The 58,727-nt window shown below is 43.1% G+C and overlaps 1 protein-coding gene across 1 annotated transcript; it reads right to left on the reverse strand.

Annotated features, from left to right (window-relative positions):
• Nucleotides 1-3,098: 3,098 nt before the first annotated feature.
• lrrc38a (leucine rich repeat containing 38a) lies at nt 3,099-13,632 on the reverse strand (the record flags this gene model as incomplete). The annotated part of the gene is made up of 2 exons (XM_079274432.1): nt 3,099-3,346; nt 13,005-13,632. The coding sequence occupies 2 exons, from the start codon at nt 13,630-13,632 to the stop codon at nt 3,099-3,101; spliced, it is 876 nt and encodes a 291-aa protein (XP_079130558.1).
• Nucleotides 13,633-58,727: the final 45,095 nt, after the last annotated feature.

The raw sequence follows: 58,727 nt of genomic DNA on the forward strand, positions 1-58,727 counted from the left end.
ACCAACATCCAGAAGAAAACCAAAGACTGTTCTTTTTAAGACAGCTTATGAAATGTGGGGTGTCAAAGGTTGCAATGTTACAGTTCTACAGAGCAGTAATAGAAGGGCTGCTCACCTTCTCAACACCTGCATGGTATGGCAATGTTACAGCCCACAAGAAAAACACTGATGGACAGAATCAGCGCATAGCTTCAAAAATAATTGTCTGTATACTCACCACCATGTCTGAACTATTCCACATCCGCATCCATCATTCATAGGGCTCTGCACACCATTTTATTTAACTTAAATACTTTACCTGCTCACTGGACCCTATCCCTACCGCCTTCTTCAAGACAAGGAATGAAGTGATAGCCGTTGTAAGTCACTCCCTGCTGACCAGCATGTCTCGCTCACACTGAAAACGACTACTGTGAAACCTCTCCGAGAAAACCAACCTGGATCCTTTACTGCTAAACAATCTCGGACCAGACCACTTCTTTAAGTAGAATTCTGGAGAAATTTGTGTTCAAAGAGAGAGATGCTGTGCCCATATTCAAAGATCTTGTTGTTCTTCCAGACCCTGATTTGAATTTAAAATCTCACTGAAACTGCCATTTACCACCTTAGACATACTGTTAAAGTGCAAACGTTCTCCTCCCAGGCAGATAATAAGAGACGTATTCATGCTTTCATCACTAGCAGGCTCGATTACTGCAATGCTCTACTCTCTGGTCTACCTAAGAAAGCTATACATCAGCTACAGATTGTACAGAATGTAGCAGCAAGTGTAGACCAGACAAGACCAGAGCAGAAGGAGAACACCTGTCCTGTCTGTTGTATTTCTATTTGTTAAGCTCCGTGTGTTGCAATTTTGCATAAAAAGCGCTACATGAATAAATAAAGTTTAAGTTTAGAATTATTCACTTAATTAAAACAGCTTTTCACCAGATTTCCATTTTCACAAGTCTCTTGCATGTCCATGAGGGAGACCCTCATCAGTCATTTACCCTCATGTGGAAATAGTTTAAACATCGTGGAGCACAATGTATGTTAACAATGCAGGGACACACATGAAACAAGATTCATGAATGAATATATTGCCCCAATGCATGCTGGGACGGTTCACAGCACATCTCAATCAGACAATCATATGAATGCTGCTGATGGTTTCAACCTTCTACTCGTTTGACCTTTTTCAAAGCAGGTCTGATCAGTCCACAGTCAAAGCCATGGAAGAGCGCACTGCAAGATTATTTTATCCAGGACTAAACTCAATCCTCAAACTGATTTCAAAGAATCGAATTAGCTGGATGATTTTAGCCTGATATCAATGTTTTAGCCAAAATGAGTCCATTTACATTTGAAGAACAGGGCCAAGATCTCAGCCCCATCCAACAGCTAAGCTATTGATAAAACAAATGTGTTTCAGTAACTTGTGACAACCAAATGTAAAATGGACAGAAGTTAGACATTCGTACTGTATAACATACAGTAAACTGCAATTGTGCCAAGTTACCAGGATCAGTTTTGAGGACATCTTGAGGAGTGTTGAAGAAAATCATCATATAGCTTTTGAATCCAACTGTTGTTACAATCTTAATTTCCATGATTGCAGTAACCACGAGTGTTCCTATTTATGTAAAAGTATCCAGAATCATTTGAGACATAAAACCTCATGTCACAAGCAATAGTTACATAACACACATTCTGGTTCTCAGCAGACGTCGGTGGGAAAGGATGATCGGCGCCAGACAAAAAGTAATTAATCTCTCAAATGTACCAAAACATTTACGGACTTCGGGCTGTGTCCTATCAGAGGGCAAGAGGTCAAAATAGCATAACTACATGTCCTAAAATAGGAGTCCAGATGTGTCCTGTTTTGATTGAAACAGACACAGCAGAAGGGGCGTGAATTTTGACTATAAGAGTGATCTGTGAAGAGCAGTACATTGGGAGCCGTTTTCAATATACTGAACTTGTTGATGTTGGCTTGTTCTTATTAAAACACTTCCCGCTGGTGGGCAACCCCAGTTTGTCATCTCATCCTGTTCAATTTGCCACGACAGGAGCAAAATAAAGCTTTTGTTGTAAATACATCAGAAAGCAAATTTTCAAATTCACACAACTGGTCTTTCAACAACTAAGATGCTATTGGGCAAGGCACTTACTCACAAGCTGTACCAATGAACCCTCTCAGTAGAGGTCTTGGTAGGTTCTGAACCACTGAAAGCTTGCAGAATTCTACACAAACCCTGTCTTTGTAGCCCTCTGCACTCTGGGTAGGGTCTGACCTAAAACATCAGCTGTGCCTACGGTGTGTAAATGACTACATCTGATGGCAGGTGGCACTTAGCCCCTGCCATCACTGTATGAATGGATGAATGATGACATGTAGTGTGAAAGCGCTTTGAATGGTCAGAAAGACTAGAAAAGCGCTGTACAAGTACAGTCCATGTACCATTTACCATTTGTCTGATATGTCAGGATCCAACATAAAGTCGGCCATTATCACGGCAAGAATGTATGAAACTGTGATGGTCTCATCTGACACAATGACCATCTCAAAAGACTAAAGCTTCCTGTAGTCTGGTCCTGCCATAAGTCACAGTTTATCTTTGTGTTGGTCTATACATTACGGACATGTGTGGACCAACAGTAGAGGAATGGCTTGTTACTGGTCAGCTCCCACTGGGAGACCTTTTCTGAATGCCACCACATTGTAACACCTGTTGGATATGTTTGCCTTGCAGTGTGCAGTGACGTTTAGTGATCTCAGTCTTGATGACCAGGACTGCAGACGCATCTTTCAAGAATGGCGTAACAGTCAGTACTGTAGGCAGTAGTAGAAATTGCTACATTCTGTGAATACAAACCTGCTCACAGAGATTCAAGCCTGTCTGATGTTTTCCAAACCAGTCTCTGATTCTCATGATAGCTCAAGTGTGATTTTGGTTTTGACAAGGTAAGAGCTGTGTTGATGTGGCATTTTCCTATAACGCCTTTACTCTTCCGCTTCACCACAATCTCTCTTGTGCTCATGTTTGGTCGAGTTCTGAGCAAATGTTTAGTAAGAAACACTTGCATTTGATAACTTCCTTCCCCTTTCTATTCCCCCATCAGTCGTTGCCCTCTTCCTCATCTCCTTTGCTGCCTTTGCTGAGGCGCTGGAAGCAGTGGACTGTGGAAGCGAGGAAGAAGCTGGCTACGATGGCCGCCACTGAGACGGAAATGCCAGAGAAGATGACGACGAGGTAGTCAGTGAGGGTGAGGGCACCACGGCACTCCCGAAAACTGTCTTCAGAGAGTAAACTTAGGGGAACACGACGCCCATCCAGAGGCAGGGAGCACTCGATCCCCTCCATACCTGGGAGGAGAGACATCAACAAGTTCATAATAATAATAGTAATATACATTTTATTTATTAAGCGCTTTTCATAATTCTCAAAGACACTTTACATTAAAATCATCATATAAAATAAAGAATTATGCTGCTCTTGCTACAAATGAATCTACCAGAAACGTTCACTTGCATGTTTGATTGGCAACCACAAGGAGTTGTTAGATGAGGTTGCATTGCTTTGTTTTAAAAGTTGAGGTCGGTACAACTTCTTTTCCCCTGATGACCCCGATGCTGTGTCCCTCTGCTGTGGCCCAGTGGGGTGCTGTGCTCTCAATTAAATGAATGAGAGGGCGACAGTTTTTGTGCTAATGATGTTCTAAACATGCCTTCTATGTACAGAATGTGAATTCATGGAAAAATATATATATATAATATTGGCCATTGGTGATAAAGCAGGACTTTTTGCATAAAAACAGATTCATGTTTTTCCTTTTTGACACCAAAGAAGTAACCCGATCAGTGTAAGTGGTTCAACATTAGTTATCGAACCAATCATTGCAGCAGTGCAACAAAGCAATGTTTAACTGTGTTCCAATAATACAGTTAACCTCCAGCTTTCAGATGCATTGTTAGAAACCAAAGGTTCTGAGAGTCGTTGACTCAAACCCCAAAAGAGTTTGAAAAACAGCAAATGCATCCTAAAAATCAGACCCATTGTAATATTCTGCCTGACACCTCATAACAGAAGCTTTGTGTGAGTGTACATCATATTACATCATATGTCTGGAGTAACTAATGACACATCTTCCACTTGATCCATTGAATAAACAGGCACAAAGTCTTTATTTATATATATGTGTGTATACCGGTATATATATGTGTATATATACACATATATATATATACATATATATATATATATACACATATATATATACATATGTGTATATATATGTTGAGAACTAAAGGAGCGTGTTTGGGTTATCAGCATTTAAGAAACTGAATTCTTGACATCAATAGAATTATTGATGTATGTAACAATTATTAATGATTATTAATAACAACGGGGCACCACCCTGCGAACAGGGACCAATAACCAAACGATATGACTAAGTCTCATAATTAGTAGTCACTCATAATGTCAATAGTCTGTGTATGACTATACATTCAGTGACAGTGAAGGTTTTAAGTCCGAGCACAGACTACTACATACAGGTTCATCAAATACATATGCACAAGTAATCACAGACGACTGCTCCTTAAAGTATAACAGAGTTTATTAAATCAAAATAATAAATGATCAAATCAATTAATATTGCAACCAACAAACGTCATCATACAATTTTATATGCCTGAACTAAAGAATGAATAAAATGGATGAGGGTGTATGTCTGTGTGTGTGTGTGTATGTGTGTGTGTGGGTCTGTGGGTGAAAAGGAAGGAGAGTCTTACAGCTACCGCTAAAGACTACAAAGATGGCGGCGTCGAGTGACGGGGGCCAAAAGGGGAGGGGCCTTAAGATACTACAGCTAAATTACCACCAGATGGCAGAGTCGAGTGACTCGGGCAAAATGGCGGTGAGACTGCTATACGTAATCACGTGTGCCGATGCACACATGTGTTGTGAGGCGATCGTTTGAACGGGGTTTCCCCAGGGGCAGAGACAAGAAAGAGCGCAAAGGTGGGGGTCATGAATCAAACTTCTGCGTGCGGTCCGCGTTGGAGTGAGAATGGGGATCGCTGGCCGTATCGTACACAACGTGCCGCTGTCGGTAGAACTGCCAGCAGTTATGTACGATAGCCGAGATTCCACACTTCACTCACAGAGCTGATTTAATGAGGAGAGAATACCACACGAAGTGTAATAAAACAAATGAAAATAAATCAAAATAAATCCCAAGCAAACAGTCATAGCAGTTCATACACAATGCAACGGAGCTTCTCTGCTCCGTAAGGAGTTGCGCAATATCTCAATATCACGCGGCAGTAACTTAAACACACAAAAACACGTGAATATCAACATATAAATGAATGACCTGAATTAAACTTACGTTAATTTAAGCTAAGCTATGCCCAGATACCAAGAATCTTACTTGTCGATACGTCGTTGCAACGTTGAAGTGTGTTCGTGGCAAAGTGGTCCGTTTCCTCGTCAGGAAGGGGCGCAGGGGGAGCTTGCGGGTCGGCGCGGCGTTTGAGCCGGCTTCGGGCCGTCGTGGCGTGGCTCGCTCTGGAGCGAAACGCAGACGTGATCTATCCTCGCTGCAGGGAGGGTGATCTAACTTCGGCTGACGGCGTGGTCCGTGCGTCTTACCGGGAATCGTCGGTGAAGGAGGGAGGCTTGGTCGTCTTTCCTTCGCCGGAATGTGTGCACCAAAAGAAAAGCAAAAAGCGGAGAACGGATCGCTGAAGCGGATTCGTTATCGCAGGCTGAGTGGGCATTTACTCAGCGTGGAACACTGTCGTTTCGACCAGCGAAATGGCTCGTGACCTGTCAGGGTTTGATGAGGGTTTGAGGTGGGGTGAAGGTCCGTTGCTTCCTCGTGGCCAGCGTCGCGCTGGCGGGGAAGCTGGATCGTCTGTGGCCTGGACGGGGGGTCCGGGCGAAGAGAGCGTTTGCGTGCTCCCTAACTCAACCGAGGTCGAAGGGAAAAAGCGTTGAGGTGTGTACTGCAGGCGGTTTTGTAGAACAGTGGTTCAACCACAGGGGTCCTGGGGTCTCTTGGCTCTCGGCCAATGAGATTGCAGCGGTGCATTCAGGTGACCATGGTTTTTTTGGGGGGGGGGAATTTACACCCTAGTGTGAAATTCCTTTGCTCTCATCAAACTACAAATCAGGATGAAACCTTTGCTTGAAAAGTGAAGGCCTGATTCTCTTTGTTCACAGCACATGTTGAAGCCATATGGTCAGACCCCAACATATATATATATCTATGTATATGTATATATATGTATATATATATATCTATGTATATATATCTATTTACATTTGTGTATATATATATATGTATATATATATATATGTATATATATCTATTTACATTTGTGTATATATATATATATGTATATATATATATATCTATATATATGTATATATATATATGTATATATATATATATACATATATATATACATATATATGTATATTAGATCTGCTTTTACATTTGAGCCAAACAGTGACAGAGACAAACAGCTTATACAATGTTGCACACACACACACACACACACACACACACACACACACACCTACACACACACTATACTCTAAATGACAGATTCGTAAAGTTAACAAGGGTATTGTCAAAACAGCAGTAAAGCCTTACTCTAACAGCTGCAGACTTGTAATGCTCAGGGGTATGCGTATGCATATGCCCCACACTTGTGTTTGGATTAACAACATGCAAAATTCAAAAACTGTGTGTGCAACAAGGATGAAGAATGCAATACATACATACTGTGCACGAAACAAGCTTTCAGTGTACGTTTCTAGCGCATGCATAGCCTGCTTGTCAGTCTGTGTGGTGGGAAATTGTGAGCTGCACGCAGATGTCGTCTCGGACCCCTGTGACGACTTGGGCAGATGACTAAAGGTACATAGCACTAACCCATATGGTCACATGGATGAGGAACCATGGATTAGCCTTTAGACAGTGAATGTAGTTGCTACTGATCCAGGTCTGTGCAAGTTCCGTGTGCTGCTCATTGTTTACAGATGCAAGACTGGAGTTGGAGTTCAGAGACGATGTGTATTACCGGAATGTTTCACAAGTAGCCAGTTACAAAGCTCATTTTGAACCAATAAAAAGCGAAATCATCATCAGACCATAGCCGCTGGGTTCCCAGACTGCATTTCAGCTTCTGTCTCTTTTGCTCTCCACACAGACTGTCTACCTGCATTCAACCAAAGACAGGTGATTGCTCAACACTTTTCGGACTACAAATAGAAATGAATTTCGCACAAACCAGCTGATACACAGTAAGCCTCGTGCTGTCAGGGGCCTGGGGCAGTTGTGTGCTTAGCCCAGCTGGTGTTCTCTCTGTAGCTGCTGTAGTCCTGAAGCAGAGCTACATTGTTTGAGGTGGTGCGTGTACTGCTTGGGTTCGCCTGCAGCATCTATGGAAGCTACCTGTTTGGACTTCATTGCTGAGCTGTAATCCCCTAACGCACCAATAGTAATCCAGCTTCACACCGAAACATATCAAAATAGCAGAAACCACAGGAGGTATTACTGTTATGATTTTTATTATATAGCTATTATGACCCAAAGGCTAAACTTCCAATCTAAAAACGGACTCTTTTGTGTATTTGTTTAGTCTCTGCCAGCCCTTTGTAATGAAGATGGCTTTTCTTTGTGCTACTGATGCACTGTAACCCGAAAACACTGCACTTCCATCTCATCCTGATTCCTCTGTAGCACTGGTGCACCCAGGAGTCACGAGACATCATTGTCAAGTGTTTGTGTATGTGTGTGTGTGTTTGTGTGTGTGTGAATCTTTGTAAGACCAGAAGGGCTTTTCCACATGAAGAGGGACTCAGTAACCTCATCACTTGGTGATATTCCATTCACGTGGCGCTACGACATGCTCACGTAGACTGACACACACACACACACACACATATAGGTCAATAAAAAAAGGATCAGAAACACAAACACGCAGACATTAGCACATGAGCCACTGAACACAATCACTAACATACAAAGGAACACGCAGGAACATGAACACATGTATGTTCATTCACATGGGCACCACGTGAATACAGACATGAAAAAACATAGCGACACAAAAAGCATGTCCACAAACACATGTACAGGTTTACACAGGCAGAAAGAGTTGTTTCATGGAATGTGCATATACAGTATGTCAGGTGCATGCAGATGAACACATACACACAGTGTATGGCACGCAGATACAAACACACACACAGAGGAGAACACTGATGTCCACAAACTCGTGTCGACGGGAACACAAAATGGCAATAGACTGGCACATGTAGCTCGACACATATATATGTATATATACATTAGGGGTGTAACGGTTCACAAAATCCACGGTTGGGTTCGGTACGATACAGTGGAGCCACAGTTCGGTACGTTTCGGTACAGTAGAAAACTATAAATGCCAGAGAAATGTACTTGATTTTAAGATATATTTATTCATTACAACTAACATCATCAAGTTATTCTTTGACTTTGAACAATGATGGAACTATACCTGAGTGACCCATCTTCTGGGGTGTCTTCTTAGCACCACATAAGCATACAAAACAAAAACTGCTCGTTAATGTTATGTAGTATTGTTACTTACATATTGTATTGTTACTTACATCTTGCAAAAGTGATTTTTAATCTCAATGGGACTACCTGGTGAAATAAAGGTTTTAAAAAAAAAAATCTTTTTTAATTTTTTTATTCAAACGTATTTGGTTCGTCATGCGTACCGAATCGTGAGCCTCGTACCGAACGGTTCAATACGAATACGCATATCGTTACACCCCTAACATATATATATACACACACACAGGTGCACACACACAAACACACCCTTCTGAATGTAGCCAGGACCACAGATACAAAGTGACTGCAAGACCTCTTCTAAAAAAAACATGTTTATTCGCTCATTTCGCCATTTAGTCTAAAACAATGTGTGTGTGTGTGTGTGTGTGTGTGTGAGTGAGTGTGTGTGTGTGTGTGTGTGTGTGTGTGTGTGAGTGTGTGTGTGTGTGTGCTGTAGCTGTATACAGTGTCTTTGTGGTGAGGAAGGAGTCTAGACCTGGGTGTCTGGTGTCAGTGTTGTGGAGTCACAGCATCATATGTGGTGCTGAATAAAGCATGTTGCTTGTTCACCGTTGACCCGACCGAGGCTTGTGGACTGTTGACTCACCTGCTCTATGTTATAATATAGCAACGTGCTAACTACAGATAATGTATGTATATTTAAGTCTGACAGTTACAGTTACTTTGCAGATTACAGTGTGAATTTGCGGAACAAAAATTAGCGTGTAAAATATGACGTATTGCTGTCCAATAAATTACCAGACACCAAAAGTTCTGTGTCAGTTGTGCAGCTGACATGTTTTGGTCTGTGTTTCTGTGAACAGCAGACTATAACTGGTTACAACATGAACTGGTAAAAGGTTAACGTTACTTTAGGCCGTTGTTGTTATCATGTACACATGTTGTCATCATGTACACATTGTTGTTATCATGTACACATGTTATCATGTACACATTGTTGTTATCATGTACACATGTTATCATGTACACATGTTGGTATCATGTACACATTGTTGTTAACATGTACACATGTTATCATGTACACATTGTTGTTATCATGTACACATTGTTGTTATCATGTACACGTTGTTATCATATACACATTGTTGTTATAATGTACACATGTTGTTAGCATGTACACATGGTGTTATCATGTGCACATTGTTGTGATCATGTACACATGTTGTCATGTACACTTTGTTGTTATCATGTACACATTGTTGTTATCATGTACACGTTGTTATCAGGTACACATTGTTGTTATCATGTACACGTTGTTGTTATCATGTACATATGCTGTTATCATGTACACATTGTTGTTATCATGTACACATGTTGTTATCATGTACACATGATGTTGTCATGTACACATTGTTGTTATCATGTACACATAATATCATATACACATTGTTGTTATCATGTACACATTGTTGTTATCATGTACACATGTTGTTATCATGTACACATTGTTGTTATCATGTACACATGTTGTTATCATGTACACATGTTGTTAGCATGTACACATGTTGTTATCATGTATACATAATATCATGTACACATTGTTGTTATCATGTGCACATTGTTGTTATCATGTGCACATTGTTGTGATCATGTACACATGTTATCATGTACACATGTTGTTATCATGTACACATTGTTGTTATCATGTACACATGTTGTCATGTACACTTTGTTGTTGTCATGTACACATTGTTGTTATCATGTACATATGTTTTTTATCATGTACACATTGTTGTTATCATGTACACATGTTGTTATCATGTACACATGTTGTTAGCATGTACACATGTTGTTATCATGTACACATAATATCATGTACACATTGTTGTTATCATGTGCACATTGTTGTTATCATGTACACATGTTATCATGTACACATGTTGTTATCATGTACACATTGTTGTTATCATGTACACATGTTGTCATGTACACTTTGTTGTTATCATGTACACATTGTTGTTATCATGTACACGTTGTTGTTATCATGTACACATTGTTGTTATCATGTACACATGTTGTTATCATGTACACATGTTATCATGTACACATTGTTGTTATCATGTACACATGTTATCATGTACACATGTTGTTATCATGTACACATAATATCATGTACACATTGTTGTTATCATGTACAAATGGTTGTTATCATGTACACATGTTGTTATCATGTACACATGTTGTGAGTATGTACACATGTTGTTATCATGTACACATAATATCATGTACACATTGTTGTTATAATGTACACATGTTGTTAGCATGTACACATGGTGTTAGCATGTACACATTGTTGTTATCATGTACACGTTGTTGTTATCATGTGCACATTGTTGTTATCATGTACACATTGTTGTTATCATGTACACATGTTGTTATCATGTACACATGTTGTTAGCATGTACACATGTTGTTATCATGTACACATAATATCATGTACACATTGTTGTTATCATGTGCACATTGTTGTTATCATGTACACATGTTATCATGTACACATGTTGTTATCATGTACACATTGTTGTTATCATGTACACATGTTGTCATGTACACTTTGTTGTTATCATGTACACATTGTTGTTATCATGTACACGTTGTTGTTATCATGTACACATTGTTGTTATCATGTACACATGTTGTTATCATGTACACATGTTATCATGTACACATTGTTGTTATCATGTACACATGTTATCATGTACACATGTTGTTATCATGTACACATAATATCATGTACACATTGTTGTTATCATGTACAAATGGTTGTTATCATGTACACATGTTGTTATCATGTACACATGTTGTGAGTATGTACACATGTTGTTATCATGTACACATAATATCATGTACACATTGTTGTTATAATGTACACATGTTGTTAGCATGTACACATGGTGTTAGCATGTACACATTGTTGTTATCATGTACACGTTGTTGTTATCATGTGCACATTGTTGTTATCATGTACACATTGTTGTTATCATGTACACATGTTGTTATCATGTACACATGTTATCATGTACACATTGTTGTTATCATGTACACATTGTTATCATGTACACGTTGTTGTTATCATGTACACATTGTTGTTATCATGTACACATGTTGTTGTCATGTACACATTGTTGTTATCATGTACATATGTTGTTATCATGTACACATGTTGTTGTCATGTACACATTGTTATCATGTACACATGTTGTTATCATATACACATTGTTGTTATCATGTACACACTGTTGTTATCATGTACACATGTTATCATGTACACATTGTTGTTATCATGTACACATGTTGTTATCATGTACACATGGTAGCACAGGCAGGGTTCCCAAATTGTTTTAAACTTTGAATAATGTTGTATTGGTGAGCATATTTGTTTCAGTTGATAAAGTTGACATGTTTACTAACTTGTTTTGCCTGCAAAGGTCTGTGATAGGAGTAATGGTTTCTAATGAGTCCTGGGCATTGTTTTGAGAGTTAGGATAATGAATGAGAAGCTGGGCTAAAAACTCTGCTTTACGGTACTTTTTTACTTTGCTAGCATTGTCTCTTCGAACACATCACAGCATGTAGAATGGACCATAACATGACATGAAATGGTGTGTCGTATATCTGCAGGTGTGTTTGCATTAATTTATGATCAATTTGTCATCATTTCTAAGCATGTAAGAGATGATGTCATGGATATGGTATTGCCAAAGACTGCACGTCTTTTAGATCAGACTTCCACAGAGAGGAATATACTGGTGTATGGTGTGATCCCTGTCTATCATACCAGCTACAACATCATGAAAATATCCTGAAAGATGATCTTTAGAAATGAGTGGGAACCCTGAAACTCCAACTGCTGATGAATGCTGGGATATACAGTTGAAAGTTATAAAATGTAATGTATGTATGAAAGTGAAAAACATGAAATCTTCCCAAGGGGATAAATAAATAGAAAATAATCTCCTCTTATTGAAGTGGCACCTAAGAGGTTTAAAGGAGTACTTTGCACAATCTATAGTGTAGTAGGTACAGTTGGCCCGTGTATCAGTATTTGTTTCTGCACAGTTGATGTTTTTTGGTTTAATAATACAACGTGAGTTAACGGTGGTGTAAGGCTTGCACACAATGTAAGCAAATATTGTTCCAAACATAAGACAGAAGAGAATCAGTGTACCTGTAATGATAAACATGATGAAGTCATTGAGTTAGTGAAGATAAACTACATTTATAATAATAATAGCACTGGCTTTTTGATGAGGGAGAATAACACTTATTATATATATCGTTGTATGTAATACATGAATCGATCAAATATTATGAAGTGATTGGATTTCCTCTACTCTGGCATGGGACAAAGACTGAGTCTCTGCTGTAAGGAGCTTATGTCTTACCCTGTGGGAGCTTGTGGCGGTTCTCTGTCAGCCAGACAAATAGTTTGACAAAGTGGCAATTGCAGAGCCAAGGGTTGCCCTCCAGACGCAGCATCCGGAGGGAGGGCAAGGATTGAAGAACCATGACGTCCAGCACCATGAGACCATTCCTCTCCAGCTCCAGCTCCCTCAAAGACGTCAACCCCGTGAAAGCATCCCTGCCTACCATGTTTAGGTAGGGGTTGTTCCCCAGTCGCAGCTTGATCAGACTCATTGACTCCCCAAATGTTCCTGAGGAGATTTCTGTCAGGTTGTTGCTCCCCAGGTCCAAGAAGACCAATCTAGAGGAGGTGCTCAGGGTCCCTGGCTCCAACTGGGAGAGAGAATTATTCCTCAGGTCCAGGTAGACCAGATCGCTGTAGAGGACCAAGAAGTCGGAGGGGATCCAGGGAATCCAGTTGTTGGAGAGCAGGAGACGGCGAACATCCAGAGGGATGGAGTCTGGGACTCTGGTTAGACCTTGGCTGGTGCAGTCCACAGTGTGGTGGTCCGGACACAAACAGCTGGATGGGCAGATGTGGCCTCGCGTAAGCAAGGTTGAGGAGATCAAGGCAAGGAAAGGCTGCAGCCAGTTAATGCATGGTATCATTGTTGAGGGGGCGGCAGCATTAAATAGGAGGTGGGGGGTGAGGGGGTGTCGACAGGGGGTGAGAAGAGAGGTCAGGGACACGGGCGGATAGACGGTTTCAGATCACAGGAGGGGAAGGGGAAGGAAAGGCCAGACGATGTTGATGGTGTTCAGCGTGGTGCTGGCATCCTTCCCTGCTATGGAGTAGCGAGGGAGCGTTGTATTCCAGGAGATCATGTAACCAGCAGTCTGGATCAAATGGCAGCCTGCTGGCTTTGAGGGAAGAGAGGGGAGGAGCAAAAGGGAGAGTGTGCAAGAGAGCAGGGGCGGGCGGGGGGATTAACACTGAGGTAAATAGAGACCAACGAACCAGAGGCGAGGGGGGCGGGGTTAGGGGGTAAACCATGAGACATGTTTGTGTCTGTGTGGACTCTCAGGAACAGCCCTCCATGCCTCATTAGCCAGCCACTGAGGTAAACCAGCTGCCCCGTCATCAGTCAGATCAGTGGAGCAGAACCACAGCGAGAGTCCTCGCTGCCTGAAACCCGATCGGCGCTCCTTTTTCACCCAGCAGACCCCAATGTATGAGGATTCTTCACCATCCATGACTCACATGTGACGCAGTCTCCTGGAATCACCGCTGTCTCCCCCTCTTCCTCCCTGCCTCCTCCTTCAGTCCCCTTTTCTCTTTTTCTCGCCTTGGCTTCACTCGCTGGATGGGATGGAGAAGAGCTCCCGTCACCATGACGTGTCCAAAACATCTGCCTGTAGCAGAATCTGCAGACATACGGTGGAAATGTCACTTTGGAAGGCGTTCTGTAGCTTCTTGCAGGCTGATCATAAACAGCTGAAATGTCACCTTGATGAAGTGTGTCATTTCTGCTCAGGTTACGTTTACCTTGAAGGCAGTGATGTATGTTTAATGCAGCTATGATGAGAACATACACAGTATGTGATAATGTGCTAATCTGATCAAACACACACTAAAGCAAGACCTCAGTTGTATTTATAAAAGCTATTTAGTTTATTTTTCCTTTATTTACTTTATGTGTTCATCCTGTTCATGAGTGATGCTTATGAATTTTGGGGGGAAAAATATATATAAAATGAGAAGTATAATCTGTATATCTGAATATTAATCACTCTTCTACTGTAAACTGTTAATTCACAGTAATCTGATAACCGCTGTAAACTCCTCAATGTTTGATCAATCAAATGATTGTACATCATTATATACATGTACAAACGATAATCACGAGTGAATACCATCACGTGCCCCTTATAACTTTCATAACACTTGGTGGTGAAACTTTTGAAGTTAGGTTAATTACCATAAACATGTAAAAGTGTTAATGAATCTATCTCATCTTTTCACAGTCATTTCGCTTGACATGAATGTGAGAGGCGTCGGTGTAGAATCCACGGATTACTAATTCCAAATCCTTCAATCTTCTGTTTGCCTGTCACGTCAGGCCTGCAAAAACAAATGTAATATTACATATCCCTAGAGTCTTACTCAATCACAGAGTGTCTGCTCTGAGAAAAAGATGACAACAGAAATAAAGGCACGAAGTGCGCCCGCCATGATCTCTATCATGTAGGAAAAGTAGGTCACACCAAGTGCCCCATCAGAGGCAGGGCAGCACTGACCTGCACTGAAGTCAGTCCAGTGGCAATGACTCATTTCGTAGTCTGGATCAAGCAAGCCCCCTGTATCTTCTGTCATCCATACGATGGGCAGCTGGTTGGGGTCTCTCTATTGGCACTGCCAGTCACCATTGGAAAGACCTCTTCAAGGTGTGCCATGAACTCTTTGGTTTTGTTCAGCGTATTCTTCTTTTCTCTGTAACGTTTGCTTATCCACATTAACCAAACTCTCAAGACAAAGTTGCTTGTTCCAGCCTGATGAATCTCACCTGCTCGTGAGGAGGAGCATGTCTGTCACATTTCTTCATTAGCCAATCAACTCCCCTAAAATGACCATTTAAGGCTACAGTACCTGCTCACTCGGTTTATGGGCAAGTTTCATTCACAACAATGTTACCAAAGATTCAAAAGAAGCAATTGTTGCAAGCTTCAAGTCCTGCTGAACTTCATTCAGATTAAAGCAAAATGACGTTTTGTTTGTGTTTCAGGGCAGAGCATCAGACCATCGGTGCTTACATGAGCAGGTGGGTCAACTATAAGCCCACAGCATTCATGGTCTAAGAGGAAAGGCAAAGTTATTCTCTGGTTCAGTCTCAGCGCTCTCAGCAGCAGCAGCAGGCAGACATTTACAATGTGCTCTGCACAGACAGGAGACAGGCAGCTTCCAGCATCTAAGAGACACATGTGAGCAGAAGGAGACTTTTAAAGGACTTATCTTCATCAGGAAGTTTGACATAAATCCAAAATCCCTCACAGCACTCTCAATAAAGTTGCTTATTAATGCTCATGCCCTTCTTCTAAGTTGGCTGACAGCAGCCATTCTGTTGACATGATTGGATTTTGCTGCAAAAGGTAGCTCAGCTTAAATGCTGATGTGCCACAAGCTCTCCAAATGTGTTTGCAGAGTGATAACAAAAAGAAGTGATAACCGAAGGTTTTGTGGGTGCATTCTGTCCATATGCACGCACAGAACACTATGAGCCTTAGAGTGTCAATGTAGGTGCATATATGAATGTGTGTCCCCAAAGCAACACACTCCCAAGAACAGAAGCAGACTGCGACCAGCAGCAGCTCCCACGGTGCTCCTCACTGATACCTGACCCGAGGCCATGCCTGCTGATTATAGGTGTGTCCATCTCTCACTCCCTTCAGTCGTACTAATATGAGCAGTTGCTTCTCTTCCACTTCTCCAATCATGTCTGCTTTCCTTGCTCACGTACATGCTGTGGTTTGTTTGCTCACAAGGCAAGTGAGCCTGTGAACTGTTTGAATGTCATTTCACCACCTTTGAATACATGCTGGAAATATTGCAGTGTTATGTGAATATGCGGCTTTTACACGAAACAAATAATAACCGTAGCTGCGGCGTGATAATGAGGTTATTAGGAGGTGGTTCAACTGTAGTAGGACGGCAGTGAAGGCCCAGGTATAAACACACGGCCCACCACTGCCTTTACCCGTGCCTTTACATTGAATGCTGACACCTTGCATGAGTTGACAGGAGACAGAAAGCTGAATAGCTTTCTCATCTATTCTGCTGTGGACCTCCTCTATTGATGCAACACTTCCTTTAAAAAGAAGAACAAACTAAATCTGTAATAGCCCGACTACTTATGGACACTTTTTGTCAATAGCTTTCCCATTTCTGATCATACTTCACTTCACTCCAAACGTTTCTCATAGGCTTCTTCTAATGATACAAACAATCTTCAGTTTTTAAATAAAACCATACCATGTGGCCCATTGCAATTCTAACTTTCCATTTTTCCACGAACCTCTTGTTTTTTTGCCAATTTCTATGTATGAGGAGCGTGAATGTTTGTATAAAACAATGATTGCGCTGTCACACTGCTGAGAGGAACACATCCTAGTGCTGTCAGTCCAGCAGAAGCTCATTATTTTAGCACAAAACACAAATGATGTGTTCATCAATCAGGAGAGGAAGATCCACGATGTCACAAGGCAGGAGATGGCCTTGCTGTGCTCAAGGTGTTTGAATAAGTTGACACCACACAGAGTCAAACAGAACAGACGGAGCAGCTCACCTGACATCAGCTGTGGAGCCAGTCCATAGTGGGAAGAAAGCTTTCACTGATCATACACGTAACTACTGAAGTGGTAGGAGGACATTTGGAATAACATGTCAAATATTGAGTAATGTGTGAATATAATTCATGCCTTGGACAGATACTCGTGAAAACAGTGGGTCTAGTTTTTAAATATTAACAGAAAGCATATTTATTGATTGATGAAACGTTATTACAGGACAACTAAAAGATCTGATAAAACAGAGAATCTGTAAGTATATAAACTGAGGGATAGAAATAAATCGTGAATATTGTGTCAAAATGACAGTGATTCTCTGCTTCCCTCTTCTGTCCAAAGCTTGTATTACAGAGTGGAACCACTATGTGACTTCGTGCCTTTGGTGTTTTATCTGCAGATGTTTTTGAATTGCACGGCCGTAAAGGAGCTCTACAGTGTACAGTGGAATAAGCCATTGTGTCTCGTTGGATATCAAACAAGGTATTAAAGAATGATCAGTGATGGTATATATTTGCAGCACTAATCAGAATCTGCTCATAATCCAAGCAGAAATCAGTTCATGTCAAAGAATGAAATGCTACGACTGCTGCATATCACCATTGTTTCAGTTTTTATTGAAGACAGTTGCTACAAAACTTTGTTATGCTTTCTTTTCTTTCTTTACTTTTCATTTTCTTGTTTTATACAAAATAAACCAATAACAGTATCACAAATTGTTTTAACTGATACATCATTCACAGGTATACCATCAAATATACATTTATACAGAAAAGCATAAAATAGAAAAACAAAAGTCACAGTGAGATCACAGTGGTGAGGGTCCAGAAGAGAGACGTGTTTGGCTGTGGGTGACCCCTCTGGAATCTAGCATTGAGCCCTGTGTCATGTGCTTTGGACCACAAAGGGTCCAAGAAATACAGTTAGAACTCTCCTGAATACAGTTAGAACCCTCCTGAATACAGTTCGAACTCTCCTGAATACAGTTAGAACCCTCCTGAATACAGTTAGAACTCTCCTGAATACAGTTAGAACTCTCCTGAATACAGTTAGAACCCTCCTGAATACAGTTAGAACCCTCCTGAATACAGTTAGAACTCTCCTGAATACAGTTAGAACCCTCCTGAATACAGTTAGAACTCTCCTGAATACAGTTAGAACTCTCCTGAATACAGTTAGAACTCTCCTGAATACAGTTAGAACCCTCCTGAATACAGTTAGAACTCTCCTGAATACAGTTAGAACCCTCCTGAATACAGTTAGAACCCTCCTGAATACAGTTAGAACCCTCCTGAATACAGTTAGAACCCTCCTGAATACAGTTAGAACTCTCCTGAATACAGTTAGAACCCTCCTGAATACAGTTAGAACTCTCCTGAATACAGTTAGAACCCTCCTGAATACAGTTAGAACCCTCCTGAATATAGTTAGAACCCTCTTGAATACAGTTAGAACCCTCCTGAATACAGTTAGAACTCTCCTGAATACAGTTAGAACTCTCCTGAATACAGTTGGAACCCTCCTGAATACAGTTAGAACCCTCCTGAATACAGTTAGAACTCTCCTGAATACAGTTAGAACCCTCCTGAATACAGTTAGAACTCTCCTGAATACAGTTAGAACTCTCCTGAATACAGTTAGAACCCTCCTGAATACAGTTAGAACCCTCCTGAATACAGTTAGAACCCTCCTGAATACAGTTAGAACTCTCCTGAATACAGTTAGAACCCTCCTGAATACAGTTAGAACCCTCCTGAATACAGTTAGAACTCTCCTGAATACAGTTAGAACCCTCCTGAATACAGTTAGAACTCTCCTGAATACAGTTAGAACCCTCCTGAATACAGTTAGAACCCTCCTGAATATAGTTAGAACCCTCTTGAATACAGTTAGAACCCTCCTGAATACAGTTAGAACTCTCCTGAATACAGTTAGAACTCTCCTGAATACAGTTAGAACCCTCCTGAATACAGTTAGAACCCTCCTGAATATAGTTTGAACCCTCTTGAATACAGTTAGAACTCTCCTGAATACAGTTAGAACCCTCCTGAATACAGTTAGAACCCTCCTGAATACAGTTAGAACTCTCCTGTCTATGCAGAGTCACATGTTTCCAGGGCCATCCCAGGTCAGGCCAAAAGGAAGATTGTGGAGTGTAAAAGGGAACAGGTACTCCATAGAGCTGAAGTATTGGATTCTGAGACTTCAGACTGTAAAACAAGGAACGTTCAGTAAACATATACATATATACATATATATACATATATATATACATGATGTACATATATAACATATATACATATACATATATATATACATATACACGTATATATATATACATATACACATATATATATATACATATACATACATATATATACATATATGTATAAAAAATATGTATATGTATATACATATATATATATGTATATGTATGTATATGTATATATATAGACATATACATACATATACATATATATACATATATATATATGTACATATATATAAATACATAAGTGCCTCCAGTCTTTATGCTCAGCTAGGCTCAGCGTGTTTTGACTCCAGCTCTGTAATACACAGACATGAGGTTGCTATCCATCTGAAAATCTCACTCCCTCAGAGAAAGTAAATGAGCAAATTTCCCATCATTCCTTTAGAGTCAGAAATTGTAGGAGGAGAACGCTTCCAACTTGTCTAAAAATAAAAAGGAAACCTACTGCCAGAAGAACCAGAACCATTTCAGCTCTATGTGAGTACTGAGAAGCTGCCACAGTGCAGCTCAGACCAGGAGCGGACTTGGGGGAAAAAGTGGCCCGGGAGTTACTGTCAGACCGGCCCACTCAATACACGGCGCGTTGCCCACTCAATGCATCGCACGTATCGACCAGTCAGTGGCCTACTTGGAAGAATACCCATACACTTAACATTATTTTGGATGATTACAAAGAAATTGCATCATATATGTTTTTTTTATAACATTTCGATCCACCAATTTGCCTGGATGGACACATTGAATAAAATGATACTGGCTATTGTAACACTCCAAGGTAGGTATAGTTTGCTAGATGAATATGGTTATACGCAGTAAATGAAAGAAAACCCCTCGTTGCTGGCAGGATGTCGCCTGAAGCGTGGAAGTCCAAACTCTTAGTCCGCTTCACTCAAGAGAGCAATAAGGTCCGCCACATATAGATAGTGACATATCTGCTATATGTTATCCTTCCACAATTAATTCTAGATCACTACAGCCTTTTATGTAGATATTTATTTTTTTATTTTTTTATTTATCATATGACTATTATTTTATTTTGGGGGGAGGGGATTAGTAATGTAATACCGATTTATCAGCAGCATTAACTAAGGTACCACACTTTTATCTGATTGCTCTCTTGAGTGAAGCGGACTAAGAGGTTGGACTTCCACGCTTCAGACAACACATCCTGCCAGCAACGAGGGGTTTTCTTTCATTTAATTGTTCCAACTTGTGTGTGTTGCGTTTGTTGTAAACTCGAATTAAAGGTAACCTGAATACAGTTAGATTGTATCGTTTCCTGTTAAAGGGAATTATTACGGGAACCCTCAAGTTATTAAAGGGAAATAGAAAACAGCCCTACCTAGAAGATGTTCCACCAGCGCCACTGCGTATAACGAAAGTTACGAATGTAACTACGGTTCTATGAATCCTGGATGAACGCCAGAGGCAGTGCTTCACACTGGATATCTTCCGTCTCGCGCATGCGCAGGTCAAATATTCATATCAACAAAGTCACGTGTGACCTCGGATGACCTCCGTCGTCTATAAGTTCCGGTGTCATCCTGAGCTCAGTCCTATGGAATCTTCTCGCGAGTTCACGGGATTCCGAGTGACCAAGAACTCTGGCGGTCATCCAGGATTCATAGAACCGTAGTTACATTCGTAACTTTCGTTCTATTTCATCCTTACTGACCGCCAGAGGCAGTGCTTCACACTGGATGACTTATACCAAAAGAGTCACGAGGAAGCACAGTAACTACCTCTTATAGCTCCGGCAGAGAAAATTGGCCAAAGAACCCTCCCCAGTGAGTGAGGGTTGGCAACGTTAACTCTGTAGTGTTTGGTGAATGTGCTCGGTGATGCCCATGAGGCCGCCGCACATATATCCCCCACAGGCACACCACTCAGGCTTGCCCTCGGTGTGGAGACACTCTTGGTAGTGACCCTTCACCCTGGATGGCCGAGCGCAGCCTTGTATGTATAGGCAATGGCCTCCACTATCCAGTGGGACAGGTGCTGTTTTTTTTTTTAAAAGGAGCACAGCCCTTCTTAGGCTCACCATAACTGACTATGCAGGCGGTGTCTTCCACATAAGCTCTGAGGGCCCACACTGGGCACAGCAGCCTTGACCTCTCCTCTCCCAATGGGGAGGGGGGGGGTCAACTTTGCCAGCTGGATAGGCCGGTTTATATGTGAACGTATCCACACCCTTGGGAGAAACACTGCATTAGGCCAGAAAGTGACACCCAAGCCATCTGAGTTCCACCTCAGACATGATTCTTCCACTGATAGGGCATGCAGCTCGCCCCCACATTGAGCTGAATTGACGGCAAGGAGAAAACAGTCTTGCCGATAGCCATCTCGGCTCCGCCTGTGCCAGGGGTTCAAAAGGGGACAAGCATAAGGTGTCCAGTACCAAGGGTAGGTCCCATGCAGGGGAGACCGGCCCTTATCCAGGAGGGACTGTAGAAACTCAGTACAGCAGGCACGGGGCGCTGTACTGGGACCTTGTTCTGAGCCGCACACCAGTCGGAGAACAGCTTCCACCTGTTTCTTGTACTGTAGGCAGGTAGACCGCGCACTGGCATTCAGAATAGTCAGTCAGACTGGTTCTATGCAGCCACTCAGCATCCGGTCGGGCCCTCCCGTGACCCATAGTTGAAGGCGGCAGGGATTGGAATGCCAAATCCGACCCTCTAGTTGCGACAGGAGATCCCTCCTGTCGGGGAAGAACTTTGACAAGCTTACAGCAAAATCAGAGGGAATGGTGGAAAGGCATTAAGAAGATCCTCTGGCCACGTGTGAGCCAGGGCATCTTGACCCAGAGGGCTGGTCCTCTCCGTCAGGGAGACCCAGTGGGGGCAGTGGGTCGACACGTCTGGATGCAGCCGCCACTCTCATGGTGGAGGCTTGTGAACAGGAAAACCACAACCTGGTTCCGTTCTCCTGGTGGATGCATTGCCCACAGGCTCGTCAGGCGAGGGGCCTCCCAAGTCAGAAGGCCACGGTGATCCCCGTAGCAACTTCTGCAGATCTGGTGCCCCATTGATAGTTGATGGGAAATCACAGCAGAGGTGCTGTCCAACGGACAAGCACATGCTTTCCCTTCAAACATTGAAGGAAGTGCTCGAGCGCTAGCTCTAGAACCTGGACCTGCGGTCTTTCAGCAGACAACTGCCCCCAGGCTGTCCTGTTCTGTCACACTGCACCCCGCCTTGAGAGGCAGGTATCTGTTGTGACAATCTCCTGGTGGAATGGAACCGAGCCCCTGGGGCTCGGTTCCATTCCACCAGGAGATGGGGATAGTGAATAGGCACTGTTTCGATAATATTATTGCCCTGTATCTGTGCCACTTGGCATCCAAGTGAAGGCTGTTCAGCCATCCGCAAACCCAAGGGAAGTTGAGGCAGCTGTCAGTTTACCCAATAGTCGGAGAAAAGGATGTAGGGCAACCGTCTGCCCCCTCGGAAGAGGGAGAGTTTGTGGGGGTTGTTGGCCACATGCTGGGGCGACAGACAGGCCCTCATAGGGCCACACTAATGAAGGTTATGCTCTGAGAAGGGCTCAGGTAGCTCCTCTCCATGTTCACCTTGAGGCCCACCGGGCCACGTGAGAGAAGGCGAGCAGTGTCCTGTGGCGCCTGAAGCCGGGATGGTGCCTAGGTCAGCCAGTCATCTAAGTATGGCAGTATGTTCACGCCCTGCGATTGCAGGGGGAAAGGACAGCAGTAACACACTGTGAACACCCATGGGGAGATGGGAGAGTCCGAATGGAAGCACCCAGGACTGAAAGTTGTGGTGATGCACCATGGGAACATGGGAATAGGCGTTGATAGACGTGAACCACTCTCCCTTGGAAATCCGCTGCTGGGAGAAAGAACCCCGACAGCCGGCCTGGAGACATCTCCTGGCACCCGTGCCGGGGGGACGGGGACGTAAGTAGGGTTGTATAGGTAGCGGTCCGGCCTCTCAGCAGGACGCCTGATGCCACAGGTCCTGCCTGGGTTCTCCGAGAGGCCCTGCCTCAGAAGCTCGAGGCTAGGGCAAGAGGTCAGGGCCGTCCTCCGGCTGAAGAGGAGCTATACAGGTCCTACAGCCGGGAGAGTTTAACATGGCCGCGATTCTGGTGGAACCCTTGTCCCACTAGTTGATGCGGAATTCCAAATCAGTCCAAGCGGGAGCGCTCCGCTGAATGTTGAGAGAACAGGCAGGGGGCAGTCAGTGGCGAGTGATCCTTCGGACACTCTTCCCTTGGCCAGCCGCTGCGGATATTGGTGACCCACCAGTTAGCCTGAGCGAGAGCACTCTGCCACTGTGGAAACAGGTCAGGCAAAGTCCTTATAGTGAGAGGGGCGAGGACACTCTCTAAGCTCCCTCTCTTCACTAAGATAGTTGCTGCAGATATTGGTGTCCCACCAGTTAGCTTGAGCGAAAGCACTCTGCTACCGTAAAAAACGGACAAAAAAGAACACAGTCCGTACAGTGAGAGGGGAGCGAGGACACTCTCTTCACTAAGATAGTTGCTGCCGATATTGGTGTCCCACCAGTTAGCTTGAGCGAGAGCACTCTGCCACTGTGGAAACAGGCCAGGCAAAGTCCTTATAGTGAGAGGGGAGCGAGGACACTCTCTTCACTAAGCTAGTTGCTGCAGATATTAGCGTCCCACCAGTTAGCTTGAGCGAGAGCACTCTGCTACTGTGAAAAACTGACAAAAAGAACACAGTCCTTACAGTGAGAGGCGAGCGAGGACACTCTCTTCACTAAGATAGCTGCTGCAGATATTGGTGTCCCACCAGTTAGCTTGAGCGAGAGCACTCTGCCACTGTGGAACAGGTCAGGAAAACAGTCCTCATAGTGAGAGGGGAGCGAGGACACTCTCTTCACTAGGATAGTTGCTGCAGATATTGGTGCCCCACCAGTTAGCTTGAGCGAGAGCACTCTGCTACTGTGAAAACGGACAAAAAAGACCACAGTCCTTACAGTGAGAGGGGAGCGAGGACACTCTCTTCACTTGGACAGTTGCTGTAACTCTTGGTGTGCTACCAGTTAGCCTGAGCGAGGGCACTCTGCTAACTGATATCCGCTACCGATATGGCCATAATGTTTACAACAATCAATGGACACAATCCGAGTATTATCTTAGTCTAGTTAGTCGGAGCGAACACACCGTTCCCTCAGAAGAGGGACAGCTCGTCGCAGCCTTTGGAGGGCGAGAGAACCGCAACTCCGACCGGTGGTCACAAGGCTACAGCGACGAGCTCTAATATGTCTTGATCGTAGACACATCCTTGTTTATGCTACCATGGTAGCTAACCTGCGTCGCGAGAAGATGAAAAAGGACTGAGCTCAGGATGACACCGGAACTTATAGACGACGGGGGTCATCCGAGGTCACACGTGACTTTGTTGATATAAATATTCGACCTGCGCATGCGCGAGACGGAAGATATCCAGTGTTAAGTACTGCCTCTGGCGGTCAGTAAGGATGAAATAGAACCATCTGATACTATCCCAGAGTTCAGCATATTCATCTAGCAAACTATACCTACCTTGGAGTGTTACAATAGCCAGTATCATTTTATTCAATGTGTCCATCCGGGCAAATTGGTGGATCCAAATGTTATAAAAAAAAACATATATGATGCAATTTCTTTGTAATCATCCAAAATAATGTTAAGTGTATGGGTATTTTTCCAAGTAGGCCACTGACTGGTCGATACGTGCGATGCATTGAGTGGGCAACGCGCCGTGTATTGAGTGGGCCGGTCTGACAGTAACTCCCGGGCCACTTTTTTCCCCCAGTCCGCTCCTGAATCCAATTGAGTCCATGTTGACAGCAGACATTCATCCAGGCTGACATACGGATCACATGCATGGTCACTGAGGGCCACATGCACACTGAGTGATTCTTTCCCCCCTCATTGTTGGAATACTCTTACACAATAAGAAACGCTTTAGGGTAAAGGGTGTTTGTCATATTTTCTTCTGTCTCACTTATTTCGATGGAAGAGCACAAATATAAGCATCCTGGTCACTAGGCATCATATTTATATGCTCACATTTGTAAGACAGGCTCTGAATAATTAAAAGTAGAGGAACTGGAACCAGACTGTGAGAAGTGGATTTCTCAAAAACACATCAAGTGATGTCATTTTGAACAGGATCAGCTGAGAACTGTGAATGTGCTGACCATGCATGTGTACGGTGTCTTTGTGCTGACCATGCATGTGTACGGTCTTTGTGCTGACCATGCATGTGTACGCTGTCTTTGTGCATCTGTAAAACATATCGGACGTTTGTTACAGTAATGCCACGTGACACAGTAGTGCAGACCAGTATTGAAACCCTGACGAACCAATATGTATTGTATATCAAAGGTAAAGGGAGGATGTAAAAAAAAAAAATCATTTGTCCAAAATAGATGTGGAAGAACTTTTTTCAATAAAATCAACCAAACAAGTTGTGTGACTCGAGGAAGTGTGACACAGAGCACACCCACGGTTTGCAGACAATGTAACTGTCTCGTGCTCCTGTGAGATGAGATAGTCTCTGACAGTCCACTAGACAGAGAAAGTATGCTCAAACAAAACATGCACCGCTGAATATTATAAGTAAGTTCAGTGCATTTCTTCAAACTCCAGCGTATGACCTCACTGTGTGTCAGAGTGCGGGATCGGATTAACCCACCACAGCCTTTAAGCCTGGGGTTCCCACTTTGCCCAGTTGGTAATCCAGCCTGCTGAAAGTGTGAGAAACACATGAAATCAACAATAATACAAATTGCAGTCTGCACTGCACATTTTAAGAGAGAGTTTGGTTTCTGTTTTACCTCACAGATTGTGATTCAGCGAGCAGATCAGAAAGCATGCTGGGAGGAAAGCGGAGGGATTTGGGGCTTCTATCACAAAATCAGGAGTGGTGTCCCTCCAATGAATCAGGAACATTCTGACCATTTACAAACAAGACCGGCTTAGAACGGACTCTGTACATCAACAGTGAGTGGGTCTGTGCACTGCTATAATAACAGGATGAGGATAATCTTTCTGTCGTCTGAAGTATAAATTATTGTCATAACCGCATAGCATTTATAAAAAGCCCAGTTTTATCAAAATTCACCTTTTTAAAAACCAACAAATAGTGTTGTGAGAATGATCTGTTTGTGTGAAACCTAAACATCAGCCCAGCCACTGTAGTTTCTGAAACCGCCTGTTGGTGCAGTACTTAGCATCTCACCTCAGCAGGTTCATTTTGAACCATAAAGGGAATATGCACATGGACAGATCATCAGATATTTCATGGTGTCAATATGGAGCACAGGACCTGCATGTCCTACAGAACACCTGAGAGGAGAAACACTCACTGTCCTCACAAGAGATTCATCCTCTGTTTACAGCTATAATGGCCGAGTTCATCATGATGTCAGTCACAAGCAAAGGCAGAAACACTGGTACCCTCTTGTGCCATAACTGAACCGAATCAAACCTTCACCATAGGGGACGACAGTCACGTGGGTTGTAACAGTCATGTGATGGTGTTGGAAGCTACTGACATGCTGTTGGCCTTCCAAATTAGGTGTAGCAGAAGGGAGCATTACCATTCGCAGGGCCTCTGTGTCCCTTTAATTACCAGGCCAATCGCAGTGGGCGGGCATCGCATAAATGCGCCGGGGATCCCCTCTCCTCCCTCCTGACGTCAAACGCGTGTCCCGCTTCCGGTTTGCCGGACATCCGCCGCTGTGCAGGAATGCAGCAGCATTGTTTCTCCCAGTCATACTGGTCTCGCGTTATATTGGCTTTCATTCTTTTTTTAGACGATCTCTGGGGCTCCCCTCGTCCTGCACAGGTGATTCACCTGCGGAGCTGTCGGTGAGTCTCGATTGGGTCCTGATTTAAATATACTCGTGTTCTGTTAGTGACAGTGTCTTGCTTGTATAGCTGCTGGTAGCTACGCTACATGCCCTCCTCCCCCCTTCTGGAGCCGACGCACATTGCCTGATCGGTAAGGTGATTTTATTCTGTTACTAGTTTATATACTTTGTGTTAATTATCATTTTATTAATTTTATGCTATCCCGTATTACAGGGGACTTTTGGTTGGGTTCAAGCGGAACACCGCCAGAGCTGCGGCTACAGCTAACTCTGCGTAAATTAAGGACGCTGCTGTTTTGTGTACCGGTGTTTTGGCTATGGCCTTTGTCCAACTAACTGCGTTGGCCTACGGGATTTGTGTACTTTGACCGGCGCTGTGTCGCCTACAGAGTCTGACGCTGCTGTTATCAGCACTGCGCCCCTGTCTTGTGCTGGTGTTAGCAGCACCCTTGTTTTAATGAAAACCACCTCTTTTTAGCCTGAGCCATTCACTTCGTGTATTCTGACCAACGGATGTGAAGGCCCACTCTGGCTTTTAGTGTGTATAGATTGGGTTACTGATCACCCCCGTGGCTGATCAGCCAACCCGAGCTATTGTTGTTTTTCCTTTTTGCTTATTTTTGTTTTATTTCCTTTCTTGAGAACCAGAGCCTTTTTATAATTGTGTTCTTTGTCCCTGTAGGAGCTGCTAAGCCAAGGTGGTGGGGTTGGTGCTTCCAGGTGGTGGTGTCTCCCTTTGTGTGCTGTGTCGGTTGGTGTGCCCCGGGTTGAGACCCTCACGTGTGGTTGTGTGTGCGAGTGTTGTGTACACGGGTGTTCGGGGTGCCTCCTCTTTCGGGATCCTCACCTGCACTGGTCCACCTCGCCACTGGTAAGCTGCAGTCCTCCTCTTTTTAAATGTATAACGGCTCTTTTAGGATTTCGTGTATGAACTGTAAACGGTGCATTGTTTAGTATAATAAAGATAATTTTGTATTGGAACCACGTCTCCTGCTCATTTGTATAATGAACCTGAGTGTCTTTTGGAACCTGATACAGATCAGGGAATAAGTGAATCTTTAGGTGCAACTCCTAGGGTGGCGTTGTTGTGCGCTCAAAGACCGTTCCTCCACGTTTCGCCACATAGGCATAAGATCAAAAAAACACTTAAATCAGTCATTTGACCAAAATAAAAAAAGATTGTTTTCTAATAACTTTTGAATTTGGATATATTTAGATATTGATACACTCAAAGTGGTGACTAGACACTGTTCAGCTTTGTGTTGTGGTCTATGTCAAAGTAAAGGAAAGTCTATTGATATATAGATATGTAAGATACTGACTTTTCATAAACAACTTCTCATAAACAACTGCCTGTAAAAGATGAAGCATCGCTCCTCTACCTCCAAACACACGTGCAACACTGACAAGACTTGGATTGCAATGTATTATTTGCTGACTCAGACTTTGCAGTAACTCTAATGCTTCACAGTGAAATCTCAGCGAAGGACAGACAGTGTATGGTCCGATCTACATTTGCATATCGTGCATTTCAGGTGTATGTCAATGTTAACAATGGTGTCTTCTCTGCAAGAAGATTTGTGTAAAACATAAACATATCAGTAGTCATGCCACTTTCAGATGAGCAGCTCGAGGGATTCATTAAGGATGTCTGTGGGTTGACAGATGCGTGGTTCTTTCATTTGTCTCAGATGTTTAGTGAAAACATCTGCAGCTTGTGACAGCACACACATTGACATATGTTGTGACCCGTTAAAGGGCAAAATCTCTTCACTTCATTCCAGTCTGGGGGCCAACAAACACAATGAGCAAAGATCAACACAACCGCCGTCTGAGTAACAGTCCTGTAATGTTAACAGCGCTCTAATTGCAGCTGGACCAACTCAATAGAAAGTGGGCACTGTGCTTTACCAGTGCACACAACGTCATCTCTGGTAGCAGAGCAGAGAGTTACAAAGAGCGAGCTCTTATCTCACCGCTGCTGCACTCGTCGTAAGCACGGCACACAGCACATGGCTGCCGTACGTTCTGCTCAAACCTTTCTGTGCCTTTTTGACATAATGTCATTTTGTGCCGTTGGATATTGTTTGGCCACTGCCATTGATTCTTGAACATTACAATTTCTCCCCTACATTATTATATTTAATATTTAGACTTGTTTGTGTTGATGTGTTGGTCTCATGGTTTCTCACATTTACAGTGATGGCCAGGTAAGCTATCAGTCCTGGTTGATTTAGTGCCACCTGTGGTTATGACCTGTTACAGCAAGTAAATTAATGTGTTTACAGTGCAGCCAAACAAAACAGAATCAAACACACACTTACAGATCCTCTTCCTAATGCATGGCACTGGCTTTATGTTTCACAGCAGACACATGAACTAGTGATTGGGTGCATAACTCCCCGTGTGTCCCTTGTGCATCAGCACTTTATTTGAATCTTGTGTGGATTTTGGTAAACTGGTAAATGGAGAGGGAGTTACATAATGCAGATCCCTTTCATGTCTATTGCTGTAAAACTGCAGTCATTAAGAGTATAAAATGTTGTTGATTAGAAGTTTGAATAGGAAACTAAAACCACGAGGGTCCAGCACGGTGACCTGTGGCTTCTCAGAGGACCGACATCACCGTGTGACAGCTAGCAGTCAGACCCTGCTGTCAGTGAGCACCTATCGATTCTCCATTCAACCAAGTCGGTTGCTTTTTCGTATTCATTCATTTTCATTTCCAACAGTGAGTGTTGTACAAAAAATTCAAAGTGCAAGGACAGTTTTGGAAAGTGATTTCTCACTGAATGTTTGTCACAGTCACAGTCTGTGTCCTCAGAGGGTTCCAGGAGAATACAGGGTTGGTGGCGGGTGGCTTCTGGGTTTCCTCCTGTAAACAGAGTGTGTGCTCCTGGTCTGCAAGGTCACACCTCTACTGAAGTGATCTGGTTCATCTGGGCCCTCATGGACTGGATGCTGTTGAGGATCTTATTCTGGTGGCCGGCCAACATCACTCCCACTCTGATGATGTCCCTAAAGAAAAACATTTCGTCAATTCCACCTCAGTATACCACAAGATGACCACTTCAAGACCTTCAATGCTTCCTGAGTTGCATTGGAGCGTTTTGCCTTAAGTTTAGTCTCTCAGGCTACTTACAGGCCGCCTTTGCCCTGTTTGAGGAACATATGAAGATTGTACTAAAACTCATCTGCATGTTTTTTGTGAAGAATTATTGAAGCTATGTTTTGACTTTAAGTTGCTGTGTAATTATAATGTTAATGTAATGTAATTGGAATTGATCAAAGATAAGCCAGTAAAGCATTCTTCTTAATTATCGAATGCAATCAATTCATCTTTTTTATTATAATAAGTTGGTTTAGCACAGATATGTTAGTATCGGCTGACATTTCCGCTAAGGGTGCAATGTGGAAGGTCTGGCCGGAGATTAAGGTTAAAACAACTGAACTAATGTTATCAACAGAATGTAAGGAGGTTACAGTGTTGATGTTATATTGTTAGGCTTTAAACAGAAGGATGCGAGGCTTCGGCAGGCTACAGGGAGATTTCTGCTTAAAGCTTCCTACTGCACACGCGCATCAGGAAAACTCAACTGGATCCGGTTTCAAAATTAAACAATATTTAATGTACTACACCAAGTACACAAAGAGAGATTCAGACCTCCTCGGTACCATGGGGAAGATACACCAATCTGTCGTGTGGTGCGGACGGGGCCTCAATTTCATGGAATTTGTTTTGTTGTTTTGTTGTTGTTTTTGTTGTTTTGTTTGTTTTGTTATTGTTAGTGTGATTCGGTTTGTAACTGTTTTTGTGTTTGTTGGACAGTAAATCCATTCAGATTTTGACTTAAACCTGCTGTTGTGTTTTTGAGGCGATTGAGAGCACATGGCTGCAGGGAGGGGGCGATTTCTGTCTGTGTTCAAAAGTTCGGCCCCAACAGTCTCCTCCCCTTTTCTTTGCTGATCCGAAGAATGATCCGAACCGTCACTGAAAAACCGTGATCCGAACCGAACCGTGAGTTCTGTGATCCGTTGCACCCCGAGTCAGAGCATAGAACCGTGTGACTAAATTTGGTGTACATGAAGGATTCATATACAAACTGCGACTGATCTGATGAATAGGACTCAAACAAGCTTATTGCGGTAAATAGACTTGTACTTTTATAGCGCCTTTCTCGTCTTCTGATCACTCAAATTGCTTTAACGCTACATGTCGTCATTCACTCACTGACACTCATTCACACACTGTGGGCACAGCCTTCCAGAGCAATTTGGGGTTAATCATGTTGCCCAAGGACATAGACTAGAGGAGCCGGGGATCGAACCGCCGATGAGGGACAACACGCTCTATCTTCTGAGCACCGGCACCCCACCAATACCAATACCAATTTAATGCCAATTAAATGTTCCAATCTCTGAAGGATGTGATGGTCAATGGTGTCGAACGCAGCACTAAGGACTAGCTAGACAAAAACAGAGACTAGTCCTTTGTCTGATGCAATTAGAAGGTCATTAGTTATTTTCACCAGAGCTGTCTCTGTGCTATGATGCTTTCTAAATCCTGACTGAAACTCAACTATTGTTACGTAGAAAGTCACACAACTGATTCGCGACTGCTTTCTCACGGATCTTAAGCCATGTCCACATTACTCAGTTTCCATTTGAAAACTCATGTTTTGTTTGTTTACACTGAGCGTCCACACTATGCCAGCGTTTCAGAGCACCGAAAACGGAGGAGTTTGAAAACGCTCCCGAGGACGGATAAGTTTGAAAACGCAGGGGTTGTGTATTCGTGTGGACGGTCGAAAAAGCATGAGTTTGGAAACAATGACACCCGCGTTCGCTACTTGATTGGTTCTTAGCAGTCAAGACGTGTCCTTCCCTGATTCGTCACACCCCATCATGTGACCGTTTCCCGGAAATCATAAACAACAACATTGATTGTCGATCGACTACCAGGGTAATTTAACAATGAAAAAGACGCTGACGTATTTACGCCGAGATGACGTTATATTGAGTATTGAAGGAGCTGCTACAATGTTACTATAGCCTAGCACCGATCGATCTGAGCTCCATTGAGAAGACAAGTACAAATCGGCATCATTACGTCGTTATTTCGGAGTCCCTTTTTGTCGGTTTATTGCCGTTAAATCACAGTCAAATAGACACAGTGAATACACTTCGATAAAATACACAGAGCTCCTCCGGACAATGTTATGAACCAGACATGACGGCGTTTAATTTCCCGTGATATCTGGGACTTACACAACATGTACTAAGCAGAAATAGATGTTATTTTTTACATAGTTGATGGTGGACAGTTGAACGGCTTTCAGGGCGATAAGCCACGCCCCCTCTCCAGCGAGATTCACGCGAATGAACACAAATAGTCCCCGGCGAGACCGATGGGGGAGAACCTGTTTCTAAGGTTACTCTATTTGAGGATTGATCGGTACTGGTTGAGGGCAGGAGATTATTAATTATCAGAATCAGAACCATTGAACCATAACAAGGAATTTGACAAAATACAAGACATGATTTAAAAATAGACAAAAATACGGTAAATAAACAAACAAATAAGAGAATATTAAATCAAGTATATTATTAAAGTGTCATGTGCATATTAACAGGGGAAAGAGTTCAAGGGTGTTGAAGAATAAATCGTCCTGGGGATGTAAGTGTCAGAGTAAGTGGGGGTCCCGGATTATACCTGGGGTGAAAGGGGCCTAGGCTAGATTATACCCCAGGTATATTATGGCCTAGGCCAGGGGTCTGCCATGCGGCTCTTTAGCCTCTCTGTTGCGGCTCCCTGAGGTCCCCACCTGGCGCACAGGATCCGGACCCAGGAACTAAAAACCGATCAATAATTCGGAATTATACATATAGGGCACCGAGTTTAAACTTTAACCGGCGCGTCTTATTCAACCGTTACGGCATTTGTTCGGCGGTGCAGGAAACACACCGACCAATGCATTGCAAATCACATCACGTGATGCAGCTCAGCCAATCAAATATGGGTATTCTGACAAGTTTCCTGACTCAGCGAGGTTTACACACACGTGACACACGGGGCTGAGACGAGGAAATAGAAAGAAGAAAAATTGCAAAGGAAAATTGCACTGATCGAAGAAGATATCTCACATGACGTTCTCCAAAAAGAGAAACGTGTTCAGAGAGAACATACTTCATGAGCAAGAATGAACAGAATCTTATAGGATACTTATTCCCACAGGCAGTTAAAGCCTCTACCCCTGTCAAGCACTTTTCCCTGCGAACGCGAACGGCTAATCATGATTTTCAAACCCCCGCCCTCTGTAAACTATCAATGGATAAATCCAAAAAAAGAAAAGTCACGGAGGAAAATAGAGAGTTTGACTCTGCGTGGACATCTTCATTTGCTTTCACTGCCAACGATGCTGGTTTACCTGTATGCTTCCAGAACAAACACACAGCATGTGCTGAAGTGTCACGCTGGAGATGAGCGAAAAAGAGCGAATTCTCAGCTGCTGCAGCAAAAGCTCCTCTTCATAAGAGTTTGATATTGTTATAACAGGTAAAATTGCAAAGAAATGTCAAGAATTGTCTTTGTTCTTGTTCTATATTTTCATAAATACAACAAACTATAGTTTTTGTATATGTAATACAACAATATAAACAACTTTATAAGTTGTGATATCAAATAGCTTTTGCGGCTCCAGATGAATTTTATTTGGTGGAAAATAGAGCAAAATGGCTCTTTGGATAGAAAAGGTTGCCGACCCCTGGCCTAGGCCAATTTATACTCCGGGGTATAAATTGGCCTAGGCCAATTCATACCTCTCAGGCCAGATTATACTCCCATGATATACACAATAATTACTTAATTTTTCAACATTTTATTGGGGGTTCAGCTTTGTCAGGTAAGTTAAGTGAGAAAGCTAACTGACTTAAATCTTAAAACTCTAAAATATAGACTTTTATTACTTCAACCAGAAAAACATAAAAAAGATTAGACTTCCACAAAGATCAAAGATTACTCCGTCCTGAAACTTCAACTTCTAAGACTAGCAAGTCCTTGCTACAATATACATATTCAAAGTTAAACACTGATAACATCAAAACATCCACAAAGATCAAATATTACTACCACACATCTCAGTAGTGTTACACATTAAAATAAAAGCACATACCCAAAACATAATGCAATTGTAACATAATGTAATAAAAGTCATAACTTCCTGAAACTTCAACTTCTAAGACTAGCAAGTCCTCGCTACAATATAAATGTTCAAAGTTAAACACTGATAACAACATCAAAATGATCATGCTTGTTTTCAAGATAAAGTGTATGTTCTGTTGATGACTGCACATTGAAGCTTGTGGGATAGGTCAACCAATCCATGGAGTCACCGACTTTTGTGTTGATGACAATGTCACAACTCAACAGATTCGCTGTGGCCATGATCTCTGCATCAGTTGCCCAGACTCCATCACGAGAGATGCCAGAGGTGTTCACATATTCATTCACATTTTGGTTCAAGTAGTCCTGTAGATTTTTTGCCAAGTCAGTGTTCATGTGGTGGACAACTTTATCTCTGAGAAGGGAGTGGTTGTCCTCTGATCCTGTCAGGATGCTGATGGCCCGGAAGTAGCAGTTCCCATTGCCTTTGGTTATATATGTACACCGTAGTTGTCCAAGGTCCTTTGTGTGTCCACAACCTTACCAAACGTAAGGCCGAGAGTGGTGCTAAGATACTTCCTTCCTGAACTTGGAAGTGGGTTGAAAGTCTTGGTCTGCTTGTGTTTCTGTGAGATGTAGATGTCATCATTTTCTGGTTCTTCACGTGGTCTTTTGAGTGTATTTTGCTTTGGGCTGTCATTGGCAGAGTTACTGGGAGAATCATCAGGGGACTGGGGTGGTGGTGAATCCTCTTCATCCTGGTAAATCTTAAGGTTGCTGGCGTGGTACGTGTTCCTCAGTATCGTGTCAGTTTTATTGTTTGTAAGTTTTCTTGGTCAAGGATTCCACAACTAAGTAGGGTCTTTGAACCCATGCGATTAATACGGCGCTGATTCTTGATATAAACAATGGAGCCAGCAGTGATTTCTTTTTTGCTGTTGTGTCGGCGATCAAAGGCACGCTTCTGGTGTTCCTGGGCAGAGTGGATGTTGGTACTGACAGTTGAGTGGAGCTTTTTATGAATGGTTGTCAGTGTATCCAACACATCAGGATTGGCATCATCTGAAAGGGGCATGGGGTCCACAGTGTCATCTTCTGAGGGTTTATGGTCCATAGGAAGCTTGTTTGTGGGTGGTAGGCAGATGAAATGCGGTGATCTCTTTGAAAATGCTCCATCAGGTTGTCGAGGTTGTCAGGTTGTCCCTGGTCGCTAATCAGAGTATCCATACAGCCAAGGTGGCAAATAACAGTACAAAAAATGTGCTACTCACTTGGCACTCTTATCTGGAACAGCTGTTGTGTTGAAGCGGAAATGAGGAGAAGACAGGATGAACTGGAGTTTGCAATCCAGCGGGAATTTGTTTAATGCACAACACACGAACTTGGCATATGGAAACAGATTCAAAATCTAACTGTCCGAGGAACACTTTTATAGTCTAAATACACGCCTTCTTTTGCTGTGGTTCATCAATCAAACCTGTCTGTTCAATCAAAACAGGACACATCTGGATTTCTAATCTGGGCAGGCTTCTATTTCGTTCTCACAGAAAACAACTCCATGTAAGGGGTTGTTTTTGTGCTCTTGAGAGATTAATCACACTTTATCTGTCCGAGAGAATCATTTCCCAAAAACGGTACTTCGGATCACAATAACACGTTATGTAACTTGTTTTTAGTTTAATCGAAGTTCAGTTCAGTTATAATGCTGATTTTCCTCTACACATCCCTCCTCTGAGGGTTTCTTAACCCTCATCCTAACTTTTTATAACTTTTGTCAATTTGCGAAACTGGAACCTAAAATTTTGATCCCTGACTGTATTGCAACAACACAAATGATTTATGTAAATTATATGTGTTTGATTATATACCAATACAGTAACAATACAATAAAGAACATTTGAGTTCGTAAGATAATTCAAATAACATCATTCAATGCTCAGATTCACTTTCATATAAGGGCGAAAAAACCCACAGATTGCAGTGCAGGAAAAACTCCCTTATGGTCCTTTCCCGCCAAGCGACCACCTTTTTGGTATGAAGTGAATCTGTTCTTGCTTACAAACATGTATTAACTGATACATCACACATTTAATTTCTGCAAAATATTGAACAATGTTTCAGTATTCATTAGATGCAACGTCTGTGATAAACCTATATGCTATAATACTTGTGCACTGATTATTATAGATCATGACTATGAATATTTGTGAATGTAGAAATATCTGATTACAATACATTCAAATTGATATTGAAACAGTTTGGACAGATGATAAAACATGTGACGTGGTATTTTTTGGACGTGTGTACTTTCAACAAAGTTCGGGCTCTCGTTCTTATAGTGAGTTGCCCCCAAGTCCTGTTTCCTCCATGTCCTCTGAGTCCTCCAGATAGTCCGGAATGGGAAACAGGTCCGGACACAGGTCCGGTCGTCCAACCACCATTTGAGCGAACTGGGCCTTTGTCCCTTGCTCCATCGTCATCATGTTCATCATCTGAGCCAGTTGGAGATTTGCCATGACACCCATCTGTTTGTCCATGCTCCTCTGGCACTGTCTCCTCAGGATGGGTACGATGCAACATGCCAATAGAAAAGCCACAATTAAAACTATTAGTGCGCCAATTCCTGTTTTTACCAACACAGACCCCCATTGTCCCAAAATTTGGTCTAACCAATCCCATGACCACCCCCCCTTGCCAGCGTTGTCCTTAACTTCCTGTCTCAAACCCCGAATTTTCCCCATTGCAACAGCAAATGTCCCATCAGGTGCAGTGTTATTGGGAATGAATGTACAACACTGTTTCCCAAACATTTGACATACCCCACCTTTTTCAGCTAGAATCCAATCTAATGCTTGTCTGTTTTGCCATGCCATTGTACTGGTCTGGTGTAGCTGCTCACCCAACCCCTTAAAGGCCTCATTACTGTAATTCAGGTACCTCTGCTGATTGTAGTAGATATAATTGATCCAGTTAACGTTTTTGTTGATAGTAATCCAGGGTAATATAGATTCAAGTCCTGCCTTAATCTCATCTTGTGCTTTAAATTCCTTTGGAATCCCTTTAGGCTGTCCTATAGCGTCTAACTGGATACTTTGGTCCAGCGTGGATTGTCTCTTATACCTACGCTTCTCGTCGGGCACTTCCATCATTTTAATTGTTTCCCCTGCCCCGTTATATATTACCACTACCGGTAATCTCATTCGAACTAACGCGCACAGCCCTACCCATCTGGGCGGCAGAATATTCAGTAAAACATTTTCACCACACATCCAATAGCTGTCGGCTATTCCTGTTGTTATGTTATCACAATTTTGGTCAAGTGGTATTGGGTTCTCATACCATACTGGTCTCCTGATGAACAAAGAAGTCATATTAGCCTGTGGGAACCAGGACACCACCCAAGTTACTTTACAGTACACGGTAGTATTACCTAAGTCAACCCTTCTTTTGTCTGACGCAAATCCACCACTGGAAAAACATTCATATTCTTGTAATTGATCTACTTTATAATTAGTGGGAGGCTCATTCTGCGTTGTGGAAATCATAAATTCTGCACATGCATTTCGTAGTTGATATTCAGGATACAGATCTAAGTAGTTGTGCTTCTTTTGGGATCCATACAAGAGTCTACATTGAACACCACACATAGGAAGTCTGAAGATTGAAGCCAACCCTTCTCTGGGGATGAATCTTCCCTCTCTGCATTCATGCTGTTGTGTCTTTGCGCACTCTTTGAAAGTATGCTTTTCTGCGACTACTATAGGCAATGTTGTTGGAGCTTCTGAGCACATTATGCATTCAATCGAGGTCATCTCTTTTACTGAGTACCAGGCCCATCTATACCACCCATTCTGATTAGCATGCTCCCAGTCTTCATCTTCTGTTATTTTAACACTTCTCTGCATTGGCTTGAATTGTCTCCCTGAGTCTTCTACATCATCTACCGTTCTGTTCCATCCCTCCTCTGGGTCATGACTGTCATAATTATCATAATCATAACTCATGTTTTTACCTATTTTTGTAGCTCCTTCGGCTTTCTTTACCGTTGGAACGATAGTTGAGTTTGTTACTACATTAGGAATTACTGTCATGTTCCTCGTGTCTACTTGTTTTCCCGTTGTTGTTACTAACGGTTGGCTTGGTTTTGTGCTAACCTCACTTGGCACTGTCACTTGCACAGGAGTGCTTGGAACTTTGATTGGCCATGGTTTTGGAGTAGTTGTAACAGCGGTTGTACCGCTGCTCAAATTAACTCTTAAGGTTGTAGTGATAACGGTTGTTACCTTTATCTCACTCTCAGACTTAACTGGCTTGGGGGTAACTGTATGGTTACTGTTGGGGTCTGACCAAATGGCTTCAATATGTGCTGTGGACAAAGAGAATCAGGCCTTAACTTTTCCAAGCAAAGGTTTCATCCTGATTTGTAGTTTGAGGAGAGCAAAGGAATGTCACACTAGGGTGTGAATTCCCCCCCCCAAAAAAACCTATGGTTCCTGAAGTCACCTGACTGCACCGCTGCAATCTCATTGGCCGAGAGCCAAGGGGCTCCGGGACCCCCTGTGGTTCAGCCACCGTTCTATAAAACTGTCTCCTTCCCCCATCTCCACGCTTTTTCCCTTCGACCTCCGTCGAACAGGGAGCACACAACGCTCTCTTCGCCTGGACCTTCGTCCTGGACACATGAAGACACATCGGCCTCTCCTCCCCCCTCCAGCACGACGGAGGACACGAGGAAGCAGCGGCCCTTCTCCCCTCATCAAACCCTGACAAGCCATTTCACTGGACGAAACAGCCCACGATAACGAATCTGCTTCAGCGATCCGTTCAGTGCTTTTTGCTCCTTTTTCTTTTTGCGCACACTCCGGCAGGAAGACGTCTAATCCTCTCCTGACCGATGATTACCGGGAGACCTACGGACCACGTCGTCTCAGCCGAAGTTAGGTCATCCTCCCTGCAGCGAGGATTGATCACGTCTGCGTTTCGCTCCAGAGCGAGCTCACGCCACGACGGACCGAAACAGCGCCAGCTCAAACGCCGCGCTGAGAAGCAGCCCCCCCCCCCTTCCTCTCAAGGAAACAGGACAACTCTTCCACGAACACTCTTCCCTTGCTCCGAAGCATCTCAAAGTAAGAGTTCATGGCATCTGGGCATAGCTTAGCTTAAATTAACATAAGTTTAATTCAGGCCATTCATTTATATGTTGATATTCCCGTGTTTTTGTGTGTTTAAGTTACTGTCGCGTGATATTGAGATATTGCGCAATCATTACTGTGATGGGAAAATATGTCAGTCTACTGTTTTAGGGTTAAGAAATGTGAGTTTTAGAAGAGCAGGCACTAAACCTTGTGTCTTCTAAATGAGTATCGTAAATTTCGGATCCAGGGGTCTTGTGATCTGTTATCTTGGTATCTGTTTTCCTGTGCATTATTTGTCTTCAAAGCATGACCCTCTTTAGGTATTTATGATGGGTGATGGTTCACCGGTTTATTCCGTCTCTGCAATACTGTGACTTAACTCTTTGACCAGTTAACAGTGACATCAAAGGAAGCATCTGATGTCTCCATAAATATTGTGGGACAAACTGATAAATAAAGGGATTCGTAAACCGGCCATAAAGCGCCTTCAGGGTATCGTAAAGACAGGACACTATGCTTCAAAGAAAAACATCTGCCTTGACTGGTTTCCTTCTTCTGTTTATTCTTGTTTGCGAACCAAGGTGACAGCATGCTGGCTGGGTATAAAGGTCCAGGCATTTGAATGTGTCATCAGAGCACCTCTTGCAGATGACGGTGATGTGTCTGTGAGACGGTGTTCTCTTTGCTTGCAAGCAAATAAATTGACTATTACAACTTTGATCGTTCATCCAGACTCTGTTTCATTTGACATTGATTTGTTAACACTTTAACACTCTTCTCCCGACTATTCATAGAAATATTCCACAACATTACGGCGCAGAGAAGCGCCGCTGTATTCGTGTATTAACTGCTATGACTGTTTATTTGGGATTATTTTCATTCATTGTCTTCCACTCCGTGTGGAAGTTCTCTTTTCATTAACTCGACTCTGTGAGTGAGCTGAGGTGCGTGGCTTATCACGGCATAAGTTACCGGCAGTTCAAAGACGACAGCGGTATACGTATGCATGATAGAACCAGCAAACTCAGGCTCCCTACAACATCGCACGCCGAAGCGTGATTCACGTCGAGTTCTCGCTCCTTTTTCTCTTTCCTCCTCTCACGTAACACGCACACACACAGCTCCTAGCTCTACCCCTGGGGAACCCCGTTGAAACGATCGCCTCACAACACACGTGCTGCATCGGCACACGTGATTACATACAGCTGTCTCACCGCCATTTTGTCCGAGTCACTCGACTCCGCCATCTTTGTAGTTTCTAGCTGTAGTTCTTAAGGCCCCTCCCCTTCTGGCCCGCGTCACTCGACGCCGCCATCTTTGTAGTCTTTAGCGGTAGCTGTAAGACTCTCCTTCCTGTTCCCCCACAGACCCACACACACACATACACACACAGACATACACCCTCATCCATTTTATTCATTCTTTAGTTTAGGCATATAAAATTTGTTGGTTGCAATATTAATTGATCTGATCATTTATTATTCTGATTTAATAAACTTTGTTATACTTTAAGGAGCAGTCGTCTGTGATTACTTGTGCATATGTATTTGATAAGACTGTATGTAGTAGCCTGTGCTCGAACTTAAAACCTTCACTGTCACTGAATGTATAGTCATACGCAGACTATTGACATTATGAGTGACTACTAATTATGAGACTTAGTTTTATCGTTTGGTTATTGGTCCCTGTTCGCAGGGTGGTGCCCCGTTTTTATTAATAATCATTAATAATTGTTACATACATCAATAATTCTATTGATGTCAAGAATTCAGTTTCTTAAATGCTGATAACCCAAACACGCTCCTTTAGATCCCAACATAATGGTGCCCCGTGTGAGGGTACGTTATTCCAGTTTTGTTACAGTATATATGCACATTAATCCATAATTATTTTTGAATAATAAATTTTCCAAAAAAATATTTTGTTTCGAAAAAATATTTTTTTTCTTCTTTTGAATGATCCAAATTCCTGAAACTTATTTCCCAAAATAGGTAGGCTTTGATATTCAAAATCTTTTCTTATTGTAATTAAATTTTTGATTTTAAATCCAGATTTTTAATCTTAATCTTTAATTCCCTTCTCGAAATTTTATTTCGTTTCCAGGTTTAATTATTCGTTTCATTTCTTAAACTAACAGTCAGCTGTGTAGTAGATTTGATCGTTTATTTGTAATACCTTGCTTGTTTTCTTAAATCCCTCAAAGAAGTTACACACAGCTGTCACAGGCCCAAAGTGCTAAACCACATTAGCATTTTCGCACCTCTGGCTGCAAAGCAGTAGTGATACCTCAGAGCAGCAACAGTAGAAACGTAAGTCACAGAACTAGACATTTCACTGAGAACCGTAAACACTAACAGTTTCCGTTCTAACACTAGGGAATTAACAACTACTGGGAGTCGTGCTCATTAGAGAGAATGAGCGACGAGAAATCCCTCATTCCTGGAGCTGTAGCTCCAGAAGACACCGCATTACGAGATGCAGTGGCTGATGTCCTCGGACTCACAGCAAAGGAAAGAGAGTACTTTGCAAAATACACTGCTGTCCTATGCGACGAGCAATTAGAGCAGCTGGTGGCTTATGTAAATAACCCAGCAGGTAACAGAGAACGCCTGATTCAGGACGTAATCGGCGAAATACTGCTCATCTACCATCAGAAAATGCAGCTGCAAGCTGCCCGAACCCGGGCACAGAGCGACGAGCAGCAACGCGAGATCTGGACACTCCGAACAGAGGTTCAGGAGTTGTCACGTGACTGTAGAGCCCTACAGTCAGAAAATAGTAGCCTGCGCAGTGACCTCAGAGAGGTCAACCTAGAACTCTCTAAAGCATTAGAGAGTGATGACAAACTGAAAGCGCTTCAAGGTGTTCCAGCAACCCCGGTAGGTACTGCTACCCCCTATCGAGCCTTTCAGCCCAGTCATTTCTTGGTCTCGGCTCCCTCATTCCCCGAGACCCGAACCACCTTGCATTTCTTGAAAGCGACATCCCCAACCAGGAGGAGAGAGGACCAACACCAGGTCCTAGTCGGCCCAGGCGGCTTCAAAACCACCTCAGGCGAACGCAATCCTCCACGCAGTTCACGCGCGCGACAAGAACTGACCCCATCCCCCTCAGGGAGGGAGGATGATCGTCGTTACCACCATCGCGAGTATGGAGACTCAGACGACGCAGACGGCCCAGGCCCCATCAACCGCGGAGGTCTGCGTACCCGGCAGATTGAGTCTCTGGTAAAAGACGTAGAGCGTTTCAATCCCGATAATCACGACTCGAGCATCGATGACTACCTTAGGGAGATCGATCGCTGCCTCCTCGACCTATCGCGGCCCTCATCGCGAGAAAAGCTAAAGCTAGTGTGGAAAACCACTGCGCGAAGCGTCCACGCTTTCATTGAAACGCTCCAGCCGAGCATCCGCGACCGCTATTCATCCCTGTGTCACGCCCTTAGGGAGGAGTACTCCCTGTACACCGACCCAGCTTCTGCCACCCTCTGCGCCTTTGCCATTTCCCAGGAAAGGCTAGAGTCTCCGAGAGACTACTTCAGGCGCTTGAGATCTGCGTACTTCCAAGGACGTAACGCCCCAGGTCTAGAAGAAGACCATGCCTTCAAGTCGCTATTCTTGCACAATCTCCACGACAATGTGAGATACGATGTTACTATGCACTGCAGAACGAGTAACCTCACCATGCCAGAGATTAAGAAGTACGCGCAACTTGCATGGAAGACACGCGGACGGCCGACAAATCGGTACGAAGACACCGCCATAGTCTTAGGCATCCAACAGTCGAGCGACTCCGACCTAGCGTCGGAAGACGACGAGAGGACTTGGCCTAGCGAGCCCTGGTCACCCCCGAGGAACAAACGACCCTGGCGGTCGAAAGACCAACGGAACCAGGGGGGTAAAAGACGCCCTCAAGGGCAACACCTCGGGTAACGCTGACTCGCAGCCCACCTGACTAAGCCAAGTGACCTTTCCCCCTGCTGCCAAGTCGACGTGGTAGGGGGGGGGAAGAGAACTCAGCACACTTCCGGAAACGACCACTCCCATTTTCGCACCTCGTTCTTCAACCTTCTTGGGCGACCTTGTTCGCAAAGGCAATGCCTGTTATGTATATATCTATACATATTCTTCAGTCTTACTGGGGGGTCATAACACTCTTGCTCTACCCGACTCCGGGTCAGAAACGAGCCTCATGTGTTCCCCCACCTTTTTGCATACACCTCTAGGGTACCACAACCTTAGAGGCCCTTCGAGCACCCCTTCGAGCACCCTAGCTCGTAAGATCTTTTGTCAAATAAGCCTTGTTCTCCTGCTCTGTCAGCATGATCCACCTCCAGCTTGTTAAACGAAACCACAGCCTTCTTTCAGCCGAGTCATCACCCGGGCCTGTCAAGTCGCCAGTGCCGTAGGTAACTGAACTTGACCTGTGCGCCGGACCTGTCTCCATCTCTAAGTAGGAGGGTGGGGGGAGGGAGATATCACCAGCCCGCCATGACACACTCCAGAGTGAAACTGTTCGCGACGTTTCCCTGAGTGCTGACGGTAACGTGGGATATCCGCCCTCGCCACTTGAACAGCGCGAGGGGGGTGGGCTCTCTGACAACAGAAACTTAGAGAGATGCACTCCACAGGAAGTACACTCTAATCTCGCCAATGCCGAAACCAACCGGCAGAATGGTAGCTTACTATTGACTACTAACGTTTAACTGCATGCTCCAACTCACCATGTAGACATGCACTAACCGCTAACACATCCAACTTCAACCAGAACAGTTGCATGACCTGAAACGTTCATTGCGACTGTAAACTGATGCTCCACTCTCATGAACAACTCTTTGCATGCTTTATAGACTCTATCAGAAGTAACCAGAGAAGACATAACCTCTGCCGTAGCAGTCAGATTTAACCCAGGACCTCATCCGAGAAGGCTCAGCTGTCAACAGCTGGAGCAGCGAAAGACCAGCCTAGCTAGTCACACTAGCCGTGCTAACGAAATCTGTAAATCTGCTACCACTACTGTTATGCAACCCTCACAGGTACCTCTGGCCTATAGTCTTGGCAACGCAACTCCAATATCGATAGATTCTAACACTTAGACACAGGACTCGCTCTAAATCTACCGATTAGAGAGAGAGATAGACGCACATATCATGTACCAATAGATCCAGAAGCGACAGACTAACTGGATTCCCTCCTATTCATAACACCACGTAGCCAACCTACGACTGCTCCGCCGACGGACTCCAGTCCTGTCTAGGAGTTGAACCAGTAACCACTGTTTGCCCCTCACCTGCTTCTTGTCTTTCTATTCTTTCCATCTCTCTCTTTTGTGTTTTGTGTTTTTTTTATTTGGGTTGTTACTTTCTTTGACACTATGCCGCAATGCTAGATTATCACAACATCATAATAGCGATTGAATTATTTGGGAATAATGTTTTGCTCACCTATGATTTGAATTGTGTATGATAGTAGATGTAGGTAGAAGTAGTTAAAGTCATCTGCCAAGATGCCACCTTAGTCATCTGCCCAGATGCCAATGAACTCTGAACTTGAACACCATGAACTTGACCACTATGAACCTTGAACTCTATGAACAATGAACACTGCCTGTTTTAACCACTGCTTTTGGTTTTCTATCACCTCTTCCCATTCCCACATGGTGTGAAGTTGTCTCTTCCTACGTATTTTAGCATGCAACTGTCTAAACACTTGATGTGCTGGTTTGAGCTTTAATGACAATGCTGGCATAGGTCTCGGTCTAACATGGGATGGAATATATGTGGTTGCATCATACTCAACTGATTCATGGTATCTGGCTCTCTTCCAGGATGGCTGAGTCATCATTTGGCCGCTGTCCTGCATGCTCTTTGACGTCATCGCAGGTTTCTCCATCGTCAGCGTCTCCTGTCCCATGCTTCCCGACAGCATCCATATCAGAAAGCTGATTAGTTTCAACATTTGTTCCAGGCTCACCTTGTTTGTCATTTTCTTCTGACTTTACACCGTCCTTATTTTTGTCTTGGACTTTCGTGCAATGACTCAGGTGATACCACGTTGTACTTCCCTCGACTTGGACAGCTGTTGGCGTCGCTCGCACCACTCTGTAGGGACCTTCTCGTCTTGGCTCGTGCCACTTTCGTCTGAAGACTTTAATGTACACGTGGTCCCCTGGAACCACTGGTTTCTCTGGTTTCTGGTCGGCCCCCGGCTCCTTTCCTTTCTCCTGTAAATAGATGGATCTATGTATGGCAGTTAGTTGCTTCATATAGTCCTTTAACTCTATTTGCAGTTGCTCAAGTGGGGGCCCCTTGTAGGGCCCCCTCAGTTGAGGTGCTGGCATAGGTCTGCCTGTTAGCATTTCATGCGGCGTTAAGTGCGTGCTTCTGTGAGTTTGCATGTGATAGCTCATTAGCGCAAGTGGCAATGCATCTACCCAGTTTAGCTTAGTACTAGCACAGATCTTATTCAACTTTGCCTTTAGCGTTCCGTTAATCCGTTCCACTAACCCTTGGCTTTGTGGATGATACACGGCGCCCAATCTCTGTTTGATTCTCAACTGTTGTAAAATCCCCTTGGCTACTTTCTGCACAAATGCTGAACCATTATCTGAACTTATTTCTGATGGTATGCCAAATCGTGGTATGACTTCCTTAGTCAGAAATTTAATAACTGTGTCAGCTCCTAGGTTCTTTGATGGAGTTGCTTCCACCCAGCGACTGAATCGATCAATTACCACGAGCATATATCTCTTTCCATATGCTGATTTTATCATGTCCACATAGTCTATGACTAAGTGTTTAAATGGCCCTTCTGGGACCCGTCCCACAGGTGTTTTTATACTTTTGCGCACATTGTTTTGGGCACAGATTTCACATTGGTTCAACACTTCATCCACCATTGCTTGCATAAATGGTGACCAATATCCTTGTCTCCTCAATCTTTTCAGGACTTCCCCCCTCGAACAGTGATCATCACTGTGCGATTCTGAAATGAGAATGGTCAACAATGCAACAGGTGCTACCAACAATCCTTGATGTGTTCTCCACAACCCCTTATCATCAATTGTTGCCCCCCTTTGCATCCACATGTTATGTTCACTTTGGTCTGCTTTTTGTTGTATCTGGATCATGTCTTCGGGCGTGACTACAGGCTCTAGTGACACCACTGGTGATAGAATAGCTACTTTACACTTGGAAGCTGCTTTTGCAGCCTCATCTGCAGCATTATTTCCTTTTATAATGTCATCATTCCCTTTCCGGTGTGCCTGACATTTAATGAACGCAAGCCTTGTCGGGCCCATCATTGCTGATATCGGGTCCATTATCTGTTTTTCATGCTGTATTGGACTTCCGTCTGTTTTTCTGAAACCTCTCTGTTTCCACAATGCTCCAAAGAGTTGTGTGACGCCTAGTGCATACTGGCTGTCAGTGTAAATGTTTGCGACTCTGCCTTTAGCGAGTCTGCACGCCTCAGTCAATGCTTTTAATTCGGCTAGCTGTGCTGAACATGGCTGATCACAACCTTCAGCTTTCACTGTCACAAAGTCACTGCCTATTTGCTCAATCACGGCAAATCCGGCATGATTACCTAAGTAGTCCCTGTAGCAGGACCCATCCACAAAGTACGTCATATCTGCGTTTACTAACGGAGTAGACTCTAGGTCAGGTCGCAACTTGGTATACTTCATTGTCTCTGCCACACACTCATGTGGCTCTCCTTCAAATTCAAATGGAATAACATTTGCTGGATTTGTAGTTATACATTTCTTTATTGTCACATCAGGATATGTCAAGAGCGGCATGTACTGCAAACACCTTGCTTGTGTCACCACAAACTTTCCTTGGTTTATCAACTCAGTGATTTTGTGATGTGTGTGTATGACTACAGGATACCCCATCGTTACCGTTGCTGCTTTCTCATATGCATAATGCACTGCTGCCAGCCCTTGATAACATGGAGGCCACCCTTGTGCTACATTGTCAAGTTTTGTACTGTAATATGCAATCGGTTGTTTTGGACGACCCCTACACGTCTCCTGCATCAATACTGCTGAAACATACATGTCCTGTCGATTAGCTACATAAAGCAGAAATGGTTTGGCCCCACGTTGGGCGCCAATTATGTCGAAGCGGAAATGATTTGTCATAATCAGGTGTTGCAAGAGCCGGAGCTCTCTGCATCTCTTGTTTGATTGTTTCAAATGCTACCAAGGACTTGTCTGTCCATTGTAACGGAGCTCTTAACGTCTGGGTTCCTGCCTCCTTTATGATTTCTCTTAGTGGAGCAGTTTTTTCAGCATAGCTTTCAATCCACTCGGAACAAAATCCAGTCATTCCTAGAAATGTCATTAACTGGCCCACTGTTCGAGGACGTGGCGCTTTACTCACTCCCTCTAGCTGGGAGGGTGACATTGCAATGGCTCCATGGGAGATCATTCTCCCCAGATACTCTACTTGCGGTTGGCAGTACTGTAATTTTGTCAGAGAGGCTTTATGTCCTCCTTCTGCTAAACTCTGGAGTACTTTGATTGAGTCTCGATGACAATCATCGATTGTAGATGAGCAGATCAACAAATCATCAACATACTGTATTAATGTGCTATTAATAACAATATTTTCAAGATACTGTCTCAAAATCTGATTAAACACGTGAGGGCTATGCTTGAAGCCCTGTGGAATACGTGCGTAACTGAGTTTTCGTCCTCTGTATGTAAAGGCAAACAGATGTCGAGAGTCTTCAGCCAATGGAATGCTGAAGAATGCTGAGCACAAATCAATTACTGTAAAAAATTTAGCATTATGTGGCACATTCGTGAGGAGTGTATGTGGATTTGGCACCTCTGCTGGCCAATCTTGTACGACATCATTTACTGCTCGCAAGTCATGCACAAGTCGATATTTTGATTTGTCGTTTTTTGGCACTGGTAGTATGGGAGTGTTGCAGTTGCTGTATGTCTCAACCAACACTCCTGCGTTTATCAGACCTTCAATTGTCTTACTTATACCTTCTTCAGCTTCAGGCTTTAAAGGATATTGTGGGCGATACGGCAGTTTCACGTTTGGTTTTAATTCAATTTTTACAGGATTGGCAGACTTTACCAACCCTACATCACTGTCATGTTTTGACCACACTTGATCTGGCACGTGCGTCAACATGTCTTCCATAAAAGTGTTTCTGCTTTCTTCACTTTTAGTTGCTGTTTTTAGTATTTTTCGCGTTGGTATCGTTACTACCTGCGGTTTTGCCATCATTGATGTTCCACAAAGGATTTTGATCATCTTTTTATCTTGTGATGAAAAAATTAGTGGGTTGTCTGTTTCTTGCCACTCAATCTGTGTAGCAACATGCATCATTGGACCGAGGTCTTTTGATTCAAACGGTTCATTCACCAATAGGGTGATATGTGGAACCGACTCTGGTACAGCGTACCACTCTGAAATGAATGAATTTGGTTGCACGCTCAGTGCTGCCCCCTGTTGGCCTACTACAATATCCTGTGTTACCAACTCAACAGTCACATTTTTCGTTTTCTCATCCCATTTCTTCTCAAATACCAATCTGCATGATGCATCATAGAACATTGTGCAATGATAGTCAGATAATGGTTGCTTTGCTTCTGGGATTTGGGCTCGAATCAGTTTTTCCCATTGGCTGAATACCTTTGTTATAGGTTCCATAACATCACCTAGCCAATAAACTTTTGCACATTCAGATTGTGTGTACATTTGAAAATCCAATCCGGATCTATCAACAAATACTCCATCAGGTGAACACCAGCCTTTTATTTGTAATTTACACAGTGCATCCCTTCCCAACAAGTTGATTGGAGTTTGATCAGATACTAAAATTGGAATTTAGTTTCACCACCTTCAGTTGTTAATCTCACTGGAGCTGTTATTGGAATCATTTGTGTCATTCCCGAGAATCCTACTGTTTTAACAAATTTGCCTGACAAGGGGAGGTGTGTGGCATATTCTGGACTTACACATGTATAAGTAGCTCCAGTGTCAACCATCATCGGTGTTGGCTTGCCTTCTAATTGAACCTGTAGCATGGGTTCTTTATCAGCTCCTATGGTGATAATTGGATGCTGACCCTCCCCGTTAGGATTCTCTGGGCACCCCTAGTAACCATATTTTGGACCTGCCCATGGATTGACAGGACCTCTACCTCCACGTTGCATGGACTGAGACCCGCGACCCCCCTCTCTCCACTCTGTGCCTGGCTGTGGTCTCGGACAGTTGGCTCGGAAATGGCCTGTGTCTCCACACCCCCAGCACTCCCTCTGTGGTGGACGTCGTTGTCCATTCTGGAAAGAAGGTGGTCCTCTTTGACCTTCCCAGCGAGGGCGAGTGAACGGAGGTCTCATAGCTCCATTTCGTTGTTGTGGGTTTGGCTGTTGTGAATAAACATTGACAACAGCGGGTGGCTGCACGGGTGATGGTTGTGCCTCAGATGCAGTTGGCATTGCATGGTTAGTGGTGCCATTTACCATTGGAGCTTGGGTCTTTATTTTGCTTTTATTTTGCAAGTCAGTGAGTTGCAGCTGTGTTAACTTTCGCTGCAAATTCCTCTCTTGTTCTTTAGCTTTCTCCTCATCCTTCCTATATTTTTCAATCGCGTGTACCACGTGGTCACGGAATTGTCTGTGAGGCATTGAAGTCAGTCCCACCACATCCTCCAGTCTGCTCTGCACCGGAGTTGGCAGGGCTTCAATAACTGCATTCCTGAACAAAGTCATTAGGACAGGGCTGCTCTCAGCCTCCTCCTCTGTCTCTTGCTTCCATATTTTCAGCTGTTTATTTATATATCCAGCTGCATTCTCAGTCTCTGCCAGAGGCTCCCCCTTTAATGATTTGGGATCTATTTTGGTAGGGTATTCCCCCCTCAGGGCCATCCATAACTCAGCTCTGTATGCATTGAGCTCAGTTCCGTCTGCCATCGGATTGGCCATCCAAGTATTTCCGCTATTACGTAAAATATTCTCCATCGTGGATACTCCAAGACTTTGTGCCCACACTGCCTTAATGTCTCCCAAGGCTAGCATTTTACCGACTGTTTCCTCCTCAAAAGCCTTGATCCACTTACCAGCCCCCTCATGAATGTCAGGCAGCCTGGAAATCAGTCCTGCAAGGTCGAGTGTTTGCCAAGGTGTATAATGCCCCTGAGATCCTCTTATCAAAATGGGACATTGCCCATACCTGTCTGGTGGGTGTATGCCAGGTCTGTATCTCAGATCATAAGGTCTGTCCTTTGTTACCCCTCCCCTTTTGTTTAAACCTGCTTGTCCTCTTAACGCTCCTTCTACTCCTCCTTCTTCCTCCCCCTGTTCCCCGCATAGCAGCCTGTGGCTTTTCTCTATCTCTCTCTAGCTCTCCAATCGTGGCGTTTGCCTGTTTGCGACATTGCTCCACGTCCTCCTCCATTTCTTGAATTACGGTCCGAATTACATCACCTCTCGAGTCCCTCTCTCTTCCTCTTACATGTTGGTCCATACCCAGCCAGTAAGACTCTCCTCTGTCTCTCTGTACTGTATCATTTCGTTCTGCATAGCAATCTAGTATTTCTGATTCTTTTGCTTCTCTTTGTTTTCGGCCAGTGCTGCAGTATTTTGGGGGTAGATCTACTATTTGTGATGTTGGGGTCGTATCGAGTCTGGGGCTGGTTGACCTGCTCGGGTCATCCTGTGGGGGAGTTTGGTGCATCATTAAAGATCTGTTGTTGTTTTCAACTTCGAAGTCTCCTTTAATGTTAACAGTTCCTGCAATTGATGGATAGATTCCTGCAGTTTTCGAAAAGTCCTGCAGCTGTTCCTTTTGACCTGCTTTTGCTTTTCTTTCTTTCAGTTCAACGAACCCGTCTCTTACATTTTTCCTGTAGCGATGACCTTCAACCTTAAACAATTTAATTGTTTCTAGTTCTAGTTCTCTTTTCATCAAACGTTTCTTGCTTTTATCTTTTGGTTTGTAAGCCTTGATTCTCAGTTCCATATCCTCACACAAACCCACATCAAATGTGCCCTCTTTAGGCCAAGATGGATCGAGTCCTTTAGTGCGTTTTGCCCATTTCTCTGAAAGTCTCTGGACATCTTTTGCATGCTCTGAGTTTTTGATCGCCACGAGAGCTACTGGTGTCACACTCATGTTTAGTTTATTTTATTTAAACTCACAACCTCGCAAAATTTCAAATCAAGAAGTCAAAACTAGTTCTGGTTTAAATGATTATGCTACTGATACATTTATACCGGTTACACTTGTAATGTTTATTGTCACAAATAATAAGATTGCTTTTATTAACTTGAGATATTATTGTACGATACTGTAGAATATTAAGATTCTCTACTTTAGGTTATTTAGGCACATACTCTGATCAATGTTTGTATCATGCAGCGACTTCTCCTCTTTTGTGCAGCCGCAGCCTGTGTCACTCAACAATTTCTGGGCGTTCGGCCAAGGCTCTCCCTACGGAGCCAAACTGTTTGGCCGTCCTGCCAAGACACAGCAGACGGAGCGAGAAAGGGAGGGCTATTTTAGACACTTATTTAGACACAGAGAGAAAAAAGGAAGAATAGGGAAGAATCGCCTTAATCTATACACCTACACAACACTATGACACTAATACTATAAACTTTATACGCTTTAAGTGACAATTTTAACTACAATGTTTAGACGCTTGTGTACTGCCAAGATTCTCTTTGTACTAGAACAAATTAATAAACTCACAAAGAAACTGCCAAAATCACAACTCACTTATTTGCTATACGCACTTATACAATGATGTATATTTCTTATGAGGGGTTTCACAGAGGCTCGATTGAACATTTGCAAAAGCGTTATCACTGGGAGAGCATGCCAAAAACATACAAAGCCAATATTTCATATACATGCAAAGCCACCCAGGTGTTTATCACATCAAAAGTCAGCGGTCCCAGTCTGTCAGTCCGTTTTTTGTCCAGGTATTTTTTATTTCTCTTTCTAATGTCAGACTTTGACTATGTGGGAGTTTTTTAACAGTATTGCTTGTACTCAAGGCTTTGTTAAGGAGAGATTCTTATTGTTGGGCTGTTTCACAGTTTACAAATGTCCTCTTTATTTCACCAGAGGCTCATATGGTTTTTTCTTCTTGGGGGTTTAACAGGGAGTATTGTCTCTTCCCTTTATTCGTCTATGGATCTCTCCTTTATAGTATTACTTTATCAGTAATGTCAATAAGTTACAGTCGTGTGCACACCTTTTCAAACTGTACTATTAATTTTATTGTCTAGTTAGATATTACTTTTCCTGCTCATTTAGATTTCTGCACAAAATTTCTGAGTCTCGTCAGCGTAGTGTCCTGCCTTAAACAGAGACCACCCCTAACAGACCCACATTATAATGTTATTATTTAAATCTAAGCCAGTCTTTTCGTTTCTTCCCTCTCGAGTAAGGAGTCGTATCAAGACCTACGTATCTCACACTGGACTCACACTGGAGTTCCTTACACTTATTTGCAGAAATTGCTTTATCAATAGCACACAGTCGCTTTGTCATTAGCGTACAAAAGTCTCTTGAGCTTGAGAGATACACACGGAGTACTCCGCTTTTGAGCTTATCTTGGCCACAACCAGGCGTCACGCCAACAGAATGCTGCGTACGCTGTTCCACACGAGAGAGCTCTCTTTTTACAGCTGGAGATCAAATTTAATCATTTCAACACACCATTTTTTAGTATTTTTTCCAGCACACACCAGTCTGCCCCTCTCCTCCTCCGCTAAAGAGCGTGGATTCCGTCGAGGGGACCCCAGACACTCCCTCTCTATCACACAAGCGAGAACCACGCTATACAGAAATACACTATGGTGAGATATGAAGATCTCCTACCTTTATGGCGCCTTTAGCGTGATTGTCGGTTGGCTGGCGTAGAGGAGATGTCGAAGGTCTCGACCCGAACCACGTTGAGGCGCCAATTATGTTGAAGCGGAAATGAGGAGAAGACAGGATGAACTGGAGTTTGCAATCCAGCGGGAATTTGTTTAATGCACATTCGTTCACAACACACGAACTTGGCATATGGAAACAGATTCAAAATCTAACTGTCCGAGGAACACTTTTATAGTCTAAATACACGCCTTCTTTTGCTGTGGTTCATCAATCAAACCTGTCTGTTCAATCAAAACAGGACACATCTGGACTTCTAATCTGGGCAGGCTTCTATTTCGTTCTCACAGAAAACAACTCCATGTAAGGGGTTGTTTTTGTGCTCTTGAGAGATTAATCACACTTTATCTGTACGAGAGAATCATTTCCCAAAAACGGTACTTCGGATCACAATAACACGTTATGTAACTTGTTTTTAGTTTAATCGAAGTTCAGTTCAGTTATAATGCTGATTTTCCTCTACAGTTGCTTCAGTCCACTTGGAGAAATGATCAGTGGCAGCAACTATATATTTGTTGCCGTTTGATGTTTCCTGAAGGGGACCGATCATATCAATCCCGACTAAGCTCCATACTTTTCCAGGCACTGGTAAACTGTTGAGTGGTGGAGCCTCGTTGCTGATTTTGGGATTTATGACAAAACATTTTTGACAAGCTCTGACATGTTGGTGAACGTCGTTCTTCATTCCCCTCCAGTAATAACGGTCAGAGATTTTGGCTGACGTTTTATCTCTGCCAAAATGGCCACCAGTATTTGGGTTGCCATGACAGGCCTTCAGGATATTTGGCAGTCGGCTTTTAGTGAGAACCTCCTTTTCCCCATGGTAAAGAATCCCTCCTGCTCGATATGGCTTAGCTGTTTGTCTGAACTGGGACTTGGCATTTACACGTTTCTCTGGAAGTAGATCGTAGATCCACTGGGGATACTTTTGTTGTGTTGCAGTGTATAATCTCAAAATCTGGTTATACAGTTGGTCTTCCATGGTTGAGTTTGGTGTTAGAGGAAGCAGCTATCCCATCTCGCCTCAGCAAACTCTACTCCTCTGCTTGCATTAAGCGGGGCTTATATAGGCAAGCTTCACCCCTGGCCCCCCCTCAAAAAAAGAAAAATTCAAAACTTCTTAACAGTTCTACAGTAAAGTACTGCACCTTTTATTGATCACAAGAACAAGAGCTAAGAAGAAATGCAAAGTGCACACTAAAGAATTAAAACAAATTAGCTAGCAACTTAGCTAGCAAACAATAATAACAAACAATAAAAGAATATATGCAAGTTTGCTTTCAATTAAAATTAAATATTGTAAAATATGTCACACGTATTAAATAATCAAAATAGAATATGCAAAATAAACAAACAAATAAATTAATAAATTAATGTTCGCTAACTATCAAGATTACCTGTCATTATCATCCCTATAGGAAGGACCGGCCCTGCCTGGAGGGGTATAGTATGGCCTAGGCCAGGGGTGCCCAATACGTCGATCGCAGAGGTAGTGCGGGTAGATCGCATGCTATTCAAAAACAATGAGATGTCCGCATGGCATTTGCCACTTGATTTTCCAACACACAGGTCACCACGTATGCGCAGTCAACCGCGCGAGCTACTGCAAAACTCCGGCGAGCTAATTAGTTAGCCTTCCAATTAATTTCTACTAGAAGAAGCTAAAGCTGTAGCGCCATGATTTGGGAAACTTCCAAAACCTCGCATCAGAACTGGAGACTCAACGGAAGGCGTGTGCGTAACTTGACAGTGAGCAGATTGACAAGTGTCTGTCAGAGTTTGACAAACGCTTTCGAGACTTTGCTTTACTCGAGCCAGTTGCTACACTTATGTGCTGAATATTTCGGGAAGATATTGAGGTTGATTTACTCGCATCAAAAATGTCAACGCTGTTTCACCTGAACTCGTCTGGAGTGGAGGATGAGATGTTGACACTGCAAGCTGGTGTTCAGCTGAAGTCCAGGGCTCATGGACAGTTTTCTCACAGAGGAAAAGTACCCAAACATGAGGAAATGTGATATCTTCTTGACTGCATTATTCGGCTCTACTCATTTATGTGAGTCAGCCTTTTCCCACATGAAGAACATTAAGTCCAAACACCGTTCCACCATGACTGATGATCATTTGAAGTCTGCTTGAGGCGGATACCAGCAGCTACTGTCCGGACTATGCAACTCTGGCCAATCCCATTCAGTGCAAGTCATCAGAGTAAGGTAATGACCACAAATGTACAGAATTGTATTGTGCCATAAGGGTTCATGCAGTTATGCAAGGTACGCCAACATATATTGTAAATATAAAGTATACTCAGTAAATATAAAGTATACTCAGTATATATATATATATATATATATATATATATATATATATATATATATATATATATATATATATATATATATATATATATATATAAATAGATATTCAGCATTTTTAATTTAGCTAGATCATTTTGACTTGGTCATTTTAAAAGTAGCTCTCAAGCCAAAAAAGTGTGGGCACCCCTGGCCTCGGCTATTTTACACCCCTGGGTATAGTTTGGCCTAGGACAGTTTATCCCCGGGGTATACTCTGGCCTGGGCCAAAGTATACCCAGGTATACTCTGGGCGGAGGTTAATTTACACCGTCATTATAAGTTACAGGGAAGACAAAATGCTCCCAAAATTGCTACTTAAATGACGGCAGGGCTTCTCAAGTTCCTCCGCTCGCCATGACTTTCATCGTCAAATGCTTTCTCATTGGACTCAAGGGCATTTTCTCGATTTCTTTATTTTTTCTTAAATTCACCTTTTAAAGGCACTTGCATATATGATACATACCCCTGTCTTATATCAAAACGTGTAGAACAATCTCAGCTCTCTATATAATGAGGCACCAATTGTCCTAAGGCACTGGGTTAAGAGGTCTCCTGGGAACCGGAAGGTCAACGGTTCGATCCACGACTGTGACGTGTCGAAGTGTACCTGAGCAATACACTGAACCCCCGGCTACCTATATACAGGGATGGGTCAAATGCAGTCGTCAAATTTGTGTATGTGTATATGACAATAAAAATGGTTTCTTCTTTCTTCTTAAGTAGTGGAATATATGAATAAAATAGTAGATAATCTAAAACCAAATTGTGTTTCGCTTTTTGAGTAGAAGTGTTGTCTGTTACTCTACTTTCACCACATGTTAGAGGGACTGAGTAATGACTTCATACTATGACTACTACTACTACTTCATGGGATGTGTGCAAATGAAAAATGAACATTACAACAGTTTTTCTTTCCAAACCAAATATTTACAAAATATGAAAACAAAACAGAAAAAACACACTATTTACAATATTGTTTCAGTTTTTCAACTCTCATGCTCTCCGAAACAGTTTCTGTCCACCTTCCACGGTGTGTCCTTTCGCTGGCCTTTGCTTTGGCAATGTTCACACCTCCTGCGACCCGTGGTGGCTTTCACTCTGGGGCCTGCTGCACTTTCGACATCAGCGATAGGCACAGAAATATGACCTGCAGGTGCGGAGAGGCTTGCCACAGAGCAGCACTCAGCTCCTCCATGAAAGCTCTGTGTGTCATGGGTTTTGTTTGGTGGGCCAGACAGAGTTACTTGTGTAGAATGTAGCTGTTGGTGGTGGCAATGTTCAGAAAATGATAAAAGAGGTTTCTGTACCAGAGCATGGTTTTGTGTTGTGCAGAGTAATACTGAATGAGCTGGTCTGCTCTATATGCAACTATAAGAATTTGAAAATCTACAATTCTCTAAACACACCAATTATCTTTTATGGAGGCAAAATATGAGGCCTTATTTCAAAACCAGAATTTAACAACTGGGAAAATACTTCCCCTGAAAAATGACATTTGGAATTTTGTAAAATCATAGTTAAAGTTCACCCAAAATCCCAAACAATGCATGCAGAGCATAACTTGTATATTCCTTCCAATCCAAATAAAAAAAAGATCAATTCAATTTTGCCAACATCTAAATCAAGCTGATCTTGATGATCTTGAACAATCAGCAATCTCAGGAGGATACATTGAGCTAAAGGCGGGAGCCACAAGCAATCATCAATCAGAACATTTGAAACATTAGAAGATTAAACAATTAGAAGATACATATACAGAACAATTGAGAAAATGAAATGAAATGCAAGACAAACTGATATGTTATCAACTCCAGAACAGAGGTATCTCAAAATATAAAATCCAATAAAAATGCATTGTAACAAAATACATCGTTTGTTAACACAAACTTAACAAATATAAAGAGGTCTCTATTTAAAATTGTGGAGACCAAAAGAGGAATGTTTTTGTACGCCATGACATTGAAACAGAAATACATTTGTTATGTACATGTCTCAAATATAAAGACATGCGAAATGATATACACGGCTTTGCTGCCTTCCCCATTTTTATTAGGAGAATACAAAAGTACAGCATATATATTCACGTCAGCGTTCTGTGGCGTCGTGTCTGTTTCTCCGCTCACCCTTTTTCACAAATTGGCATTTTGTTTCTCCAGTTTTGGCCACATTTTTTGCCTTATACTTTTGAGATCCTAGCTGTTCTGATCTGTGTGAATTAAACTTGAAGTACTGTGTCAGCCAACATGTACTAGACCTCTTAGGTTTTTGCGTTACCCAGACCGCTTAGCCTGTTGGGCTACTACTGGCTCGTTTGTTAGCCCTGGGCTCTGAAGCTAGCTAACGCTACGGAGACCACAGATATAGAGCATCTACACGCGTCAAACTGAAAACGGAACCATCTGTGAATCAGCTTCCACCTTTGCTAATACCTGGACAAGGCTCTGGACTACGGGCTGGAGCCCAATTGTCCACCAGATCTGCTATGGCTCCACTCACCTCTCCATCCGACTGTGTCAGCTGCGCCCGCCTGGTGGATAAAATGACAGCGCTGGAAGGAAGAATATCCACGCTCTACAGGATCCAGTATGCCGAGAACCTCATGGACACCATCATCTTCGGTCCATCACAAACTGACACAGCCAGCGACCGTGTGCATGATTCCATCGCTTCCAGTCCTGCTGCCGTGGCCCCTCCTCCGGTCACAGCTCCTGAAGCTTCTTGGATACGGCTCGGAGCTA

Source organism: Melanostigma gelatinosum (genome assembly GCF_949748355.1).
Source record: "Melanostigma gelatinosum genome assembly, chromosome: 8".
NCBI classification, from domain to species: Eukaryota; Metazoa; Chordata; class Actinopteri; order Perciformes; family Zoarcidae; genus Melanostigma; species Melanostigma gelatinosum.